The following is a 72089-nucleotide window of genomic DNA, read 5'->3' on the forward strand; positions in this document are numbered from 1 at the left end:
CCTTGCTCCTGACCTCAACTATTTCTTTTTAGTATTTTAAATGTTCTTTAATAGAAATAGAAAAATCATTCCCACATCCTCAAGTTTTACAGACAGCATAGATAAATGGTCCTAGGGGAGTTTCAGGATAAATCTGGAATAAACCTAGACGGTAGTAGGCTCAAAAGGATGATGGCAGAAGAAGCAACAGAGGAGGAAAGGTAGAAGCCATGAGACGCCCAGTACAGCTGGGGGCCCAGGGTTCTTTTGGGGGCGGCAGTACCGAATCCCTACTCTGCTCCCACACTGCCTACTGGGAGGCCGTTCCACCCAGTTTGGCAGCGTAGAAGAGGACCGAGGACGCCGTCAACTGGGAGCTACACATTCTCCTGTGTGCTTGTGAAATGGGAGAAAGATGTGACTCCTTAATATAAAAAGACTGGTTTCAAAACAGTACCATACATTCCAGTTTCCTTAGTATTACCGTTGAAAATGGACTTCATGTTCCTCTTAGCAACAGCAGCTGGAGCTATATTCACAGTTGCTGCTGCTGCAGTCGCAGCATTGATAGTAGTAAAAAGTGTAAGTTTTTTAAAAAAGAGAACAAGTAGGAACAAGAAGAGTATTAAAATATCTGGTAAAAAATCCTATTTCAAGAAGGAAACAAATAGGAAACAAGAAACATACAAAGAATTGGGTGAAAAGGAACAGGGAACCCACGAGGAACTGAACAAGAAGGAACAGGAAACCCACAAAGAACTGAACAAGAAGGAACAGGACAGTAAAACTCCGTAAGTGTAAACTATAACTTGATTAATTTTCAGATAGACAAAAGATGCAGACCAAATGAAGGCAAGCAGCTGGACCACACTAGGCTCTTTTTCTGCGGACCAAAGGGCAGAGTATGGAGGGAAGGCACAAGTTTGCCTGGTGTCATAGTGACACACAGCCGTAAGGTCACTTTCCTGTAATACTGGTTTTCCCAGGTGAGGGTTAGTGGAGGAGACCGCATCTTTATGATGGTGTAAAGAAGTTACATGAAGGGAAAGTTGTCAGTGCGCTCTTGTTTCTTGGCCTAAGTTTGTTCTTTGGCATTGCAGGCCCTGGTAAGCAAAAATAAAACCCTAAAATTTGTTCAGCTGCTTTCACACAAGAAACTGCAGCTAGTGAAATGAAAAGGACTCCTTTCTCCCCCACCCCGTGAGCGGCAGCGCCCCTGGAGGCAGGTGAGACAAGGCGGCCGCCGTGCGGCACAATGGGCGCCACCTCACAGAGCCAGGCGCGGCGCGCGGCAGGACCTCGCGAGGGCCAGACTGCGAGCGCAGTGGGCTGGAGACACATGGGCCCCACGGGGCGGCGAGGCCGACGGGTGGGTGCTCTGGCTGTGGGTAGCCCTTCTGTGGGAAAGAGAGAGGAGGCGGCGCCAGATCAGCGCCTTCCGGCCTGCGCTACCGACTTCGGGCAAGCCTGGGCATTATCCAGCCACTGTAATTAGGCGTGCCCCTAGTTGCCAAAACAACCCAAAAGGGGTGCTTCAAAACACACCGGCAAAGCGCGGGGCCGGGAGACTGCCTCTTACCTAGCCCAGCCGCAGTGCTCCCAGCTGCCGCGCGACGGCGAGCAAACTGCCTTCGCTTCCCCTCCTCTCCTCCCTGATCCTCCCCGATCCTACCCGCTCCGCCTTCTCCCTCCCACCCCGGGCTGCCTCAGCCGCCTCCATTTTCCAGATCTTTCTCGAACCCGCAGCTCCTCGGGCAGCCGTTGCCCGAGTACTGACGGAAGGGGCCGAAGTCTAGGCGGGTAGCAGCCTCGGGCGCGGAGAGGAGACTCGCGCACCTCCCTGGCTGCCGAGCGCGCAGGCGCAGACGTATGTAACTGCCGGTTGGAGGCGGCCGAACCGCAGTGGAGAGAGATCGAGGCGGCGGAGGCAGCGGCCAGGGAGGCCTTCATCTCCGCCGCTGCTCCCCGACGCACTGTCCTAGATTTAATGCGTAGCGACTTCGGGTTGTTTTTCCTTTGCTTCTCTTAGGAGTCCCAATTCCTGGAGCAAGAGCTCAGAAGAGGACGCTGTTCCCGCACAAGAGGCTTCAGCACAAGCACCCCGACGATTAGGAGGCGGGATGTCTGTGGTTGGCATTGACCTCGGCTTTCTCAACTGCTACATCGCTGTAGCAAGGAGTGGCGGCATCGAGACCATCGCCAATGAGTACAGCGACAGGTGTACTCCGTAAGTGTCTTGGCTTGATCATAACCCCAACCCTAACAAACGTTTACTCCAGACCCTACGACGTAGTCCTGCCTGCTGGTTTCTTCTGATGCGCGCCGAACCTTGTGATGACAGGTGCAGCCCATCAACTGCAATCTCTAGAGACCGCAGGTTGGCGGGCCCAGGTGGGAGTCGGACTGCAAACCTGCTTTTCCTTCAAGGACAAGGGTCTTAACTCGCATAGTTCTCGAATCACCATTCTGTAACCACACACGCCCCCATTACCCCTTCCCCGCCTCTGTTCCCCAGGCCTGCTTAGTTTTGGGGGATTGGTGCGGAACCATCTCGATATCCTGAACGAATTTCTGAAAAGATGTCTGGTTACCTTTAGTGGGGTTTGCCTGAGATTATCGGCCGCGGGCGGGCAATTCCCATTAGCTGAGTAAAGAATTCTTCGTTCATTCTGCCCTTTCTGCTTTCCCCGTGTCTTTCTGCGTGACAGCTTTCAGAAAAGTAAGAAATAAAAACTTAGACTGCACACATCAGAAAGATGAGTTGCAGCGTCATCTGGCATTTATTTATTTATTTATGAGAAGTTGTTAAGGTGTGCGGCGTTTTCCCCCAATGCCCTTGAAAATTCGGGGTAATCGAGCCGATTTCCAGTGGCGTATTGTTAATGATGCATTAATAGCAAGGGAGTGAGGGATGGGAGTTGTTGGCCTCCTGTGTTGGTAATGTTAGTCTGTTAATGGAAAGCGGTGCAGCTAGAACCTATCAAAAGCGTATTTGTGCAGAATGAATCGTAGAAGGATCAGGAGGCTGTCCTGTATAAACATGACTGTGGAGTGATTCTTTTATGAACAGTTGATGAAAGACTTAGGAGTGGCATTATGTCATGGAAACATGTTTCCACATGTTCCATTGTTTCTCTCTTCGAAGTTTGTTGGCAAAGGATAATTAGACAAAGAATAATTAAGACAGGAATATGAAAAACTAGCCTTTTATTGTTGGCTCCTGTTACCCGTAGTTTTATGAACAAACCAACTGTTCATATCTTACTTTGTGTGGAAAAGTAAACATTAATTAGACTCTCCAAAATGTAATATTTATGTAAATATAAGACTAATCTTAAGATCAGTGTTAAACTAACCCTTTAAAATGATAAAATTACTATACTTTTATGAATAATTAAAAAATGTCAAGGAGATGTTGAAGAGTAGCTTACTTGAAGCAGTATGTGCTTTGGTTTCTTTCAAGAATATTCCAAAGGGTTTTATACCATCTTATTCTAGATACATTTATTATGTTCTGTGCATGTACATCCATGTAAAATTTGCATGTTTAAATTCTCAAATATGAGCATAGTACTGTTACAATGCTTGCTTTATTTTACATCTTTTTCCAACCTTTATGCACAATGAGAGGCTGAGGCAGTAATTGTGAACTCATTTATGACTTCATGTCTGCCAGATCTTGTTTAGCACCACAACAGATACAGGCTGCCAGAAAAGAACCAGTAAATTCCACTGTCCTCTTTCAGCAGAGTAGAGGTTTAATGGGGACAGTCTCTGGCTTCAGGGACTTAGCCCGTGGAAAAAAAGTGACGGGTAGGATGAACATTCCCCTAATCCTTAAAGCCTTATCCTAAAAGATCAGAAACTGGAACTGTAAGACGTACTGTATTTCCGAGTTCAGATGTCTTAGTAGTGAGTCCATGACCCTCTAAAGAACCTGGCCAGACTTAACAGAGTGTTCTTTAAAAATTAGGGTGCTCATTTTCATATTCTAGAAGTCTCTTTACTACTATTCTTAAGCACATTGGCTAATTCTGTGTGGCTGAGGTTTAATATGATATTTCTGATCTGTGTGTAAGAGCCACTACTAATATCTAGAATGAACCAAATCCAAATGAGAAAATCGGTCAGGTGGAAGTTTTGTATTCTTAGCTTGCATCAGCAACTCTGTCCTTTTTCATGGCTGTGTACTGTTATTCAGGATCTTTTGTTGCTGAACTAATACGTCACTGTAGTTTGTTTTTACACTGTATTTACTGTGGAGCTTAAATTATTGAGTGAAAACATAGCTTTTCCAGATACCTGGACCTTTATTTATTGAATACTTATCTTGCAAAAAGCATAGCTATTAGATAACCTGTAACTTTTCTGAAACGCTACAGTATTTAATGTTACATATAAACTAGCTCTTCAAAAACTTTTTTTTCTATATTCCAGTTGCTGACACCAAGGTAGTGAGACATAGGTATTTCCAGAAAGAGGAAAGGAAAGAATTTCTTGCAGAAAGAAGAAGGAAGTGTTCCATTTAAGTTATTTGGTTTTGGCATTTATACTTTTTTACATTCGTTTCATTAACAGACTTGATTATGTATGTATACATGGGAAGCTCCCGTGTATAAACCAAGAAGGACGGTTTAATGGAAAAGATAATTAAGTTTTGGCCTACAATTAAGGGACCGAGAACAAGTAATTTAACCTGTTCTTCAGATTCCCCTTCTGTAAAGGTGGAATGCTTGTACTCGCTGCTCTTCTCCTCTTGTGCATAAACTGAAGAGGGAGAAGGAAATTAACATGCATAAGTTAGAGGAAAAAATTAATTTCAGAACATTTTCTTATTTAAAACAAGTACACATAATAGTACATGTTCATTGTAGAAATACAGGCACATTATGGGGCGCCTGGGTGGCTCAGTCGGTTAAGCTTTCGACTTCTGCTTAGGTCATGATTTCACAGTCCATGGGTTTGAGCCCCACATTGGGCTCTGTGCTGACAGCTCAGAGCCTGGAGCCTGCTTTGTTTTCTGTGTCTCCTCTCTCTGCCCCTGCCCTGCTCTCACTCTGTCTGTCTCTCAAAAATAAATAAACATTAAAAAAAATTAAAAAATAAAACAAAAGAAGTACAGGCACATTAAAAGACGAAAGTAAGAATTGTAATTCCTCCATCCAGAAATAAAACTTAGAGTATTTTCTCTGTGTTTCAAGGATAGATTATACTTTATAGCCTGTTGGGTAACCTCTTTCTATGTAAAACATATTTCTATACCATTAGTTTCAGTGTTTGTATAATCATTTCTTTAATCCATCCCTTTTTGGACATTGAGGACATTTTTTAATAAGCCATACTGCAGTAGCTATTTTGGAACTAAATTTTTTAACCTTTAATTCCTTCAGATTCTTAGAAGTAGGATTACTGAGTATGCACATTTTTAGATAAGTTTGTATTATTCAATTAAGCATATAGATGTGGGGATTGGAATTTCTATCCCAGGCTTAATTATATCAAAGTGATTAGTTTCTTACAGGGGAAAAGAAAACTGCAGCCAAGAATCCTCATTCACTATTAGATTAAAGCACATAATCAGCTAAAACACTCTGCCTTTGTTGATAATAGTGATTGCTATGTGCCAAGCATTGGGCTTCCATTGTTATACATGCTACATCAATTCTCTGTGTTTGGTAATACTAGCTTTTTTTTTTTTTTTTCCCTCCTTCATAAGAAGCCTAAAGCAAACTTAAATGTTTTGCCAAGAACTTGTAAGCAATGGAATGGATTCAGTTTCAGGCCTCTTTGACCCCAGAACCTCAGTGTCCTCCATTATCCATTGGCATAAGGATTGTATATCCATATTAACATAATGAGGAATAACGAGCACATTATTTGGCTGAGAAGCATCTTTGCTCTAATATCAATAAATTCATCAATTTTTGGCTAGTTTCTAAGAAATACTGTTTTAAAATGCTTTAATATGCTTTTAAGTTATTTTAAGAACATGTAAAAAATCTTATTTCGTTTAAAAAATTCATAAAATTACACAACACAAAATATGTTAGTACAAGCATATGGGGGAACAGTACGGAAGACAATAAACTACAAACAATGCATATTTCTTGTGAGTAGAATTAAGGAAGATGTGCTTTTAATACATAGACTGTAATGTTTTGAATTTTTATGAACCTATTTTACAGTAAGGAAAAGTGAAACTATTTCAAGAGATTTTTGTTAAGTGTAGTTTATATAAATTCTATATGATCAGAGTTCGTATCTTGTTTTCTGGTTTTCTGTCTTCCTTTTTCCCTATTTCCCTTTATCAGTGTATGAATAATCTGAAAATGTAGCAATATGTTATTTATATGTTACATTGAGACGTCTTTTTCAATGTACACACGTAGAAATCATTTACTTTGGGGTATTAAAAATAAACAGTTTTATACGTAGGAAATGCCAAACTCCAGAGGTTAATGGTAGATAGTTGGGTAGGAGGACTTTTTATGATGATAGCAGTTGTTGGGGATTGGGAGGGAGGGGAGGCTTTTACATTTTATTTAAATACTCTTTGTACCATATGAATTGGCTTTGTATGTTTTACTATGAGCTTATGTTAACTTTGATTAAAAATATTTTAAATGCAAACCAGAAAGTAAATTTCCTTTGTCTTTTCCCAACCACCTAGTAAACTTCAGTGTGTATGTTTCTAGGTTTATTACAAATGTATGAATATGCATACATAACTGGGATGTTTTTCTATTTGTTTTTTAGCAAAAGTAGAATTACATTATATTTTGCAATATTTTTTTCAGAATATAGTGTGGACATCTCAAACTTGTGCATTTGGGTCTAATTTACCTCATTTAAAAAAATTTTTATAAGAAAGTTCTTATTAAATTTCCAGTTAATGTACAGTGTAGTATTAGTTTCAGGTGTACAATTCAGTGATTCAGCACTTCCATGCAACACCCAGTGCTCATCACAACTCTTAATCCCCATCATCTATTTAATCCATCCCCCCACCCACCTCCCCTCTGGTAACCCATCGGTTTCTTCTTTGTAGTTAAGAATCTGTTTCTTGGTTTGCCTCTTTTTTTTCTCTTATGCTCATTTGTTTTGTTTCTTAAATTCCACATATGAGTGAAATCATAACGGTATTTGTCTTTCTCTGACTGACTTGCTTAACATAATACTCTCTAGCTCCTTTGGGTAAATACCTGCTAGTGCAATTGCTGGGTCATAGGGAAGTTCTATTTTTAACTTTTTGAAGAACCTCCATACTGTTTTTCAGAGTGGCTGCACCAGTTTGCATTCCCACCAACAATGCAAGAGGGGTCCCCTTTCTCCACATCCTCTCCAACACCTATTGTTTCTTGTGTTGTTGATTTTAGCTATTCTGACCTAATTTACCTAATTTATTTAAATGGCTGTACAGCATTCCATTGATGCACTACATTAGTGGACATTTCAAATTGTTATTTTGCTGTTGACAAAAACAAAAATTCAATGAATACCTTTGCCTTTTTTGTTTTTAATTGTGCTGAGAGAAGTGGAAAGGCAGATGGCTCATACATTAGCATGGCCAAAGCTAGGACTGTAAAATTTTTTACTATGAATATTTTCAATGATAAAATGAGTCTCTAGTTATTGCCTTGAATTTGTGGGTGAGAAATTCTGAAAAGTTTCTAGAAGGCAAGGAATGATAAGTACAAATTACATATTATCTATTGTGAGTTTAAGGTGTTTAACATGCTATTGGTAGTTTTTAGTATGTATGTGGTCACTACAATACAGATTAATCAGCATAGCTGTGTTCTGATAAAGCTTTGTTTACAAAAACAGGTGGCAAATGATAATTTGCAAATCCCTTGTCTAGGCATTCGTAATTGAAAGAACTTTAAAATTATTGTGCATTGCTGTTTAGAATTTGACCTGTTGAATTTTAAGATAATCAGCTTTTCAGTTAAATATATCTTATTTAATATGACTAATTAGCTTTTTAAATATGTCTTCCTATGTATAGTTGACCCGTGAACAATATGGGTTTGAACTGTGCACGTCCCCACTTAATGTGGACTTTTTTTGACAAATACAGTACACTACCATGAATATATTTTTTCTTTCCTATAATTTTCTTAATATTTCTTTTTCTCTAGCTTAATGTAAGAATACAGTGTTTAATACATATAACCATATAACACACAATATGTGTTAATCAATTGTTACCACTAAGGCAGTAGGTTATTAGTAGTTAAGTGGGGAGTCAAAAATTATACATGGATTTTCAACTGTGCAGTGATTCAGCACCCCTAACTCCCTCATTGTTCAAGAGTCAACTGTAAGTGTTCATGTGATTTCTGTTAATAGTTTCAAGTTGTGAACCAATTTATTTATGAACTAGGTACATACACTAAAAGCATTTGGAATTAAATTTTTATTTTTTATATGTTAAAAAATTTTTATCCGTTGACCATATTGAAAGACTGGAAAGTTTTTGTTATTACTAAATCATATATGCCTAGGAGTCTTATTTTTCTAAGTAGCAAGCTAGAAAGCAAATGGCAACCATAAGTTCTTTTGAGAACATTCCTCCCCCACTTCCTTCTAGGGCAGTTTTTTTTTTCCAGATAGTTAACCTTGGGAAATAATAACCAGATGTTTTCTTTACAGCAAAACTTCTCAGATCTGTTAATTTGTTTATAGGCATTGAAACATTCCAAGGAAAGAATGTTTTCCTCAATTTATTTGAACCTCCAAGGAATTATATTCCACAGAACAGTATTTGGAAAATGATGCTATAAAGCAGTGGTTCTCAGTTAGAGATTTTGCCTCTTAGGGTACATCTGACAATATCTAAAGATGCATTTTTGGTTGTCTGGGAGTGAGGAGTTGGGGGGATGGGGGAAGGGTGCTACTGCCATCTCAGGAGCCCCTGATTTAAACCAGTTGATTGCCCTCTCATATCATCATTAATTCAGCCATTGTTTTCTTAGCATGTGCTTGATAATAATTGTGATCTTAGGGAAATTGGCAAGGGAAAGCTGAAAATTTTTAAAATAGGGCTATTTTTTAAATCAAAGTGGTAAAATCAAGAGGCTTTGAATTCTTAGTGGAGATTGACAAAGAAGTAAACAAATTTAAAGAGAATGGACCTCTTAGGTGAGAATGAGAAGTCTCATAGTCTGTTGACAGTATGTGTTTTCTCCAACCTGATTGGTTTTGGCCTTATAAAAATAGACTTTATAAGAGAGAAAGAAAGTTAATCTTTAGTTTTAAGGGAAGATACAAATACAGCTTTCTTAAAGTAACACCTGTCATTTGGTTTTTATACCCCTCCTTTGTTAAAAGTGACATAGGACATTTAGTGACATAGGACATTTAGACATTGTTTGTTTAGAATTTTTGGCATTCTCTGAGAATCTGGGACTACCGCTAGAGTGGCAATATCACATTGGAAATTAAAGATTTAAGGGGCACAGTGCCTGGGTGGCTCAGTCGGTTAAGCGTCCGACTTCGGCTCAGGTCGTGATCTCGCAGTCCGTGAGTTCAAGCCCTGCGTCAGGCTCTGTGCTGACAGCTCCGGAGCCTGGAGCCTGCTTCAGATTCTGTGTCTCCCTCTCTCTGACCCTCCCCCGTTCATGCTCTGTTTCTCTCTGTCTCAAAAATAAACAAACATTAAAAAAACAAATTAAAAAAAATAAAGATTTAAGGGGCATCGTAAACCCTGTATTTTTTTGTTTGTTTTTAGGTATAAAATGGAATTTCTAAAGAGTTGAAATAAACCATAGAAAGTATAATATAAATAAATTATTGTGGTATACATTTGGGTAAACTATTGAATATTAAACTATTGAAACTACTTTATAAAAACACTTATGTAAGCTGAAGTGTGGTATAATGTGTTTATTTCCCTTGGTGTTAGTAAAGTCAGGTAAAAGTTTTGAGAGATACTAGGTATTTTTATTTTTCTGAAAATATTTAGCAAGTATTTGTTTAATGATTGCATTCAAAAATCTTTTTGAAAGAAATTGAAGGAATTTGAAGCCTTTTAGCTATGTGAGGAAGGTTTTCTGCATATGGTAACTGGGTATTTTCAAGCTATAACATTAAATTGTTTCAACTTTAAAGTTGTTTTTTAACTTCAGAGAATAATAATGGAAACTCACTGTTCAGTTTTTCTGTGAAGTGGTATGTGTGCAGCATAGTTCAAAGAATCTAGCACTTAGTAAATTATAGTTGAATCAATGTTATTTGATACTAGCGTTCTAACAGAAGGTAAGTTCTTAAAAATCAACTGAATAAGATTTTCGGTACACTCAAGTGATGGTAGCCTAGTATTGAAAAATTTTAAATGTTCATAAGTGTGTCCAAATAATGGAATTGAGAGAAAGACAGATTATAATAAAGTAGTCTAAGAGATGGCAAATCCATATTTTCTCTGATGAACTGAAGGATGGAATGCCAACCATCCACATAGATAACCATATTGGGTATGCAAAATCTCTTCTGTTGGGGACTATGTTGAACTGAATTATTTGGAAGATGATTTGCTTGGATGTCTCAAATGTACCTCAATCTCAGCATATCCAAATTAGCACTTGTGATGGTCCATCCTCAAACCTGTTCTTCTCACAGTGTTTTCTGGCTCATTAAATGGCACCCTCTGGGGGCACCTGGGTGGCTGAGTCAGTTGGGCATCTACAACTTTGGCTCAGGTCATGATCTCGCAGTTTGTGAGTTCAAGCCCCGTGTCAGGTTCTGTGCTGACGGCTCAGAGGCTGGAGCCTGTTTTGGATTCTGTGTCTCCCTCTCTTTCTGCCCCTTCCTTGCTCACATTCTCTCTCTCTCTCTCAAAAATAACATTAAAAAAAAATTTTTTTTTTAAATGGCACCACTCTCTACCCTCGTATGCAAATGAGAAACTTAGACATTAGTCTTGATACTTGCCTCTTCAGAGCTCTTACCTGTTTCGGCACTGTTCAGTAAAAATGTTAGCCACATGCATAAATGTTCTAGTAGTTACATTAAAAAGATAACAGGTGAAATTAATTTTAATATATTTGATTTAATTCTATATATCCAGAATCTTATTTCCGTATTTTAAAATCAATGAGATATTTTATATTTTTATTTTTTTTAATTTTTTTTTTTAATGTTTGTTTATTTTTGAGACAGAGACAGAGCGTGAACAGGGGAGGGGCAGAGAGAGAGGGAGACACAGAACTTGAAACAGGCTCCAGGCTCTGAGCTGTCAGCACAGAGCCCAACACGGAGCTAGAACCCATGAACTGTGAGATCATGACCTGAGCCGAAGTCGGACGCTTAACCGACTGAGCCAGCCAGGTGCCCCTATATTCCTTTTTAAATACTAAATCTTCAAAGTCCAGAGTATGTTTTCGCACCTAAAATAAGTACATTTCAAATCATACCAGTCACATCACATGTGACTAGTGGCTACCATATTGGACAGTGAAGATACAGTCTGTCACCAAGTCCTTTGAGTTTTACCTCCTAAGTATCTCTTAATTCCTTCTCCCCCTGTCTCAACTGCCATCACCCTGAATAAAGATTACTGGTAACTTCTAGCCTTTGTCCCATCAGGTCACACTGTGGCCAAAATGATCTCTGCCAAATCTCCTTTACTTCCACCCCCTTATCATTTACTCTTCCTCCAAATCTCATCATTTCCTTGGGTAAGCCTTTCCTGATCCTCCTCCTCTAGGTCAATTCTGTTACCTACTGTTTTTTTGTTTTTTAAGTTTGTTCATTTATTTTGAGAGAGACAGAGACAGTGCTAGCAGAAGGAGGGGGAGAGGGAGAGGGAGAATCCCAAGCAGGCTCTGCACTGTTAGCACAGAGCCTGATGCAGAGCTCAAACTCACAAACCTCGAGATCATGACCTGAGCCTAAACTAAGAGTTAGAGGTTTAACCAACTGAGCCAGACAGGCACCCCTGTTATGTACTCTTATAGCAGTATGTATACCTTCTGTTGTAGCACCTAGTTTACTTTCATTTGTGACTCTATAGCACTTGTAAGTTCCAAGAGCCAAAATCACGATTTTTCCCCCTCTAACAAGAGTGCCAGGCATAATTACTCAACCAGAATCTGTTAAATTAACTAAATGAACTTAACTGCCCTCCTTTAAAATGCAGTAGTCCCCAATATAACAGTGTATTGTTCAACCCTTAAACACTGTACTGGGGGCGCCTGGCTGGCTCAGTCGGTTAAGCATCTGACTTCAGCTCAGGTCATGATCTCACAGTTCGTGGGTTTGAGCCCCATGTTGGGCTCTGTTCTGACAGCTCATAGCCTGGAGCCTGCTTTGGATTCTGTGTCTCCTTGTGTTTCTGCCCCTCCGCTGCTTATACTCTCTTGTCTGTCTCAAAAATAAATGTTTAAAAAAACAACAACACTGTTCTGGGATTTTTTTCCTTTTTTTTTTTTTTTTTTTTTGTCTTACATATGGGTAAGAAATGTTCTTTTCATTGTTCAGAAGACTTTAATGAATTCCCTTTACCTACTGAAATAAATTTCAAATTTATAATCTGTCATTTGAGGCCCTGTGTAATCTAATCCTGAAAGTATCTATCACAATGTCAAATGAAACTGCCAAGTTGTATTCCCCCTAGTCTCTAAATACGCATTACCCTTAGGAGCCATCTTTCTATTCATTCAATAAGTGTCTTTAGTATATTGCCAGATAATGATCAAAGCCAGTACTATACAGTAGAACTTTGTATTCTACTGTATATCTTTTTTGTTCTGTGTGTATTCTGTTCTCTGTATACCCACTGGCCACTTATGCCTGTTAAGCCCTTGAAAGTTCGCTGTTGAGCACTTGAAATGTGAATAATGTTGAACTGAATTTTTTATTTTGGTTAAACTTTACTAGCCACACATATAGCTAATGGCTGCCATATTGGATAGTGGAGATCAAGGGAATGGGGCACGCATTATCTGCCCTCATGGAGTTCATGCCCTATCATGTGGCAATATAGTCAGTAAATAAATCGTATCAGATGGTGATACATTTTGCAGGAAAATAAAATTGGTAAACAGAGGAGATGTATATGTTTGGGAGGAGCAGAAAATGTTATTTATAGAAGATAGGAAAGATGTTAATTATAAGCTGATGTTTAAGCAGAGACCTGAAAAAAGTGAGAGTGAGTGCAAGCCATATGGGTGTATTTAGAAGTGTTCCAGAAATAGAGGACAGCATGTACAAAGGACCTGAGGAAGAAGTGTGCTTGCCCTATTCTAGAAATAACAAGGAGACCAGTGTACCTAGACTGAAGCTACAGGGTAGAGCAGCCAAGGACCAGACCAGAAAGGACTTTATTGGCTGTTGGGGACACTTAAGCTTTTGCTTTGTGAGACAAGACACCATTGGAGGATTTTCAGCAGGGGAATTTCATGACCTTAGTCTTTAAATGGATCACTCTGGTTATCATATTGAGAATAGATGTATACTTACATACCAGAAATGTCCTTTTGAACAAGACAGATGGCTATTAAAATGTTTTGTCTTTCAAATCTTAATTCACAAATCACCTCTTTTACTTGCTTTTCCTAAGCCTAATCATATAGAAGTAATTATTCTTTTTTGTTAGTGTATCACAGTTCTATATGTTGATTTTTTTCAGTAAACTATAAATTCTCCAGCGGCAGTGATGGTAGCTAGTATGCCCACAATGCTTGTAAATATTTATTGGTTGAGTGAATAATTACCTGTAATTACAACTAAAATCATAGAAACACTTTCTTGAATTTTAACATGAAATGATATTTTGATGAAAATATTGCTCTACATTTGCCTTAGAATTATATCTAAATACAGTAGTTAAAAAATAGCAGTGATAGTGTTCAAAGCATTGTCTATATTCATTTAATCCTCACACAACCCTGTGAGTAGGTATTATTATCATCATTATCTTCCAGATGGGAAACAGCGACAAATAATGGTTAGGTAATTTCTACAAGATTATAGAGCCTGGATTTAGATTCATTCAACCTGGCCTTATTGAACTCAGTTAATTTTTTTAGTAGGTCATAACCAGTAGAATTTGAAAAATAATTTTGGGGGCCAACATAGCATCTCCAGGTATTAGCATTTATTCTGAAAATTCTAACCTTTATTCTGACCACTGTTCCATTACTTATGAAACAAAAATATGCAAAATTCTGATGTTCATTAATCTATTTTTAGAATATACATGATTATGTTAATCCATTTAATTCATTTTTTCATAAGGAGAAGCAGAATAATGGCATATTAATGTAAACCTACACTGAAAATAAACTTTGTGTTTTTCTCCCATTTAGGGCCTGTATATCTTTGGGATCGAGAACTCGAGCCATTGGAAATGCAGCTAAGAGCCAGGTAAATTGTTAATGTAGATGTTTTGACTTACAGGAAGAATTAATGGAATCTTGGTAATTAAGCTTCCACTTTATGTAGTTAAGAGTGAAAAAAGAGGAAGGGAAATTGGACAGACCTTGATGTCTTTGTATTTTAATAGATATATTTTGCTTTGGGGGTTGCAAAATATTTCTTAAATTTTATTAAAAAGAAAAAAAAGTCTTTTTAGAGTTGTGAAGTTAGGATGTTACTACCCTGTGACACCACTTTTTCCCTGTATGGTCACTTTTCTATGAGGTGGTATCCTATCTAGTATATACACTTCAATAAGTAAATGATGTCTTACTGCAAAAAGAAGGTAGGAAAGATGGAAGAACTAATTTCCAGAGTAACCCAATGTAGCTACTTTACATGGAATCAGTTTATTCATATTTCTAGGCTTCTGAAGTGTTTGTAAGTGGAACATTTACTTTTAATTTTCCTTATTACAGGTTCATTTTCCTTGGACTTTATTTCCCTAAACCAAAAGCCCTTAACAATTCCTTCTTACATTTTAATGTGTACCTGGGTTTTTTCCTCATAAAATAACTTTGTTTAATGGGACTTTTTTCCCTCATGACTTTGTAGGAGTAATTAACTCCTTTATCTAGGAATTTCTGCTTAAGATTTTGTCAAGGTTGTCTTCTAATTGGCCTATATATGAAACTGTTTATCTTCTCTTCCACTTTCATACTGTATGTAAACAAATGTTGAGTTTGTTTCAAAATGACTTCTTCACTGAAGTTTACATTTCATATTCTGTTTGATCTTCTAAGTGTATGATTGATATCAGAGTCTCTGCAGAAAGCAAACTAAAGTTATTCCTGTAAAGAGACCAATGTGGTAATTGAGCATCCCCGTAGCATTTATCTCGTAATTGAAGAGCAAGATCTATTTGGCTTTAACTAAGAGGACAACAACTGGATCTCAGTGATATTCTATAGTTTGCACTACATGTTCTAGTTAAGAAAAAATTACTTTCCTAAAATATAAGCCATTTACAAATTAAGACACTTTAATTTAGCATCATGCTCCATAAAAGAAGTTTAAATTTACTAGCCTTGGAGCAGTTCTCAACAATGAGAAATTTCACAGAGAAGAAAAGAAAAATGGTGCAATAAGGAAGACAGTTTCAATAAAAACACAGTAATGAAAGTGGAAGGAAATAAAAAGTACTAATTCACTTAAAGCAAAAGTGTTGAGGGAAACCATAGAGATGAGTTGTAGATTGATTTTCACTGTATTATTTGAAAACCTTTACACTTTTGTTCTTTCTTTTTTGAAAACATTAATTTTGAGTCTACATTCCTAGGATAGGATAATTTGAGGGGCAATAGTTAAGATGCATACATTCTTTAAAAATTTTATTTTATTTTTGAGAGAGAGAACATGAGCGGGGAAGAGGGGCAGAGGGAGAGACAGTCTTAAGGAGCCCAATGCAGGGCTCAATTGCAGAACCCTGGGATTGTGACCTGAGCCAAAATCAAGAGAATCCGATGCTCAACCACCTGAGCCATCCAGGCACCCCTAAGGTGCATACATTCTTACTGTATAATTTTACTAGTAGCTGGAAGGCAGATAAATGAATGATTGTGTGTAATTCTAAACTTAAATGTGTAGAATTGGTGGTTTAAAAGTATAGCATAGTGTTCATTTTGCATTCATTAAGTAATTGATAAAGAAAAGTGTTTACTGTCAACAGATAGTCACGAATGTAAGAAATACAATTCATGGCTTCAAAAAGCTTCATGGGCGATCATTTGATGATCCCATTGTGCAAACTGAAAGGATCAGGCTTCCTTATGAGCTGCAGAAGATGCCTAATGGAAGTGCAGGAGTTAAGGTAAGCTTTATATTCCCAGAGTACAAACATATTTAAATTCAAGAAAACAAATACAATATTTCCTATTTGTAATTTAACTTTTTTTGTCTGGACACAGTACACGTACCAAGGTATAGACAGTTTTTGTTGTAATCTTTAGTGAGTGCAAAAAAAATTCTAATTAGATAACCTTTTAAATCCAAACAGTACTTTTATTGTCAAGAAAAAATGATCATTATTTAGAGAACTTTTAGAAGTGAACTGTTTTCAATTTCAAGCGATAAAGGCAGAGGCATAAGTGATTTAGAAAAATAGACCCCAAAGCTATATTAATTGCTATATTAAAGCAAACTTCTTCAAAGTGAGAGATGGATTCTTGGTTTTTAATTCTACATCCCGAGACAGTAAGTTATAGATTGGTTAACAAAACATGTTTCTGTTGATTTTTCAAAAACAAAATACCTCAAAACACACAGAGTTACCATGTGACCCAGCATTTTTACTTAGTTGTATACACCAGAGAATTGAATGATATGTGCACACAAAAACTTGTACATGATTATTCACAATAGCATTATTCGTAATAGCCAAAAAGTGGGAACAACCCAAGTGTTCATCAGCTGTTGAGTGGATAAAGAAAATGTACCTATACAATGGAATATTATTTAGCCATAAGATGGAGTGAAGTACTGACACATAATTCATACAGATGAATATGGCACAAAATATAACACACATAGATTGTGCTGCTTGAGAGAGAAGCTCTTCGTAACTCTTCCAGAGTTTAGTGTTTTGGTTTTTTTTTTTTTTTAACGTTTATTTATTTTTGAGACAGAGACAGCATGAACAGGGGAGAGTCAGAGAGAGGGAGACACAGAATCTGAAGCAGGCTCCAGGCTCTGAGCTGTCAGCACACAGCCCGACGCGGGGCTAGAACTCACGGACTGCGAGTTCATGACCTGAGCCGAAGTCGGCCGCTTAACCGACTGAGCCACCCAGGCGCCCCTGGAGTTTAGTGTTAATAGAGTAAAATTTTGTTCACTGAGGAAACAAGTTACAGGACAGTTTTTTCCTCTGTAACTGTAGTTATTATATGGGTTCCAAGGTAGCTTTTTATTGCTTATAAATTTATTATTATTTTTAAAGGGTTTGATTACTTAAAGCCGTACGTCTTCCAATATTCCTTTGTTAAGCACTGTAAAGTTTCCTTTCATGTGCTTAAATGCAACCTACTCTTAAACCTATGTATAAGATGAAGTAGTTATTTGGTCTAAAAAAAATAGTAAAAATTTCATATATATATCTAATATTTAATTTTATTTTCTAATATTTAATTTATTTACTCCCAGAAACTTTGGAATAATACATACTTTATCTTTTTTTTTTAAGTTTAATTATTTTGAGAGAGAGAGAGAGAGAGAGAGAGAGAAATCCCAAGCAGGCTCCACACTGTCAGTGCAGAGTCAAGCAATGGGGCTCAAACTCACAAACTGTGAGATCATGATGACCTGAGCCAAAATCGAGTCAGATGCTCAACCGACTGAGCCACCCAGGCATCCCTCTTTTATTTAATTTTTTTTAATAAGAAATTTTCTTTTTCCTTCCTTTCCCTAAAATTGTAAAACGAAAGCTTTCATTTTAAGCCCAGGAAGAGTTCTGACTTTCAAAAGAAAGATTATTTGATCTTTTTCTTATTCATTATGTGCTTGGAAAGTGAATAAAAATTGCTTTGTGAGAGGTGGGGATCTAACACAGGAAGACATTTTTGAAAACAATTTGTTTAATACAATCTGTATAAGGCACTTGAACTTTAGATATAAGAGGTTGTAATATTAGAATAATCTTTTCAGAATATAACTTCCGTGGGCAAAGACTACCTTTTTTCACTTTTGTTTATCCATCATGTATAGAGTAGATGTACATGTTGGATGAATAAATGCCTTAATAAATATCTCAACTTGTGGTTTTAGGTGCGGTACCTAGAAGAAGAGAGACCTTTTGCAATTGAGCAAGTTACTGGAATGCTGTTGGCCAAACTTAAAGAGACTTCAGAAAATGCTTTGAAGAAACCAGTGGCCGACTGTGTGATTTCAGTAAGTTTTACTTCAATAATGAATACTTTTAAATCACACTTTCCAATATATTAATTTTATGTTGAAATATTTTTCTTCCCTTTTCTTTACTCTTATTTAGTAAATAATCTATTCTTTTTTTAAAAACATTTTTTTATTATGTTTATTTTTGAGAGGCAGAGAGACAGAGTGTGAATGGGGGAGGGGCAGAGAGAGAGGGAGACACAGAATCCAAAGCAGGCTCCAGGCTCTGAGCTGTCACGCCAGAGCCCGACGCGGGGCTTGAACCTACACACTGTGAGATCATGACCTGAGCGCAAGTTGGACACTCAACCGACTGAGCCACCCAGGCGTACCGTAAATAATCTAAATCCATTTTTATTTTTACATTTTAAAAAGCCCACCTTATTTGATAAAGTTTAGGATTGGGTTTCCCCTAAAGTCCATTGTGATAATGAGCGAATCTTAAAACCTATGTATGTGATTAGTGACTGCTATACTTGTCCCACTTATCCCTAAGAATCTTTCCTGGTCGCCATTAACTTCTCACCTGTAGGGACCTTAACATTTTATGGCAAAGTTGAAAATTTCCAGCTAGGTATTTGAGATAATATATGTTCTGTATCAGAAAGAAAAATTCTTTTTTAAAAAAATTGGATATATTTAACATGTTATACTTTCAGAAATTTTGACATGCTTACACAAAACCATCATCAATCACTATCAGTATAATAAATATTTATCACTCCCCAGAATTCCCTTGTGCCTTCCTTAAAAGAACAATTGTTTACAGATAAGGCGTGCAACATGATGCTTTGGCACACATACACATAGTGAAATGATAATGATTACTGCAGTTGAGCTAATTAACATACCCATCTCGTAGTTTTTTTTTGTTTTGTATTTGGTTTTTTGGTGGCAAGAACACCTGAGATGTACTTTATTAACAGATTTCCAATATATAATAACAGTATTACTAACTTTAGACACCATGGGCTGTACATTAGATTTCTAGAATTTATCTATATAACTGAAACTTTGTACTCTTTGGCCAGTATCTCCCCATTTCCTCCACCTCCTAGGTCATAACCACCACTCTACTCTCTGCTTCTGTGAATTCAACTTTTGTAGATTCCACATGTAAGTGAGATCATGTATATTTTTCAGAAAGAAAAGGTCTTTTTTAAGGGATTTCTTCAAACATTTCATCATTTACTCTATCCCTTGAGATCCTATTATATATTGATAACTTTTTTAAGTTACTTGTCATCACCTAAATGTGAATGTATTCTTAATACTATTAACTTTCACTTTCACTATGAAAGTTCAAGAGTCTAATGTTACCAGAAAAAAAGAACCAGATTATGAACTCTTCAGTGAATTTAGTAATTAGATTTTTTTATAGGGATTTAGAACTTTTTTGAGAGAAAAATAATGGAGTTTAGTATTTCGTTTTCCAGCCATTTAGTAATAGCAAATAATAGTTTACCATTGGCCAGGCACTGTTACAGGCACTTAATGTGTATTAACTCATTTAATCCTCAGAACTACTCTGTGAGGGTAGGATTTTTAAAAAAATTTTTTTTAATGTTTATTTATTTTGACAGAGACAGTGTGTGAGCAGTGGAGGGGCAGAGAGAGAGGGAGACACAGAATCTGAAGTAGGCTCCAGGCTCTGAGCTTTCAGCGCAAAGCCCTATGTGGGGCTCGGACTCATGAATATCATGAGATTATGACCTGAGCCAAAGTTGAACACTTAACCAACTGAGCCACCCAAGCACCCACAGGATAGGATATTTTTAACTCTAGTTGTACAGGTGAAGAAACTGAGACACAGAGATGTTAACTTGCCCCAAATCAACAGAGCTGATAAGTGGTAGAGCCAGAAATCAAACCCAGATAGTTCATTCCCAAGCCTCTGCTTATAATTTTTCCATTACACTGCCACTTGAAAGTATGCATCAAAGTGGTATCAGTTTTAAAAATACATCTTAAATTCAAATCCATCCCTATTAACTATACTTGATAACATTTTCACATCAGAAATTAGTGTCAGAAGAGAGCATTATGAACTTCTCAGCCATTATTTACTTTATAGTTGATGCAGTAGACCCATTGTGAACTGCACCAGGGGAAGTATTTTCTGCTTTATGCACTACTATATCCCTAAGTGGCTAGAAAAGTATCTAGTACGTAAGTGCTCCATGAGTATTAAATGAAGCCTGTGTTATAATTTAGATTTTTGTCAGAAGGATAATACAAAAATCAGGATAAACAAGTTTATTGAAATTCAAGTTCTTTTCCTGTTGTTAATAGGAGTTAAATGAAATTTCTAACTTCATAAAGCAATAAAATTGGAGGAGACAATTTACTTAAAATTGGAAGAGCCCCAAGTCATTTTATACATGAGTATACTTAATTAGCTTCTTAGAAATCTATCTGTAGACACAAATCAAAGACCTTCTTAGTTTGATAGAACTAGGTAAATCTTTTTAATGTTTACTTACTTTGAGACACAGAATAAGAGACACAGAGCAAGACACAGAGCAAGCATGGGAGGGGCAGCAAGAGAGGGAGAAAGAGAATTCCAAGCAGGCTCCGAGGTGTCAGTGCAGAGCTTGAACGAAGGAACCATGGAGATCATAAGCCAAAATCAAGAGTCAGATGCTTAACGGACTGAGCCACCCAGGAACCCCTAGAACTATGTAAATCTTAATTATAAATTTGAGTTTCAGTTTATGTTTTAATAGTAATATAGTTAATGTTTTTTGTTGATTTTAAAAGAAACGTATGTTCCTTGTAAATCTCCTGCAGTATAGTTACCCCCTCCTTTTGAGATCATAGCCATTGTAAACCTTTGGGTATTGTATTTTTCTGAGTAGCCTATACCTACACAAAAATCATGCTACACATGTCCTTTTTTCTAATGTAGTATAGCTACTGTTCCATGACAATTCATATCTGCCTGATTCTAACAGCCACGTAGGATTCCGTTATATGGATTTACCATGATGTAGTTAATCAATCTCATTTTAATAGTCTTGGGTTTTCAGCCTTTCATTGTTAAAAATGAACCAACATATTTTTTTTTCATAGAGCCAACCAACACAAGAAGGATTTATTGAACATATTTGGAAACACTGCATTATTCCATCTTATTAATTGCTTTAAATTTGTGTTCATACTTTAGGTCAACACTTGATAGTATAGAAATTGCCAAACTTTAAAAAAAAGAAAGAAAGAAAACTAGTATTTTTTTCTTGTTTATTTAAACTAGTATTTTTTTCTTATTAGAACACCATTCTTTGCCTTAAGCTGTAAATTTTATTACATTTATTTTACATTTTTAATTGATGAAATGTTTAAAATCTGTTACATCAAACTAATATATTAGTGTTTTAAAATACCAGATTCCTAGCTTTTTCACTGATGCTGAGAGAAGATCTGTGATGGCTGCAGCCCAGGTTGCAGGTTTAAATTGTTTAAGGTTGATGAATGAAACTACAGCAGGTGAGCACTTTGGAATTTAAAATCACTGTCAGAAAAATACCGTTCTAGTTTTTTCTAATTAATATAAAACATTTCTCTTTCTTTTAACTCTATTATGTACTAGTTCCTGTAACCTTTTGTTTAGGAGTACAGTATTTTGGCAGAAGTTAAACATGTCTTCTGTTCGCAATAAGAATCATCTATGTTACAGAGTTATGGGTAGAAAAGAAATAAAAATCAAGTGATGAAAAGTTAATTTACCTTGAAATTAATATTTATATTCTTCTGTGTGTTAAAGTGCAACATCAAAGTGACTTATATCTTGTTTTCCATGTGATTGCTATCTTGACATTAACCTAATTTCTTTGTTCTTACACAGTGGCACTAGCATATGGAATTTATAAACAGGATCTTCCCCCATTAGATGAGAAACCAAGAAATGTAATATTTATTGATATGGGACATTCTGCCTACCAGGTCTCGGTTTGTGCTTTTAACAAAGGAAAACTTAAAGTAAGTAAATAAATGATTTGCTATGTATTAAGTTTAATGGTTAAGAGCATGTAAGACTATATAGAGAACCTTAGTGCGTGAGTTTAAATCCTGGCTCTGCCACTTAAAAATTGTGACCTTGAGCAAGTTACTAACCTCCTTAAATCTCAGCCTCTACACTTAAGGGGATAGTACCAGTAATTTCCTCAGAATTTTTGAGGACAAATGAGTTAATATATATAAAATGCTTAGAATGCCGTAGAGTATATCCTGTAATATGTATTGGCTATTTTTATTGTCAAGGTGTTAAGCAACTATCAGGGAGCATTAAGTACACCCTATCCATAAATACATTTAGGAAACACTTTCTAAAATGATTCTCTTTGTTTTTGTAAACCTTCCTATCCAAGAGTTTTAATCATAAGTTTCTGTAGTGTGCCATTGTTCTAGTGCTTACCATTTTATAGTTTGTATTTATTTATTTTTTAAATGTTTAATTTTTGAGAGAGTGTGCATGCACACGAGTGGGGAAGGGGGAGAGAGAGAGAGAGAGAGAGAGAGAGAGAGAGAGAGAGAGGGAGGATCCTAAGCGGGCTCTGCACTGACAGCAGAGAGCCATATGCGGGCTTGAACTCACAAACTGTGAGATCATAACCTGAGCCGAAGTCAGACGCTTAACCAACTGAGCTACCCAGACACCCTTCTATTTGATTCTATATTCATTTTTATGTTGATTATCTTATCCATACTTACGTTCTCGTTCTCTCTCTCTCTCCATTTATTCACATGTATAGAATTTACTTAGAAGATGAACTGCTTTGGATTATCCAACACCTTTTAGAGCCTTTTGTCTCATAGTTTATAGTAACATCCTTGTAAAAACTTGAGAAAACTCAAGGGAAATGACTCATAATGAATTAGTAAATTAGTTTAATCTTTGGTATTTAGTCTTGAATTTTAACTGAAGAACATTTGCTTTCCTTTTTGGTATATACCATAGAGTAGCCATATTGTGGCCCTTCTGTCCAGGAGGATGCACATTGGCACAAGTCACATACCCAACACAGTTTTGGATTTAATTCGGGGTAGTTCTGGACCTAGCGAGAAGTCTTTCCATGGATTCTCCATGCTAGTCTGTGGGATGACCTCTCAATGAGATTATACTTAAAACCTTCTGTAGGGTTTACTGTTGTTCTACCACATATTCTTGTGAGAAGAACCTGATGAACCACATCAGCAGTGGAGTTCTATTTTTTTTACTGGTGACTAGCATGAGTAGTCATTTTTGCCCTCTATCCTCAGGAAAGCGACTAGATGTCTTGCTCCTGTGTTTTCAGTAGTTATAATGTTGAAGTTCTGTGACTTGTCTGCTCCTCTTCCATCCATCTGCTATATTATTATATCAAATTCTTGTCTTTCCTCTTTTTTTCTATTTTATTTTTTTGGTCTTTCATGTATTTTTTTGTTCTATATTTTTATTAAAAAAATTGCTTTTTGTTTTTGTTTTTTGTTTTTTTTAATTTTTTTTTTTCAACGTTTTTTATTTATTTTTGGGACAGAGAGAGACAGAGCATGAACGGGAGAGGGGCAGAGAGAGAGGGAGACACAGAATCGGAAACAGGCTCCAGGCTCCGAGCCATCAGCCCAGAGCCTGACGCGGGGCTCGAACTCACGGACCGCGAGATCGTGACCTGGCTGAAGTCGGACGCTTAACCGACTGCGCCACCCAGGCGCCCCTGTTTTTGTTTTTTTTTAATAGTAGGCAGAAAGCCTAATTCCTGACCTGTAAATTGACCAATTGTAGTATTTTAGATTTAATCTTTTTTTTTTTTTTTTTAAGATTTATTTTTAAGTAATCTCTACACTCAGTGTGGGGCTCAAACTCACAACCCTCGGATAAGAGCCAGGCACCCCTAGATTGAATCTTTGGATTGGCTTTTCTTGGCTGTTTTGTTATGGTTACATGCGTAGGACTCTTTCCTTGCTCTCTTAAACTTGGTTTTTGGCCTACCTGTTGAGTGCATTGTAGAACCAACAGATGTGAGATAATGAAATTTTAATTGTAATAACTCCCATTATTTCAGAAATAGAATTATAATTATGATATATGCATCTACAACCCAAAGCAGATAATTCAGAGTGGGTGAGTATGTTGGCTAAATATAAGTGATAATTAGTATAAGTGATAGGAAGTTTTGACAGCTGTGATTTTTGACAAGTGCTTTGATTTTATTTAAATTTTAAAAGGTGTTTTCTTTTTGTTTTTTGTCTTTTTGTGAAAGCATTTATATTTCTGAAAATTCATTTCTGGTGTTTTGATTAAATAGGTCTTGGCTACCACTTTTGATCCATATTTGGGTGGCAGGAACTTTGATGAGGCTTTAGTAGACTACTTCTGTGAGGAGTTCAAGACCAAATATAAGATAAATGTGAAAGAAAATTCTCGGGCCTTATTGCGCTTATATCAGGAATGTGAAAAACTGAAGAAGCTAATGAGTGCAAATGCATCAGATCTTCCACTGAACATTGAGTGTTTCATGAATGACCTTGATGTTTCTAGTAAAATGAACAGGTACCATGTATGTTTTCAATTTAAATAAAGTGTTGGCTACTTTTATGTTTAGATCATGTCTGATTTTTTTTTCATTCTGTAATTTTAGAAGATATACTTGATTTTTGTATCCCAAAATGATGAATTTTATTTCATTTTCCCCCAGGGCTCAGTTTGAACAATTATGTGCTTCCCTCTTCACCAGGGTTGAGCCACCATTAAAAGCAGTAATGGAGCAAGCTAGTAAGTGTAAATTACTAGATTAACCATCAAAATTGTATTATGGCGTTAACTCACTTTAATGGGGTAAGAAATGGTGAAAGCAATTAAAACTTCATTTGTTTTTTGAAGATTTGTATTTCTCATTTTACAGAGGAAAACGGCAATATGAATCTGGGCTTATGAAAGCAACTCCTGGCTCATGTTCTAGTTTGCATCATAAGTCTAATACTAGTTATATTTGGAGGTGTTTACATGTAAGCATATAGTGAAGTCTAAGATGAAAATAAAATGTAGAAAGAGGACATGATTGCTTTTTGTTAAGGTTTTTTGGTGATCAGTACCTTCTGTGGGTATTTGTGAGGTAGAAGTTATAAAATTGAAGAGCCCATGAGGTACTTGTCTGTTCTTAATGTCATCTGTCATCTGGACCAAGTGCAGTGGCTGACACATGGATATTATTACTTATTAAGCTTTGCCTTTTTCCAAAATTTGTTTTTATCTTCTTTCCATTTAGTCTTGTTTTGAGCAAATAAGATATCTACTTAAAAAAAAAAAAAAGTACTTTCCAAGGGCTTTGTTCATATTTTTATAAAGACTATCTTATTCTCAATTAAAAACATTTTGTTTTTCAGACTTGCAACGTGAGGACATAAGTAGTATAGAAATTGTAGGGGGAGCAACACGAATTCCTGCAGTGAAAGAACAAATCACTAAGTTCTTTCTGAAAGACATAAGTACCACGTTAAATGCTGATGAAGCTGTTGCCAGAGGATGTGCATTACAGGTATGATTATTAATCCTTTTTTTAGAATGTATATTTTGCCAGAAATGTGATTTTTTTTAGAATGTATATTTTGCCAGAAATGTGATGACAGGCCTAAGGGGACCTTTTATATTATCTGTTCCAACCATTTGTCAGGCTAAAAATATATTGAAATTATTTCTGATAAATAAGTCTTGTGTCTTTCCAATTTATGTTTTTAAACTGTCCTAGGACAGTATGTCTGTACTGTAGTGCAAGAACATTTACTTTATGAATTCTTGTAATTATTCCCATTTAAAATTCTTTTTTGAGATTTAAAAATATTTTATATTTTTGTAAGGTCATAAAAAGTACTCTGACACTTGTAAATTTCAACTAGCTGTTACCAAAAGACAATTTTAAAAACATAATTTTATTACAAGGACTTTATTATTAAGCATTTCAATCAGGGTAGCCTGCGGTATGTTTTGTGTTTGTTGATTTAAATATGGTATACATCTTATTTTCAGTGTGCGATTCTCTCACCAGCATTTAAAGTGCGTGAATTTTCTATAACAGACCTTGTTCCCTATTCAATCACATTAAGATGGAAGACCTCTTTTGAAGATGGAACTGGGTAAGTTACTTTTAAAGCCTTGGTTAGAGCTTGTTGTAAATAACCAGTTGAACCTAATTTTCTCAACTAGAGTAATTTACACTTCTAATACTCTCAAATACTTTTAAGTAAAATGTTAGAAGAAGGGAACTATATAAAATATATAATCTATAAACCATGATGATATATTTTTAATTAGTATTTTATTATAAAGTAAATCGTTCTTACATTCAAATAAAAATCACAAGGTGGAAATATAAAAATTTAAAAACCTGCATCTGCCATACCCCAACTGCTACTTAGCACATTTTACAGAGGTAACTATTGTCAACAGCTAGGTTTCTATCTTTCCAGTCATTTTCTTTGTCAAAAATAAAAGCATGTACTTTGTTAATATATACATGATCATCTGTGTGTTTCCAGTGCACCTTGTTTTTTTAAAATATGTTATATATTACTTTTCCATGTCAACAGTGACTATTTTCTCAGCACTCGTGTGTGCCGTAATTTAACCAATACACTCTGGAGTCTTATTTTTTTCTGTTCCAGGCAGTGCTAATAAGAACATTCTCATACGCATCTCCTTGTTTAGTTGTGTTTGGTATATCTGTAAGATAACCGTATAAGACTAAAATTGACCCAAAGGATATGAACATTACTATAACTAGTACTGCAACGTTATTCATTAAAAGGATTATACTAATTTATATTCCTTTTAGCATTGCTGTGATTATCTGTTACAGCTTATTTTCTCCTGTGCTTTTAAACATAAGATTCTGAAAGTGAAAATAAGTACTTTGGTATTAGATTTGCATTTCTGACTATGAGCCACAATCTTTTCATGCTTTTATTGACACTTATGTTTCATTTTCCATGAACTGGCCAGGATTTAAATAGCTTGCTTCCCTACTAAAATAAAAATTTATGTTTCAAATAATATATTTGACTGCTTTTCAGACATAATTTGTATAATAAAATAAACCTGTTTTTAGTTGGTTTTAACTTTTTAGTTTTAAGTTGCTTTTAAACTTTTGTCCTGTGCTCTATATATTCATACCCCAAGAAGATAAAATTTTACGCAGATTCTAAAAATAGATTGATCTGAATGTTTTGCAGAGCATTTAAATGGCATGTATTAATGTCAATTTTGAGGCAAGAAATGCTGTTATTTAAAGTTAGTTTCATGCGCGCCTGACTGGCTCAGTCGGAAGACCATGCGACTCTGGATCTTGGGGTTGTGAGTTTGAACCCCACATTGAGTGTAGAGATTACTTAAATAAGTACTTAATTTCAGTTAAAGATACAGTGATCCAGAAAAAAATTATGTAAGAAACCTATGGAGGAGTTAAATTGAAAAGTAAATCTATCCTAGTGATTACAATAAGAAAGTAGGGGCGCCTGGGTGGCTCAGTCCCTTAAGCATCTGACTTCGGCTCAGGTCATGATCTCATGGTTCATGGGTTAGAGCCCCACATCAGGCTCTGTGCTGACAGTTCAGAGCCTGGAGCCTGCTTCAGATTCTGTGTCTCCTTCTCCTCCCCTGCTCATATTCTGTCTCTCAAAAAAAAAAAAAAAAAAACTTAAAAAAAAATTTTTTTTTAAGAAGTAAAAGATAATGTTGGTCCTTAAAAACTAGGATAGAGGGAAAGGTCCATGAATGTGGGATTTTCAAACCTCATAATTAGGGTTGACAATACAGTATTATAGAGTGAGTTTCTGGGCCACTAAAAACAAATAGTTATAAGCTATTTGTTACATTATTTAAGGAATAGGAGTTATGTAGGTTTTAAAACCTCCTCTAACAGAGAGGAAGGTTTTCTTTTTTTAATTTATTTATTTGTTTATTTTTATTATTTATTAAATAAATAATATATTTATTATTTTTTAATTAAATTTTTTATTTTTTTTAATTGTTTTTAATGTTTTTATTTATTTTTGAGACAGAGAGCATGAGCAGGGAAGGGGCAGAAAGGGAGGGAGACACAGAATCCGAAGCAGGCTCCAGGCTCTGAGCTGTCAGCACAGAGCCCGACGCGGGGCTCGAACTCATGAACTGTGAGATCATGACCTGAGCCGAAGTCAATCGCTTAACTGACTGAGCCACCCAGGCGCCCCAAATTTTTTATTATTTAGTAATAAATGACATTATTATATCATTTGTAAAAATTGGAATATGGATTGTATGTTAAAGTATCAGTATAAATTTATAAAGTTGACAGCTGTACTGTAATTATTTTAGAGCATATCCCTATTAGGAAGTACACACTGAAGTATTTAAGGATAAAGAGCCATAATGTATGTTAACACCCTCCGTTGATTCAGAAAAAGAATACACACGTACGGAGTGTGTTGATGAAACAAATGGAATAAAATGCTGACAGTAGTAAATCTAGGTAAAAGATATACAGGTGCCCCTTGTTCCTTGTCCTGTTTTTCGTTTTGGTTTGTTTGTTTTTTCCCTAGCTCCCTTAAAAAAAAAAAAAAAACCTTTATTTGGAAATAATTTCAAACTTATATACCGGAGCAAAAATAAAAAGTGTTATATGTAACAAGTATTTTGGAAACTAATAAATACCATTTGGTCCTCGTATGGGAGCAAAAAACTAGCCCTTGTGTATTGGCCTCAAAATATACCTAATCTCAGTTATTTTTTCTTTGCTTGATAAGATAGAATTGTCTGTCTTACTATGACAGACATTCTAAAAACTTGGAGCCATAGACCTACCAAAATGCATATTCATAGCCAAACCAGTAATTCTTTTTCTTTATATTTGTGCAGAGAGGTCTTCACGGTTGCTGCTATTGAATTAGGAATGACATGGATTCTGTAATTAGATTCAGATGCAACTTTCTATTTGTTTTTAAATGTTTTCTCACTCCATTTTAGGGAATGTGAAGTATTTTGTAAGAACCATCCTGCTCCATTCTCAAAAGTCATTACTTTCCACAAGAAGGAACCATTTGAACTAGAAGCATTTTATACTAATTTACATGAAGTGCCTTATCCTGATCCAAGAATTGGTAAGAGAACTCAAGAAAAAAATTTCATAAACTTTTGCTTTTTATAAATATATTAATATTTGAATCAAGGAAGTAAATAAATTGATATTTCAGCCAAGCACTGGATTTTTAGAGAAAGATATTCATACTTTCCAGAAAAACTCACAGTATTTCTGGAATAACAGCAAGTTTTGAGTATTTTTTAATTCGTTTTTACTTCTGTATTTAAAATGCTCTGTAATCTGCCTGAAAGGTTTGGGTGAGGGCTATTTTTTATGGAAAGACTCCATAGTAAGTTGAAATTGTGTTGCCAGACTGACTGTATATGACTCTAAATTTATGCTCCCTGGCAACAACTAGAACGAGTATCATTGGAGCAATATTAAGTGAGAATCAGGGACTGTAATATCCATTTTAGTTGGGTAATCTTTTTTAGAGATAAAAAACAAGTATGATTTTTATAACATTTACAAGAGAAGGAATCATTTGTAATTTTTTAAATTTTTTGTATGTACTGCTTTATTGATAGGCTAGAAAGGGAACAATGTGAATATTTCAAATATGTTATTGAAAGCAGTAAAAATAAATTATTGAAGGTGGAATTAATTTGCTAGGGCTTCTGTAACAAAATACCACAAACTGAGTGGCTTAAACAGTAGAATTTATTGTTTACAGTTCTAGAAGCTTCAAGTATGAAATCAAAGTGTTGACAGGGTTCCTTCTGAGGGCTGTGAGGGAAGGATCTGTTCCAGGCTTCTCTCCTTGGTTTGTGGATGGCTGGCCATCTTCATGTTCACATGACATTCTCCCTGTATGTGTATCTGTCTGCAAATAAGGATACCAGTCATTGGATTCAAGTCCACCCTGATGACCTCACTTTAACTTGATTCCCTCTGTTTAGACACTGTTTTTCAAATAAGGTCACCTTCTGAGGTACTTGAGAGTAGGACTCATTAATTCATATTAATGTGGGAGTGGGAGTGTCCATTCAACCTATAATAAAGGTCAACCAAATTTTTTAGTTCTCAGTTTTTCTGCCTAGTATTCTCTTTCTACTATGGATATCATTATGTATTAAGATTTTTCAAAATAAAACATTTCTTAAAGTGAAAAGTTAATATGATCTCTGTAGGTATTAGTATCTGAGTAACTTAGCAATTTTGCTATAGGGCAAATAAAAATTGCTTTATTTATAAATTACCAAGATGATTATAGTGTTACAAAGCTTGTAACAAAAGTATAATTCCATTTGGTTTTCAAACTCAAGTTGAATTGTTATTTTGGTTTTAGAATAGCAGTATTATAAAATACTTAAAAATTACATTGCCTTGAGTCAGATTGTCCTTGGTTGAAATTCCTACTTACCTTTGTCCTTGCATTAAAGATTTTGGGCAGGCTGCTTAACCTTTTCTGAAACTTAGTATTAAGTTTATTAAGCTGTCAAAAAAAAAAAAAATAGTGATCTAGGATCAGTGCCTTTCTCACAGTAATTAATCTGGATGTGATGATAATTTTGTGATTATTTGCCAGCATCAAAACGATAATAGTCAAATTATTGAATGAATGAATTGAATAAGTTAATCAGAGGCCCATGTGCTGATAAAAGCTCTTTTTTCCTGAAGGGAGCTTCACTATTCAGAATGTCTTTCCGCAGTCTGATGGTGATAGTTCCAAAGTGAAGGTTAAAGTTCGTGTTAACATCCATGGAATCTTCAGTGTGGCCAGTGCATCAGTAATTGAGAAGCAAAATGTAGACGGGGATCACAGTGATGCTCCTATGGAGACAGAAACTTCATTTAAGAATGAAAGCAAAGATGATGTGGTATGTAGAAATACTATTGCAAGATTCCGCTAATATTATATATAGTTTCAAGGGGTGCCTGGTCAGCTCAATCATCCGACTCTTTGTTTCAGCTCAAGTCATGATCTCACAATTTTGTGAGTTTGAGCCCTGCATTGGACTCTGTGCTGACAACTCTCGCTCTCCTTCTCTCTTTGCCCCTCCTCCACTCACACTCTGTCTGTCTCAAAATAAACTTTAAAAAATTAAAAACTAGGGGCGCCTGGGTAGCTCAGTCAGTTGAGCATCTGACTTCAGCTCGGGTCATGATCTCACGGTTTGTGGGTCCAAATCCCACGTTGGGCTCTGTGTTGACAGCTTGAAGACGAGCATGCTTCACATTCTGTGTCTTCCTCTCTCTCTCTGCCCTTCCCTTGCTCACACTCTCTCTCAAAAATAATAAATAAACTTTAAAAAAATGAAAAACTAAATATTATATATAGTTTCTTAGTCATAACTTATACTTAATGATCAAAAATAATCTGAGGTTTTGTTCTAAAGTTCTGTTGTAGGGATCAGTGTAAACTTTTTTTTAAATAAAAGCATAAAAGAATAATTTTAAATGCTCTACACTTTTCACATTTTAAACTCTTTAGAGGTTTTGCATCTTTTTAATAGCCTTATGTTAAACACATATGTGTGTTTGGAGTCCTCTTTCCTAAATTCTTCTTTATTTCCATTAAAAACACGTATTATGGTTAGCTTTTTAGCTTACAGATAAAACCAATTCAGATTGATGAATTTTGAACTATATGTGTACCTATTTTTAGATTGATAAAGCACATGGCTAATAAAGAATTTTTCTGGGCTTGGGGGTATCTGTGGCAGTTGAACAGAAGAGTGTACTGTACATTCAGTAACATTAATACAGATTTTTGACAATTTATGAAAGAGTTATGTGACCCTGGCATTATATTCACTCTTGGTGTACTATAGATGCAGGAATTTTAAGTGAACATGATTATATTCCATTACATAGAGATTTTATCTTTTTATATGTATACTATTATAAGTTATTTTTAATGGCATATGTTTTTTCCAACCATAATTGGAGATCTGCCCTACATTTTTTGTGTATTTGTGCATATTAAGAATGGATTTTGTTTTTTGTCAGATTTCAAGACCATTTTTCCCTTTTGTAGAGTTCATCTTTTTGTCTGTTTTTATTAATACTCCAAAATCCTGTACATTGATCAGAATTCTCCTTAATGTACTTCATTTAAGGATCATAGCATTTTCTTTCTTCTTCCCATGTATTATTTTGCTATTACATCCTTCCTTGAATTGAGGAAAAGAAATGCCCTGATCTGTTAATGAAAATACAGTCAATTTTTCATAAATTAAGAATAATAGGTGAAAAGTTAGTTTTATTTTTTTTGAAAAGTTAGCTTTCTTAATTGTAGTTCACAATAATTTAAGTCAGACATGTAAATTTTTAATCTGTTAAGATTTATTTTTACTAATATTGAGAGCACTACTGTATGCCTCTAGGATGAATTCTTCATAACCATTTCTGTTTTCTTCACCTCTGCTGAGACCTTTAGTTTTCTCTATATCGCGATTCTGGGGTACTAAAAACAATAATACGGCACCCATTTTTTCTGCTTCCCCTATTTTGTCTATGAGCTTGAGGTTCAGTTAATCTGTCCTTGGGAATAATTTGGATGTGGACTTAAAGGACTCAGTTGTGAATAAAAGGTATGAAATAATGACATCTGCTTTAGCTACTCAGAGACTAACTTGCTTATCAAGAGTGTTCTGCCTTATTGGAACATTTCCAAGTAGTTGATGTTCCCATATAAGGGATTTCTTCTAGATAAGTGAGATGTTCCTAAATACTCCTCCTACAATATATATAATCAAGGATAAAGGAAGGTTAACATTATGGATCTTATCCTTGGTGTTATTGGCAAGCACATTCCACATATATTGTCTCCTTTTAAATCCCTAGCACAGCTGATATAATAGGTGTTGAATAAATTAGTTTATTTCCAAATCATTGCTAACAAGGGGTGACGTTGAGTATCCTGTGTAGAAAACATCCCATGTACTGTATTTCTTAGTGGTTTTCTCTAGGATTTTTTTAATTCTGTATCCAGAAGTTTAAAACCATAAGGTTTACACTCCACTATAAAGTCATTTTTCCTTTCCTCCCCAAAAATGTGAATCAACTCAGAGTACACTTTGGAAACTAATTGTTTCAGTTTTAGAGGAGAAAATAAGAGGGTTTTTACTCTACCTCAGCTGCTGACACTGCTGGCTCTGATACAAAGAAACCCAGTGGGCAGCAGCAGGAGGAGTCTTTTTTTTTTTTTTTTGTACATGAGTCAATTTATGAAATTATGGGCCTCATTTTTTTTCATTAAAAATTAACATAGCTTTGATTTTCCTAAAAAATAATAACAGAGTGCTGACTTTTCTTCAATATAAAGATGTCTCAGAAAATTAAATTGATACTTCTTGGTGTATACTAATTAATACATGGTCATATTAAGAAGTTATCACAGCCTAGGTTTTATCACAAAACCAAAGATAGAAAGACTGTGCTATTCATCGTACTTCTATACCTTGATTTTACTATTCCTCAACTGTTGGCCATTTGAGTGGTTCATCTTTTTATTTATTTTTTCAAAATATCTAATTACTTCTATGCACCAGGCGCTGTTTTAGGCACTAAGGATACAGTGGTTAAGCAAAGAAGAAAAGGTCCCCCCATCCGTTACCTACATTCTAGTGGGAAAAGACAGGCTAGAAGCAACAAGATACTATATGGAGGAAATTAATGGAAGGGGGGTGCATAGTGGAAATTAACTATGTGATAGTGATGAGGTAAACCACCTGTGAGGAAGGAACAGGTAAGCCAGCCTGAAGGATGAAAAAGCAGTTTGAAGATAGGTAGTTGTCTGGGCAGAGTGAATAACAGGTATAAAGCCCCTGAGGCTGGAAGCTCTTTTTTGTATTCTTTGTTGTAACAAATGTAAGGGTAGCTGATAGATCAGTAAGATATAGGAGTGGAGAAGGTGGAGAGAGCAGCAAGAAAAAACATTTAAGAAAGGTAGATCAAGGGGCAAATCAGGTTAAAGCCTTTATAGTTCATGAAAATGATTCTGGATTTTATTCTTAAGTGCTTTTCATTCAGCAGATAACTAGAAGCACTAAAATGTGTGTTTGGATATAGCACTGAACAAAAAAACGATCTCAACCCTCTTGAAATTTAAAATCTATAAGAGAAGCCAGAGTCTAGAGGCACTTCCTTTATTTAATTTCCCCACTATGGATAATATTCCTATGAACATTCTTAAATCATTTTAAAAGGTTAACAGATTACTCTCAAATTAATTGTGAGATGCACGGTTTTCTACTCTTTAATATATCTGAAGTTGGGGTAGGTCTTGCAAATGGTTATTGTTTAACCATTGCTATTGCCGATGGCAGTCATCATGACATAGTTCTCATCACCTGTACGTGTGTGAACTTGATTGCTCTTCCCAGTGGCATGACTAGGCAATTGCATCCCCTTGACATTTCTGTCAACAAATTGTTAAAAGACCATTCAAGGAAGGAATTCTCCTGTTGTTGTCTGAAAACAATCTGCTGACTACTTTTGGTAAGATAAAACACCATGATGAAACTTGCAGAATAGGTATCAGCGGCTTATGAGAAAATACCACAGACCATACCTAGACCAAACTTTTTAACGAAAGCTGGGTCACTAATGCCTTTGATGGCACAGAGGACAATATTGTGTAGACAAATACATTGAGAACTGAATTTATTTGAAAGAGTTGGGTTCTGAATGTGAAGTTTTAGAAACACCTTAACCACTTTATATTGTTTATCTTTCAATATATTCACAATAGAAGAGTTCTTCAAATAAGTATAAAGTAAAAATGCTAAGTGATCAAGCATTTTGGCCACTTAATTGGTAGCATTTTTTTCTTATTAAATAGAGTTAACAATGTATTTGTGTCTTACTGCATTACTCCAACTGACCACTATCACTTTTTTCACCTCTTTTCAATCAGTGGAGGGAAGTTGTACAGTTGGAAGGTGCCAAGGGGTGAAGTGGGGGTGTAATACCAGAAATAATTGGCCTTTTTTTTTTTTTTTTAATAATTGACCTTTTAACTACAAAGAATGCTGGTATAAATTATCTCCCAATTTATTTTTCTCTTTGGCACAAATAAGCATTTATTCATGATCACCTTTGGGGTATTTTGTATTTGCTTATTAACTCCAGATATATTAGAAGACTTAAATTATACTGATTCCTGAATTCCAAGCTTTCTTCTTTTTAGGAGGATGGTCATAAGTAAGGTTAAAAAAGACCAGAAAAATCCATTCCTTCTGATTATTTACCAAGTAGAGTCTATTTTGACAGTCATCTTGGTTGAGAATTTGTCTTCTAGACGTTAAAAAATCTTTGAAGTTTTTTAATTCGGAGACCTCTACTTTGACAGTTTCAATGTATTGAGTATTTTACTACATTTAAAAATATAATTGAATTTATGTAATACACGTATTTTATATCTTTATTTTCTCACATTTGTAAATATTTTTCATATAAACATGTTTCATGTCACGTTTAATGTTCTTTTTTTTTTTTTTTTTTTTTTTTAATTTTTTTTTCAACATTTTTTTTTTATTTTTGGGACAGAGAGAGACAGAGCATGAACGGGGGAGGGGCAGAGAGAGAGGGAGACACAGAATCAGAAACAGGCTCCAGGCTCCGAGCCATCAGCCCAGAGCCCGACGCGGGGCTCGAACCCACGGACCGCGAGATCGTGACCTGGCTGAAGTCGGACGCTTAACCGACTGCGCCACCCAGGCGCCCCTAATGTTCTTTTTTGTAAGCTTACGTTTGTGACTTTTGGTTGGTGAATTTTAACTTGAGAAGTTTTCCATTTATTTTGTAGTTATTTGCCTATAGGTGAATGCAACTATTCATTCACATAGCATCAAATAGGTCATTTTATTTTATTGACCTGTTAATCTGTTTATTTGTATTCTCATTTGAAAAACAACCTTCTACTTTACTATGTTCACACTTTTCAAAGCAGGTTTGTACTCTAAGATGCTGTTTATTAATAATAAGGAAGACACTACCAATATTACAAATTATGTATTTTCTTTCCAGGATAAAATGCAAGTTGACCAAGAAGAAGGAGGGCATCAAAAATGTCATGCTGAACACACCCCAGAAGAGGAAATTGATCATACAGGAACCAAAACAAAGGTGTGTTTTATTGTTTTTATGGGGGTGTCTTTTTGAGATTGCTATTTCGAGTTAATGTATTCACTTTATAATGCATGCTTTTAATACACTTGATATTTTAAACCTTAGTACTGTGGAAAAGTATAGAAGGACACAACCAGAGTAAATACAATTCAATGAGTTATAGAGAATTTTTAAAAGAATGAACCTTAACAATAAAAGTAAAATTATCTCTCTGGTAGGAAAAAAGATGTGTTTTTCAGTAATTTTTTTGTGTTACTAAAAGCCATATAATCCCAGAAAAATAAGAAATGGAATAAGCTAAATGAAGAAAACTTAAATTGGCAGAACCTTGCATCTCAAAATTAACCACTCTAAGCATTTTGCTACATATCATAAAATATTTTGCTTTGTGCAAAAATATTTTTGAAAGTAAAAATTTAAAGGGTAACTTTTTTGAGAGTCATAATTTTACAAGACAGTCATTGCTGATAAAAGGGAGACCATGACCCAGTCGCACAGATGAATGTGCTTTAAATATCATCTTCAACAGATTTTTCTAAACTAAGAATTTAATCTGTGTTGGTTAATTGTATAAATTTTTTTCCAGAGGTTATAAAGATTCCATTTTAATTCCTGGGCTCTCAAGCAATATACAAACTGAAACCCATTTTTCTAGATTTTTTTATTTTACTTGATTTTTTAAAATATTTATTGTCAAGTTAACTAACATACAGTGTATACACTGTGCTCTGTGCTTCAGGAGTAGATTCCCATGATTCATCGCTTACATACAACACCCAGTGCTCATCCCAACAAGTGCCCTCCTCAATGCGCATCACCCAATTTACCCACCCCCCAACCGCCTTCAACCCTCAGTTTGTTCTCTGTATTTAAGAGTCTCTTATGGTTTGCCTCCCTCTCTGTTTGAAACTATTTTTTTCCCCTTCCCTTCCCCCATGCTCTTCTTTTAAGTTTCTGAGATCCCACATGAGTGAAAACATATGATTTACTTGATTTTTTTTGCTTTAATTGCTTAATAGCTTGAGATATAGTTTACATACCATACAATCCATCCATTCAAGTGTACAAGTAAGTGGTTTTCAATATACTCACAGTTTTACAACTGTTATCACAATCATTTTCTCAGCATTTTCATCACCTAGGAACTGCCCAACAGTTTTCCAGAATGGTTCAACATGTTACAGTCATGTCAGCAATATATGAGGGTTCCAATTTCTCCACATCCTCACCAACTCTTGTTTTCTTTTTGTTGTTTTTTCATTACAGTCATCCCTAGTAGGTATGAAGTGGCATCTCATAATTTTAATTTGCATTTCCATCCCAGTATTTTTTATGTAGAAAGATTTAGTGTACACAGTAGAAAATACTATCTGTATTAAAGTAGTCTTTAGTAGAAGGGTAATAGTTTTGTTTGGTTTTACATTTCTGTTTTATGTGAAATCACTTTTTAAATCTATTTTTAAGCTAGTTTTAGAAATTTATACTTCTTACTTTTTTTTTTTTTTTTGCAGTCAGCTTCCTCAGACAAACAAGACCGATTAAACCAGACCATTAAAAAAGGAAAAGTCAAGAGTATTGATCTGCCTATTCAGAGTAGCCTGTGTAGACAATTGGGCCAAGATCTTCTCAACAGCTACATTGAAAATGAGGTATATAAATCTGAGTTGATGTTGAAATAAGTGGTAGTATATTCTAAAATCTTTGTAGAGGTCAGTGATTATTTCCACCCCCCACCCCCCGCCCCGCCCCAGTTTGGGGGAACTAATCCATAATTCTTTTTTTTTTTTTTTTAATGTTTATTTTTTGTAGGAGAGAGACAGAACGTGAGTGGTAGAGGGGCAGAGAGAGAGGGAGACACAGAATCCACAGCAGGCTCAAGGCTCGGAGCTATCAGCACAGAGCCTGACATGGGGCTCGAACTCAATTTGTGACATCATGACCTAAGTGAAGTCAGTTGCCCAACTGTCTGAGCTACCCAGGCCCTCCTAGAACTAGTTCATAACTCATAAAGAATTATTAAATCGTTGAACTACTTTATTTTGGACAAAATATTGAGCTGTATATTATGTGATGTACATTGTAGCTTTCATCATAGTTATGTGAAAAATGTGTTGTCTTCACTATAAACAGTACTAATGACTCTTACCTGCTTTTACTGTGTAACAGTAACACCCAGCAGACATCATATGGGAAGTATTCACAGCCCCCCTCTTCTAATGTATTGTTCTTAAAAGTCAAGGCTCTATTCAAAATGTTTTCTGAATTCCATTTAATACTTTTTACGATCTGTTGTCATTCTTGAAATTTTCTTTACATGTCTGTGTGTTTAATTTTTATAGTCTTTTGAGGAATAGGGTTTTGTTTCTTGACTAGCAATTGTATAAGAAGTAATTTTATCTTTAAAACTTTTATTTAAGTACTAGTCCCTAATTTCTATAGGCTTGGCTGGCATTAAAGAAGGTGAGTTTTCTTTGAAGTGCCTCATATTCTCCCATTTGCTGCACATTATTCTAGGAATTTCTTTGAGATATTTTGACTTTACAGTGCTTGCTCTTTTTAGTACCTACCCATACTGTCTATTCATTAACTATTAAAGGCTGAATTTTCTGTGAAGCAAGCATTCCTGGAAACCATAGGTAATTCAGTTTTGAGACTTATTTTCCCAAAGTAATGAATTGTAGGCAAGTGCAGCTATGGCAAATTCTGTGTATAAATATTCTTAAGAATGTATAAACTTTTCTTAAGTTTTTAAATGTTTATTTTAAATTCCAAGTGTCAGTGCACTGTAGTCTTCTGTTTAAAATACTGTGTTTCTGTTGAAAATTTTGTTCAAGTATTACAATCCTCAGATTATTTATTTCTTTGCTTTAATTAAAACAATCATGTTTGCTAACCTGTTTAAAACACTTTGATATCTTAATTAATCCTCACAACAAACCTATGAGGTAGAAATACTGTTAGAGATCTGTGTTTTACAGATGAGGAAACAGGAACAGGTAGACTAAATCACCAGATTTAGTGGCCAGAGAGTAACCTTTGGATTGGGTCTGAGTAGTCTGTCTCCAAAGCTCAGCATCGCAACCACTATACTGTATCCCCTCCCAAAGCTAACATTTATTTAGCATGAGTTATATGCTAGGCACTATACTAAAATTTCATGTGAATTATGTCAATCTTATTAACAGCCCTAAGAGATAGAAGTATTCTGTGTTTTAAGGCAAGAAAACTGAGACTTAGAGAGGTTCAGTGACCTTCCTGTGATCTCAAAGCTCATAAATGGGGAATCAAGGAATTGAACCCTAGTATGTACCATGACATAGACTATGTCTGGTTTTTAAAATAGCTTTATTTTTTTTATGTGCATGTATTTTTGACAGAGACAGAGCATGAGCTCTGGAGGGGCAGAGAGAGAGGGAGACACAGAATCTGAAACAGGCTCCAGGTTCTGAGCTGTCAGCACAGAGCCCAATGCAGGGCTCAAACTCATCCTGAGATCATGACCTGAGCCAAAGTCGGACGGACGCTCAACCAACTGAGCCACCCAGGCACCCTTAAGATAGCTTTATTGAGATATAATTCATATACCATACAATTCACTCATTTAAAGTGTACAATTCAGTGACTTGGTATATTACACATTACTAATCTTTTAAACTGATAAAATACGCCATTTCGACTAAGTGCACAACAATTCAGTGGCATTAATTACATTCATAATTTCATGTAACCATCACCACTGTCTATTTCCAAAACTTTTTCATAACCCAGTGTGTCTGTAATCATTAATAACTCACTATTCTTCCCTATTCCTCATCCCCCGGTAAACTCTATCTACTTTCTGTCTCTGTGACCTTGCCTATTCTAGAAAACTCCTATGAATGTAATCATACAGTATTTCCTTTTGTGTCTGGTTTAGTGCACTTAGCATGTTTTCACAGTTCATCCATGTTGTAACATGAATTAGAACTTTATTCCTTTTTATAATAGAATAATTTTTCATTATTTATATATATATTTCATTTATCCATTCATCTGTTAGTCGACAGCTGAGTTTCCACCTTTTGGGCTCTTGTGAATAATGCTGCAGTGAACACTGGCATAAAAATAACTGTTTTGAGTTCCTGTTTTCAATTCCTTTGGTTATATACCTAGGAGTGAAATTGCTGTGTCATATTGTAATTCTTTATTTAGCTTCTTGAGGAACCACCACACTTTTACAAAACAACTGCAGCATTTTACTTTCCCAACAGCAATGTACAAGGGTTTAAAATTCTTCACATCCTCACCAACACTATCCATGTCTTTGATTTATAATCATTCCAGTAGGTGTAAAGGGGTTTTGGTTTGCATTTCCCTAATGCATTTTTTTTTTAATTGAAGTCTAGTTGATACACAGTGCTACTTTAGGTTCAGGCGTACAGCATAGTGATTAAACCAGTCTATACATCATGGTATCCTCATCACAAGTGTAGCTATCACCTGTCACTGTACACTATTACTATGCCATTGACTATATTCTGTGTTGTACCTTTTATCCCCGTGACTTACTCATTCCATAACTTGAAGCATGTATCTCTACTCCCTTTCACTGATTTTGCCCATCTCCCCACTTCTCTCCCCTCTGGCAGCCATCAGTTAGATGGGTCTGTTTCTGCTCTTTATTCATTTGTTTTGTTTTTTAAATTCCACATGTAAGTGAAATCATACAGTATTTGACTTGTTTCGTTTAGTATAATACACTCTAGGTCCATTTATGTTGTTGCACATGGCAAGATTTCATACTTTTTATTGCTGAGTAATACTCCATTACACACACACCCCACATCTTACATCTTATTTATCCATTCATCTATCAATGGACACTTGGGTTGTTTCTATCTTGGTTATTGTAAATAATGCTGCAATAAACATAGGGGTGCATACATCTTTTTGAATTCATGTATTTGTTTTCTTTAGCTAAATACCCAATAATGGAATTATTGAATCATATAGTTCTATTTTTAATTTTTTGAGGAATCTCCATACTGGTTCCCACAGTGATTACACCAATTTACCTTCCCACCCACACTGCACAAGGGTTCCTTTTTCTCCACACTTGTTATTTCTTGTCTTTTTGATTCTAGCCATTTTGATTGATGTAAGGTGATGATCTTATTATGGTTTTGATATGCATTTCCCTGATGACTCTTGTGCATATTCTTAATAGCTAATCTGAACATTTTGAATAGGGGAAGATGATAATGCAAGATAAATTAGAGAAAGAAAGAAATGATGCTAAGAATGCTGTTGAAGAATATGTATATGATTTTAGAGACAAGCTGGGCACAGTCTATGAAAAATTCATCACTCAAGAAGTAAGTCTAAATTACATAATTTTTTATTAGAACTATTTGTTTGACAGTGTTAATATGAATTATGTAAACAAACATACCAAATGTGTTACTGTTGTCAATCCCCTTGAGCCACATTTAGGAATGATTCTTAGTTATGTCTCCTAATTGCAGAAGTATGGTGAAAAACATGTTAATGAATAAAAAGCCAGAGAAATCTGAAATTTAATCTTTTATACTTGAGAAATAGTCTGTCCTTCTTTGATAACTTCTAAGGAGAGCATTTTCAGTCAGTGTCTCTTCAATGTATAACTAGGACTTGAATAAACTGTCTACAATATTGGAAGATACAGAAAATTGGCTTTATGAAGAAGGAGAGGACCAACCTAAACAAATTTATGTGGATAAGCTTCAAGAACTAAAGGTAAATTTTTTAAAGTCCGTGTTAATTTTGAATAGAACATTGTTTTCCTAAAAATTGTGATGTAAAAGCACATCATCTATTTTTAATAAATACATTAGAAAATACTAAGGTATGTGTAAGAAGAAATGTTCTCTAATCTTAAAAGCAATTTTAGAGGTCAGTAATGCTATATGATAACTGAAATTAAATAATGTATAATCATATTTATTCAGACACTCAGATATAAATATGTAGCAGATGGCTGGAATGTGACCACTTTTACATTAGGCATTTTTTTCTGAAATGTTATTAAGAAGTGATTTGTGAACCTGATCCCTTCTTATCCATTGGAGGATACACCCTTTCTCTGCTTCTCCCCCCTTCACTGTGCCGTGATTTTGAGGAGTATACGCTGCCCTTTTGTATTTTCACATTGCAACTGATGTGGACACCTGGCCAGTGAAGAAATTCCAGTTTCTTTCACAAAGAAATATGGAGATGTGGCAACCAGGTCTCCTTTTTCTAGGTCAATGGTATGATTTTAAGAAACTATCACTATTACTCCTTTCTTTCTGCTTGCCTACCCTACCCTGAAAAAAATACTTTTAAATTCAGATTACAAGGATTACAGGAACTTGTCTTTTCTTCTTAGTGTGCATCATAGCAGTACTTTAATGTTCACATGAATTGCCATGGACTTTTATTGAAGTGCAGACTATGATTTGGTATATATGAGGTGGTGGGCCCATGATACTGCATTGCTAACAAGCTTCTAAGAGGTTCTGATGCTGCTGGTCCCTGAGCCATTCTGAGTAGCAAGGGAAATACATAGATGATATTGATAGGGTTCCTAGGATATGGGAAAAGGCAGCCCTTTAGGATTGGGTGAGCAGAGTATAAGAGAAGTTACTTAAAAGCAAAAGCAAGTATCTTGCAAAAGTTATAACTGTCTTCATGCCAGTAAACTACTTTCAAACAGAATAATTAGCAACCAGGAAAGTTGATCTATAGCAAAACTAGGCTTTATCACATTTTAGCTTGGTGGTGGTGTTACTCCCCATCTCCCTAAAAGAATGTATGTATTTTGGGTAGTAGGAACAGCCAGGCAGCTGAAGTCAGTAGAAACAACTAAAAAGCCCAGCAGCTCTCAAAAAGGATTATTTCACCCCAAATATATAAGTAACCATAGAAATGAATGTTGTACAAGTTTTCACAGGCCTTAGTATTTGGGGGGGGGGGTGGCTTTTAAGTTGGCAGTACTTGGTCCTTTTTCAGAAACATTTACAGTAAAATGTATGATGTAAATAGACGAAATGCAATATGTTGTCCTGGAACAGAAAATTATGAAATCCACTTAAAGTCTGGAGTTCAGTTAATGGTAATGTACCAGTGTTGGTCTCTTAGTTTTGACAACTGTATATACTGTGGTAATACAAGATATGTAAGAAGTTAACATTAGAGGAAAGCAGTGAGAAGTACTTGATGCTCTATTATTTCCTTTGTAACTTCTCTGAAAATCTAAAATTATTCTAAAATAAGCTGATTTTTTTTTAAGTACATAAACTATCTACAAGAAAATAGGTATTCATTCTTCTAATGCATCCCTTTCCTCAAAATTCCGGAGGCTGTTTTAACATTCCAGGCACTTGGGGCAAGGGGCCAAAGGTTTGTTTTTTGGTTTTGTTTTTTTAAGTGCTATACTTCCAGATCCAGGATTTCCATATAATTAACAAACATAAATAATATTCAAAAGATAATATTGAATATCTGGAAATACTAGTAATCATGTTGCTTACAGAGTTATAATAGAAGTATTTGCGACCTGTGTCACATAAATTCTGCATGCGATAATGTCTTTATGGCTAATAGGTTTGGAAATTTTCAACACAACTTCGAAGGAATTAAAAGTGTTGCCTTTGGATTTGACAGGAATGAAGAAGTGGTAATCTTAATAAATGAAAGACATAAATCATTAGGCATCCCTGTAGGATTGCATAAGGAAATAATCACTGGAATTTATTTTCATGTAAGGGAAATAGAGAAGCCATGTTTTGATCTGGCCAGCTTTCTTTCCTATTCATCATCATGTAAGGGTCCAATAAAACTTGTCTTCTGTTAAAAGTCATTTTCGGTTAATAACTTTTTCTTTCAAAAATTTTTCTTAATAGAAATATGGCCAGCCTATTCAGATGAGGTACATGGAACATGAAGAGAGACCAAAAGCTTTAAACGACTTGGGAAAAAAGATTCAACTTGTCATGAAAGTGATAGAAGCATACAGAAACAAGGTATTAAAGTCACAGGGCAAGCTGCTGCTGATGGCATGTGTTTTATAGTACATGGTAGGATGGGGCAATAAGTTCTCAGCCACAAAGCTGTAGCAGTCGTTACTGCCAAATTCCGGAGACCTTGTACTCTAAACTTACTATTTTTTTTAACATTTGTTTATTTTGAGAGAGAGAGAGTGGGGAGAGAGGGAGAGGAAATCCCAAGCAGGCTCTACTCTGTCAGTGCAGAGCCCTATGTGGGTCTCAATCCCATGAACCATGAGATCATGACCTGAGCCGAAACCAAGAGTCAGATGCTCAACCAACTGAACTACCCAGGCACCCCTGTCTTTTTATTGGAAAATTACTGTAAAGGGTACTAATATATTTAAAATACAGTGTAGTTATGCTGCTTTAATCTCTTTAAATTACCTAAAACCCACACTTCAATCCAGTGACTAATATTTTCTTCTTAGAGATTTCATTATTGATACAATGAAAGAGAATTTTTCTTGGAACTTTTTTTATTATAGGCCTCTTGGAGACTGGACAGTGCTAGACTTTATTTTGTTCTTTTGCTTTTGGTTGCTCTCTGTCTTCCAGTCTATGAGACATTTGTGATCTCCTGTACCCTTTATTCTTTTAGATGCACACCCAAATCTATATACCCTTAACCTGCCGACTGTTTTTAAGCTTCAAATATTTAGTTACATCCAAAAGGAAATATTTATATAATAGTAAGATATGACAAAATTAGGCTTACCATTTTTTCCTCTAAACTCGAGGTTAGCAGGCTTTTTTTAAAATGAACAAATAGGGGCGCCTGGGTGGCGCAGTCGGTTAAGCGTCCGACTTCAGCCAGGTCACGATCTCGCGGTCCGTGAGTTCGAGCCCCGCGTCAGGCTCTGGGCTGATGGCTCGGAGCCTGGAGCCTGTTTCCGATTCTGTGTCTCCCTCTCTCTCTGCCCCTCCCCAGTTCATGCTCTGTCTCTCTCTGTCCCAAAAATAAATTAAAAAAAGTTGAAAAAAAAAATTAAAAAAAAAAAATGAACAAATAGTGAATATATTAGGTTTTACAGGCTAACTGTTCAGATCTGCCATTGAAGTGCAAAAGCATCCATATACAGTACATAAATGAATGGGTATGGCTGTGTTTCAAAATAACTTTATTTAAAAACGCAGGGGAAAAAAAACGGCAAGTAACAGGTTAGATTTGGCCTGCAGGACAAGTTTGCTCGCCCTTACTTTGAATAAATATTCACTATAATTTCCCCAGTTTTTATCATGGGAGTTAAAACTGCATCAGTAAGCAGGAGAGGGTAGCACCAGATTCAGGCAGGTTATCTTAATAACTTATGTTTACCAAACAGTGAATTTTAAACACTTTTCATGGATTATCTCTTTAATCTCACAAGGATATATCATAAGAAAACTGCAGTGCTTAAGCAATTTGTCAAGGATTACACTGGTAGTAAATGATGCAGTTAGGATTAAAACTTGAACAGTCTGAAGTTAACATACAAACTCCTATCACCTATGCTACTTTGTACTACACAATGTGTAAAAAGAGGTTGCTTGCTTTACAAAATAGATTTGTAAATTTTGTAACATAAGATTACAATCCAGCCAACCAGAAAGAAGAATCCAGGCACTGATTGCGAATGTGTCCACCGCTGTCAGTGTCCAAAATGTCCATACACGTACAAAGAATAGAAGGATAATGGAAAGGTAAGACGGAAGCAGACAAATAAAAACACCAAGAATATTTCAAATATGGCACTGGACATCCACATAACAATACATGGCCCCATGTTCCCCAGGCTTTAGCAGTCTTGACTATGCAGGTTTAAGACACCAAAGCAAGACGAGACTTCACCTACATTCAGGGATTTTGAATTTTTCTTATGTGCTGTCTTCAGTTCAAGATGCTGGAACTACAAGCATCAAACAAAACATTGAACCTGTTTCTAATATGCTTTGGTAGGGAAAGGTAAACAGTAAATAAGTTACTTCAAAGGAGTCAGATACGGGGGCACCTGGGTGGCTCAGTCAGTTAAATGTCTGACTTCAGGTCAGGTTATGATCTTGCAGTCTGTGAGTTCGAGCCTGCATTGGGCTCAGTGCTGACAGCTGATAGCTGACAGCCTGGAGTGTACTTTAAATTCTGTGTGTGTGTCTCTCTCTCTCTGTTTCTCTCCGCTCACACTCTATCTCTCTCAAAAATGAATAAAAAAAATTTTTTAAGTAGATAGGGATAAAGGACTATTGAAAAAGTAAGGAACCACCAAAGGTGGAGGAGATTTGTGAGAAGGGCAGACTAATAAGATGATAAACTGTTAGGAGAGAACTGAAGGGAGGGCTCAAGGTGTAAGATAACTGTAAGGGAAAAGTTGTAGAAAAAGGGAGAGCAAGTTACAAAACCTCAAGGGGAAAATGTGTTGAAGGAACAGCAAAGAGGCCAGTGTGGCTTAAAACAATGGGAATGGGATTAGAACCTAGTGCCTAGTAGGCTATCATAAAAGTTTGGCTTTGAGATATGAAACCATTGATTGGAGGGTTTTTTTTTTTTTAATGTTTATTCATTTTTGAAAGAGAAAGCATGAAGAAGGGAGGGGCAAAGAGAAAAGGGTACAGAGGATCCAAAGCGGGCTCTGTGCTGACAGCAGAGAGCCTGATGCAGAGCCTCAAATTCATGAACCATCAGATCATGACCTGAGCCAAATTTGAACACTCAACCAACTAAGCCACCCAGGTGCCCCCCATTGGAGGTTTTTGAACATACAAGTAACAGGATATGATTCATTTTTTAAAGGATGTGGAAACAGACTCATTTAGACATTATTAGAATAACACAAGGAATGATAGAGGCTTGAATCTTGCATATTGAAGGGGGAAAGTAGTAGTCAGATGTTTGCACATTGTAAGATTTGGTGATAGATTTTATGTAAATGTGACAGAGGAGTCAAAAATGACTCCAAGGATATGGCCTGGAAGGATGAAGTTGCCATTTACTGAGATGGGGAAAACTGGGAGGAGTAGGTGGGGGTGTAATCAGGATTTTGAAACATAGGTGGTCATTTCATTCTTTATAAATGGAAATTCAGGTTGGAAGTTGGATATAGAGTTGGGAATTCAGGGAAGAGGCTCAGGCTAGATATCTTTTTAAAACATGCATGTGAAGGGATGAATGGGAAGGAATATAAGATGTGATCCATGAAATAGAAGGGAATTCAGAAAAATGTGGGGACCCAGAAATTGGGTCTTCTACAAGCAGAAGAAGAATACGTGATGAAGCTTTATAGTTGTAAAACACAACATCCCCATTCTCCCAGTTCTTTGGCTTTGGAGTACTCTTTCATTCCCTTTCTCTTTATTTTCCATGTCCCATCTATAATCCATCAGGAGATCCTCTTTCTGTTGCATTGCCATTTCTTTCTCATGATTACCATCCTAAACCCTGACTTCTTACTTTCTGTATGTGGTAGCTGTAGTTGTGTTTTTCAGACAAAATTTTATTTTGTACTTCTCTTTATCAAGAACTGTTGTTCTGTTATATACTGAGAATTTTCTGTCTAGCTTGCACTATGCCTTTATTCCCCTACTTCTCTTTATTCCCTAACAACTGAATTCCATGCAGCTTCTTTCTTAAGTACTTTTCCCTTGAATATTCTGCACTAGTCATTTTTTTAAAAAACCTGACTTCTTCAGAAAGACTTTCCTTTTAAAAACCCACATTGATATTTTTCTTTCTCCCAGTCTCTTCAGTTTTGTGTAATTTGTATCTGGCTTCTTCACATGGGTATGTGGGAGGTATACGTTCAATAAGAGTCTAAATCTTTTAAACGGAAATTATTGTTGCTTATGGAAATATTTTCTATTAAGTAAAAGCCTTTTTTTTAATAGGATGAAAGATATGATCATTTAGATCCAGCTGAAGTGGAAAAAGTTGAAAAATATATCAGTGAAGCCATGAATTGGCTGAATAGTAAGATGAATGCACAGAACAAACTAAGTCTCACTCAAGATCCTGTGGTGAAAGTCTCCGAAATAGTTGCAAAGTCAAAGGTAAGTAACTATGAAACTTTCTTTTTAATGGGTTCAAGCCATTAAACATTTTTTTTTCTTATTTTAGAGAGCACACACAAGCAGGGGAGAGGGGCAGAAGGAGAGAGAGAGAGAAACAATCTTAAGCGGGTTCCACACTTAGCACAGAGCCCAGTGTGGGCCTTGATCCCACATCCCTGGGATGATGACCTGAGCCAAAATCAAGAGTCAGATGCTCAACCGACTGAGCCACTCAGGCACCCTAAGCCATTAAACGCTTTTATTGGGAGCCATACTTTAAGCAATAATCAGCTTGCAAAAGAACTTAGAAAAACAAATTTAAGGCTAAATTTTAATTTTGCAAAAAAAAAAAAAAAAAAAAGATTTCTAGGTGGGACATCTCTGTTCCTTGATTTAGTCACATGAGGCTGTGTTTTTAAATTTTAAGTTTACTACACAGTGAAATAAAGCAATGTGACAACTTCTTACTGTTACATATGTCAGACTTTTCTAGACTGGATGAGACTTCTAAATCTCCATTATAAAACTTTGCAGTGTAGGTTTTTGACATCATTTGAAATCTCTAAAATTCTATGGTAAAATCTTATTTCTGAGATAAACTTTCCAGCCTAAAAAACATTACTAGTGAAAATATCAAAGATTATCATAGAAAACACCGTGAAAAATATTGAGATGAACTTTACAATAAAACTAGCATTTAAGTAGAAAAATGATTAAAGACGTCAGAGAAGCAATTGACAAAAGAAAACATACATAACTCATCCTACTAACTCTCCTTTACCCATCTTTTCTTTTCACTGGTCATGGTTGTGTGTTTACATTCATAATCTTTGTCACAAGTTGTCAAGGGTGTGAAGAAACGGATGTTTTCCCTGAGCAGCTTGGTTGAATTTGTTTCATTCTTTTTGTATCAGTATATGTGTAGAAATTTAAAGGCAGTATACGTACCTTTAACCCAGAAATCATAATTCTAGGAATTCATCCTAAATTGATCATTACACAAGTATAGGAAGATAACCTTCCTGGTAAATTAGCAAAAAGTTGAAAGACACAAATACCTGTAAGAAACTAGATAAATGGAAGCATCTGTACAACACTTTGCAACCATTACATGATTTTAGATATGAAGATGAGTACAACGTATATCTTTTAGATATAAAGATTTAGATATAAAGATTTTATATTTACATATAAAGATGAGTACAACATACTGAGTGAAAAGTTACCTCGCTATATAAATTAGCACGTTCATAGATTTGTAGGTTTCTATATATGTGTGTGCGTGGACATGTATCTATAAGGATGCTCCCCAAAATGTTAATGTTACTCTGTAGAAGATGAAATTCTGGCTGATTTTTTTTTATGCAGTGTGTTTTCAGGTTTTTTTTAAAGAAAACGATATTTTTTTTTTTATTCAAATCAAAGTGTTTTCCTTTTGAGAAAGTTTTGCAACAAAGTTATAATAATTTACTCCTAATCAGATGAAATATAGAGTGTGATAAGAGCAGTTTGCCACTACAACACTCCCCCAGTGGGGTGCCTGGATGGCTCCGTCAGTTAAGCGTCCAACTTCAGCTCATGTCATGATCTCACAGTTTGTGAGTTTGGGCCCCACGTTGGGCTCTGTGCTGACAGCTCAGAGCCTGGAGCCTGCTTCGGATTCTGTATCTCCCCCTCTCTCTGCTCCTCCCATGCTCATGCTCTGTCTCTCAATAATAAACGTTTACAAAACAAAACATTCCCCCAACATGTTAGTCCCTGTCTTTCCTTCCCTCTCCCAATCCCTGTGACACTGGTCTTGAAAGATTTTAATGGTCTTTTATTTCTGTGTTAAAAAGAAATAAGGGCAGAGAAAATACATTGTATTTATTTTAAATTATTAAGTTGCATTTACATTCATGACTTATTTTCCTTCAACATAGTTCTATAATTCCACTTATTAAAGCTGTTTTTGTGTAAATATCAGTTTATGAAATAGGTGTTATTTGACAGAATTCTCATAACAGAGCATCAGGCGTATTTAAAGGAATAAATTAAAAATTATTTCTTCCTAAGTAAACTATATTTAAATTATGAAGAACCAGTTTTTAGGGAGATTATATACAAAGAGTATTATTATTAAAGATTGAAGAGTTCTCTGTCAGCACTAACAAGCACTAACCCAGAAGTAAATGCTTCATTGAAGTATTTGAAGAAACTTGGTTATCTGAGCTAACATAAATTCAGGAATGTCACATTAATGTGGAATTTAGAATGTTAATAGTAACTTACTCTGTAGTAATTTTAATATAATCACTTCTCTTCATGTCTTTAGGAACTGGATAATTTTTGTAACCCCATCATTTATAAGCCCAAACCAAAAGTAGAGGTTGCTGAAGACAAAACAAAAGCTAACAGTGAACACAATGGACCAACGGATGGACAGAGTGGGACTGAAACTAAACCAGATATGACAAAAGACAGCTCCCAGCATCCTAAATCTTCTGGAGAGATGGAAGTGGACTAAGTCTTAATTTTACCTTCACATAATTCAGACAGTGCAAGCAATCACCAAGGTCCATTCTTCCTTTTACATGTGGTACACACAACATACGTTCAGTTCTTAACCACATTTTGTCATTTGTTTTTTGGAGTAGTTTTGAAAAGTGTTTTATATTGAGTGCACTTCTGTTCATTTCCATTGCTGCTTATGTGAAGCTTTAGCTGAGAATAGATTTATAAGTCAGTTTAAGCTTTCCTAATATATGTTATATCAAATATGCGAGACTGATATATAGTTGGCAACAATCTACCTTATTTAAAGCTTCTACTTGGATAAACCTCAGCTCCTGTATTTAGGAGAGGATACTGTTTTGCACTATTGCAGAAGCGTAGGTTTAATTGCATCATCAGTTTGAAAAACATTGAAATTGATGTGGTTTAAAGCCACTGAGGCACTGACTTTTTTCTAGTTATTGTAGTTATAATTTAAATATTAAAACAGATAATCTTATTGGTGTGCCATGAGAACTCCAAAGTGCTGTCATCACATAAATGAACTAAATCACATGTTGAAAGGGAAAACATACAATTTTTATGTTAAGGTGACACCAGCAGTTTGCATCTTTTATTAGTAATGTGGATTGATGTTTCCTCAGAGTAATTCAGTGTCATTTTCACTTGAAACTTCTGATCTATTTGTCCTGAAGACCAGCTGCTGCTAACGTAATACTAGCCTAAAGATGAGGCATTTTTGATGAAAATACCTTCATGTTAAGGGGCAAATGCTATTGACCGACTCAGATGTTCATGTGTGATGTTGATAGCCTTGTTTCAGTTTTAATAGTTGTTTTGTTTTTCTTAATTGACTTTGTTAATATCTGAACACAGGGTTGGGAGAAATGGCACAATGTACTGCATTATATACATTTATCACTGATTTACATAATGTTAAGAAATAGATAAACACTTAAATAAGCGGTAATACTTGAAAAGAAGTACTTATACCGTAAGTCTTAGGAAATAATGCTTGTAATAAACTTAACTATGTTACACATATCAACAGGCATAGAATGTTACATAAGTGTAATATGATATGATGTGATTAAATTATAGTTCCTGCTGTTACATTACCTGTTCAGATCTTGGCTCCAGTTTTGGTGCTTCTTATATATATTATATGGGACAAGGGACTGTGAAATTATGATATTTTAAGACTTAATCAGTGCTTCATCACCAGACTTGTTCACGTTGTTCAGTTCTGTCCAGAGGCTTGAAACCATTTAAGTATGGGAGCAGTCTGAAATGACTTTTCAGACCTACGAGAGGCATAGACCATGCATGGCACTTGTGTTTCATGCCAATCAACTAGATTAATAACCTAAGTTAAAATTTTGAAAGGCTCACTTTTTCCCAAAGCTAAAACCTTTATATTAAGATGAATTAATAATGACTTTCTTACATAGTAAAAATTGAGAGTTTAATATCTTTAGGGATAGTCATTATTTCTCACAAATAGTTCTCTTAAGAGAGATTTTGTTTCTACAATGTAGTCTGCACTGAAAGGGGAGCATATGGAGCAGTGCATTTTGCAGGGATTTTTATTCATCCTTTTTGAGGGAGATGTCCCTTTTTTGCATTAAAAAAATCATACAGACCCAATATATTTTTAATGTCTTCTAGTCTTTAAACTTCTCCTTGTCTTAATACTCTTAAAGTGAACTAATTATATCCACTAGTAATTACTTTCTTTTTAAAGCATCAGTTGGTTTTCATTTATAGGTTGAATATATAGGTTCATTTCAGGAAGAGAGCATCAAGGTTATGAAGGAGTATTTCAACAGCACACATTAGGGAGTTCGTAGCTCTTTCTTGAGTTAACAAGAAAATCTCCACCCACTTCGTTAGGAGCTATATAACTCCAAAACTTGTGAACAAATGTGTAAATAACCCTTTCTGCATCTGAACTGTCTAATATATCTGACATCTTCCCTTCCTTCTTAAATCAGTTTATGGAGTTCTGTGTTTTAGATCTATAACATTCTAATTCTTACATTTATATAACACTTCACTTGATAAGTTAAATACATCCAAAGATAAGATGTATGCTTTCCTACTCATCCAACTTAAATGATATTTTCAAAAGCTGTTTAACCTTATGATGTAGTTGTTTACTGAATATAAAGAAAAATATGTTCTCCTTAACAGTTTGGGGTAGAAGGTATGGCTCAGTTTAATCTGCATGGAAATATATGCAGTACTAGACAAATTTTTTTTTCAAAATAAAAAGCCACTATTTTAGAAGTTATTTTAGAAAAGACATAGAAAATTAGAATGTTTTCCTATAATCAAATATGAACTAAGTATGTAGAAAATAGGATGATTAAAATACACTTTTACTCTATGAAAAAGTATAAATCACTTGGTTTCCAAATCCACCTCCTGATAGCCAATCATACTGTGATTATAAAAACAAAGATTGCTTAAATAACAAAGTTATTTAACACAAAGTTTGTGATGCTTTAATTCCTTTAGCAGTATACAGAATTCTTAAGTTTAAAACAACTAGAAACAGTACACCAAAGAATTGGGCTTTTGGAATAAACAGATAATAATCTCAGTTTGAAAGAGTGTAACTAATTAGATTTTTCTTAAGAAGAAATAAAGATTTCTTAGAGTTTCTTGGCCAATTTTCAGTATATTTATGATTACTTCCTAGATAGCTATATTAATGAGCTTGGGGCTCAATTTTTATATAATAAGTATGAAAACATTTTATCCAAATTAGGACATCTTGAACTGTTTTGAAAAATTATCAATACTTAAAGACAATGAGCATTCAAATACAGTGATCAAATTAGCTGACTTCAGTTTGAGCCAAAATAGACAGAACCATTCCTCTGTATTCATGAATTTGAGTTGTAATAAGCCTATAAAACATTCTCATTAGGATTTTGTTTTGTTTTTAACAGGTGATATTTGGTAGTTAACAGTTGAAACCTTGGCATTGATCTTAAATATCATAGAAGTGATTCTTAAATGACAAGACAAATATAACTTCACCTTTCTCACCTTTTAGAATTTTACAACCAGAAAACTTCAATTCTAAATTAAATGTTATTTTGCGATTAGACTTAGGAAGTTTTAAGTAGAATTTGGCCTGTGATATCTGATTCTATAAAATTAATGATAAGCATTACTGATTGTATCAATATTTAAAATCTGATGGCACTGATTAAAGTTAGCCACTGATGACTTCAAATGTCATTGGTAGTGTGCTTAAAGTGTGATTCTAATATTATGCTCTTACTCTACAATCTTTCATAACTACCATTTAGCAAACTAATCTTTTAAAGCCATCAATTTCAGAAGACAGAATTTTGATGATCAAAAAAGAAAAGCAGGTTTGAAATTTCCTTTTTTGTTAAAGTCTTACCATTTTAAAAGTTCCCAGGGAGCACATAATCTTTTCTTTCAATAAAAAAGTAACAGAAATTAATGCAAAGACCAAAACTCTTAACCAAAACAAAAAACTTCAGCTATTTTGCTTCCTCATCTAATTTTAAATGTACTAATAAAATTTATGTTCTTCCATATACTCCTGTGTTTCCTAAAAAAACCAGCTTTGGGTTTATACTACAGCCAGATGTCTAAGTTTTTTTCTTGCTGAATTCAAGGGTATTTGCTTCACACTTTAAATAAAAAGGCACCTGGAATTCTTAGAACATTAAACTGAAGCTGCTTAGAAGAAGAAAACCTCTGTGGCACAGTGGTCAGTACCTGTTAGGTGGTAATGGCTCTTTCATCTTCCAGATCCCTAAGGCTACCTCTAGCATATTGTTAGAGTAAGTATTAAAAGAAAAAGCACGTCTATTAAAACACATTATTAAAGGACTCGGAACTTTCAAATCAAAAAAGCTAATTAAATGATGAGCATTTTATTCAGTCTGTCAAGCAGGTCAAAATCCATAACCATAACAAAAATTAATAGTATAATCTTTGCTTTGGAATCTTTTACTGTCCTAAGTTATAGGATGATTATTAAGGAAGTATATAGATACCTAAAAATGACCCATCCTGTACAGAGATAAGGGAAATTCAGTATGTTTTATTTTTATAGTGTATAAACTATAAATGGAAATGATCTTTCTGGTGCATCTTGATCCATTTATTCTCTCATCCAATTCTAGGCTCTTGTATAATCCTATTTTTCTCCAGCACATTTTGGTTTTTTAATTTTAGATGATTTTTTAGGTCTTTCATTTTGTGGATTTTTAAAAATAGTTTCACAGCTATCCTATCCCTTTGATAGCTAATTTTATTGCCTTTGTTGCCTTCTAAACACCAAATCTTATTACTGTGAAGAATTTTTTGACTCTTATAAATTCATACCTGAAAAGCCATGTTGTAAGTTTCCTCATATAGTATCTCTAAAATTTAATAATGGCTTCTAGAGTTTTTGTATTTTGGCCTTAGAATACTTTTAAGTAGTTCTGGACCAAAAGAGGTCAGTTTTGTGAATTATCATATATGAAGAAACCCAACATTCCTTATTTTTAATACAGATACCAGTGTGACAAAATAAGGGTCAGAAATTCAAAATTGTTAAAGGGTTAGCCACCTTCCATTGTTTGTTCTTTCTGATTTACATACATGTGCTGTGCATCTTCCTGTTTTGTTTTGTTTTTAGAATTTCCTAAATTTTGTGCTTCTAAGACCTTGAGTCAAAATGCTCTTGAAATCATATGGACCCATCCAGAATAAGGTTTTAAAATGTCATTAGAAGGTAGGGAAATCTAGGAAATGCTTTAAAGTGTTGTATTATTTTCCCTGAAATAAAATTTTATGGCTTAATGTCTTGGAAGCAGACTCACATTAAAAGTGGTTAACTTTTATACTTGGTAAGATGAAGCCATTGTTTAATTCTACAGTATATAAAGCAGTTTTTTAATGAAATTATCAAATTGTTTTAGTTCTAATATGGCATCCAAGTCATTTTTTCTTTTCTTCAACCATTATTAAAATAATTTCTATTGTGACTCTGACTCTAGTCATTAGTGTAAAAGAATTTCTGGTGGTTTAGTTCCTATTAGCTAATAATTTTGTTTTTAAGAAAACTACATTTCGTAATTTCCAAGTTTGTTTTCAATACAAAGAGTAACCAGTGCAATGCAGAAAATCATAACCAAGTGTGATGTGTCTATAAAAATAATCAACTGATTTTTGCATGTAATAGACCCTCAGCTTCAACAAGCTGACATGAAAATGGTTTGTGATGTTACACTGGTAACATTCTAGGAATATAAATTTGGCATACAATTTTGGTTTACAAACATCCATAATAATGTTACATATGGCAGGATCAAAGTATATAAAATACTTTCTGTGTATGTAAATTGGCATCTTCATACTAGTGAACAAATAGCAATTGATAATAAATGCAATTCATTTTTGGATGACAGTGCACCTTGTCAAGTCATGTAATTATAATAAGTCTATACCTACTTGTTCCTTGAACTATGTGTTTTGCACACCTGAGGTTTAATTGTCACATACTGAACTTAACTGACTTGATGGTGGTTTGTGGACAAGTCATCAGAGACATTTAAAAAAATTTACTTAATAAGGGAGGGTCTTTAAATGAGCAAATTTTTCAAACCTTCAGATGCTATTTATTGATTTTGTAAACAAATAGTTTGTTAATGTTGGATGTGTTGTCAGAATAATTTAGCTTTATACTGGAAGAGAAAACAGGAATAAGTCAATATGATGACCTTAGAAATTTTCAGTAGGCATAGAGGAGCTCTATGCCCCAGTGAGTCTCATAAAGCTCCTCTGTTTGAGAATTGCTATTCCTGACGAAAATGTGTCAAGTCGTTTAGGGTGTTAGGGTAAGAAAATGATTGAGGGCCCCTGGTCTAGAGTATTTGGTGCTTAATCTTCTAGGGATAGAACAACTTAAAAGCATTCAAAGGCTAATGGACCCTCTGTCCAGAAAAATATTTATATTTCAAACACTTTATAAACTAAGCTTCAATGCAAATAAATACTTGTTAAGTCTAGAAGGCTTAACAATTGGCATTCATTCCTATTCATCTTATCCTGAATTTGGGAGAACTGGATAGGATTTAGGTTTGTTTTGTTTTGGGGTTTTGTTTTTTGGTTTGGGTTTTTTTGTTGTTTTTTTGGTAAAACCAAAGTCACGAGTAATTAAACAGAAAAGACTTAGCCTTCCAGAGGTGAAGAAGGAATGTCTGTTGATTGTAAGTACCTCTCATTTTATCCTTTACAATTCTCCCTTTTTAAATGTAAAAAAAAAAAAAAATGTTCAAGATGGTTCACAGACCTGCAAATGCCAGAAGGCAGTCTGAACCAGTGTGTCCAGCAGCATTGGCAAATGACTACATTTGGTTTCCTATTTAAGTTCACTGTGGTGGTAAAGCAGTGTAAACCTGAAAGGACTGGTGTACTGGTTTTAGAGATAAAAAGGATTAGGTTAAATTAAAAGTAAATAAGTAGGAAGGCAGCAATTTGTAGTTAATAAAATGAACCCCACTGAAGGCAAAGAGAAGCAAAAAACAAATCAAACAAAATAACAGAAATCCAAATGTCACTAGTTACAGTAAACTTGGCCAGTTTAAAAACTATGTGGTTTTTACACTTAATAACAACAATGTAATAGTTTAAATTGATGGAATAACAAAATGCCAATCAAATGAAACTATAAATCAAATTGACTTTAAGGTAAAAAAATAAATATTGAGATACAAGTGAGCTTCAATAATGACAAATAGAGCAATTCACCAGGAATAAAAAATTCTGAAACAATAAGAAATATATAAAGCAAGTGACAATACAAAGAGAAATTTGGGCCCAAGGTAACAGTGATAACTGGTAGTAAGCAGCTAAGTATATAAAAGAATTTTAAAAGGCAGATCTGATAGTTTATGTAAATAAACTATCACTCAACTGTTAGGTAAAACCGAAGTATACATGGGGTGTTTATAATAATAATAATCAGTAAACCACAGCAAATCTCAATAAACACCAAAGACCATCATACAGATTTTCAAACAGTGCAATGTGACTAGAAGTAACCTATGAAGATAGCCCAAGAGAATTTCTTACACCCATATACTTGAAAAAATTAATTTTTAGAAATGTTGAGGCATGTTAAAAATTAGAATATACTTCTAATTGGAATAATATAAACCTGTTATATATGTTTAAAATATTTTTTATATTTTATCTTAAATTGCAAATGCACCTCTTAAAGATCCCTTTTGGATCTATTTTTCTTCCTGCAATGTACAAGAATGCACATAAGTGTTCAGCAATCTTTTAATAAATGAAAGCTGCCTATAAAGACTTGGTTACGTGCAACTGGAGTGCTATTTTAGAAATTTAAATGCTTTGATGCCTATATTGAAAATGAAGATTAGAAACTTAGATTACCTAATCATCCTAGTAAAGAAGTAGAAAGACAATAGCAAAATAAACTTAAAGAAATTAGAACAAAAGAAAATAAGAGGAGAAATTAATAGCAAATGAAATAATCAACAAAATCAAAACCTCTGTCTCCAAGTAGAAAAAAACAGACCAGCCTCTAACACAATTGAGGAAAACACATCATTAAATCAATTTTGAGTTGAAAATCTACCCATAAAAGATATACCAAGTCCAGAATGTTTTACAAATCTCCTACAAATAAGTCCCTTGAAACTTCAGAAATTAAGAAAACCCCCTAACTGCTCTTATAAAGCCAGTCTCACAGCGTACTCTCTATATATACCACACCAGAAAAGGACGATATGGGAACAAAATTACTCTTCCAAACCCACTCATGAAGATAAATGCAACAAATTACAAATTTTCTAAAATACTAGCAAACTGAATTTATAAAGGTTAAAAATATACTAACAGATTTGTTTTATCCCAAGGATGCAAGAGCAGTTTAATGTTAGGAAATATCATTCACCACATTAACAGATGAAAAAAGAAAAAAAAAATTTAACAGATGCTAAGAGTATATTTCATTGCTCATTTATGATTTTAAAAAATAATCTTATACTACTTAGTCCAAGCCACCATCATCCTTCATCTACATTATTATAGTAATGTACTAACAGGTCTTCCTGACATTTATTTCCAATGCAACTCAAATTTATCCTTTTAAAACTTAGATCATGGGTCACTCTTCTGATTAGAACATTCCTTAGATCTCCACAGCATTCAATAAAACCCAAAGTCTTTACCATATCCTGAAAATCCCTACATGATCTGTACCATTAACTTTTACCTCATATTTTACTGCTTTCCTCCTTGATCACAAAGTTCCAACCCAATGTCACCTTCTGTTTTAAGAGCAGTGTAAAACTGTTGAAAGATAAAGAGAAAATCTTAGAAGTCAGAGAACCGAAATCTTCGTCAGAAAACAAAGACCATTATACCTCTAAGGAGCAACAAGACTAGTTGACTGACTTTCCAATGGAAATGATGGAATCTAGAAGACAAAGGACTGAAATATTCACTATTGACTTAGTAAAGTGAAACAAAAATCTACCAACATAGGATTCTATACCGAGTGAAAATATCCTTCAAAATGAAGACAAATATTCTTTCATAACTAATTTTAGCAAATCTGCACCAAAAGTAATACTAATAGAGAATTCTTCAGATGGAAGAAAAATGCAAGGAAAAGCACCAGAAAACATAAATGTGTGGGTAAATCTAAATATTAAATGTATGAACAAACACTGTCTTGGGGTGCCTGGCTAGCTCAGTCAGTAAAGCATGTGACTCTTGATCTTGGGGTCATGAGTTCAAGCCCCACACTGGGCACGGAGATTACTTAAAAAAAAAAAAAAAAACACAACTATCTTGACCACAATATAAGAGAGAGAACGCATGACAACAAGGAATTAGTACTCTTAAAAAACACCTAACCAAAACCAGCCTCTGAGTTTTGCAAATTTTGTCTCAGATGCTCTTCTTTCTTAGCAACACAAATGAAATGCAACTGAAATAATTTATATCAGACAGCTATTACGTGAACTCACAGGTACACACAAGTGTGTGTGTGTGTGTGTGTATATATATATACACATATCTGTTATAATTCAATGCTTTTTCTAAATGTTACTATTGTGATGCTATCTCCTATAGGTACATTTTAAAAAATCAGGTTTCTAAATTTTTAAAAAAATTTTTTTCTTATGTTTATTTTTGAGAGAGAGAGAGTGTGTGAGCAGGGGCAGGAGCAGAATGAAGAGACACAGAATCTGAAGCAGGTTCCAGGCTCTGAGCTGTCAGCATAGAGCCCGACACAGGGCTCGAACCCACGAACCGAGAGCCGAAGTCGGATGCTTAACTGACTGAGCTACCCAGGCACCCCCAGGTTTATAAATTTCTAAGATTTTATAACTTCAATTTGTTGTGGCATTATATACATCCTTCTTTATGCCTGTTACTCCTTTTAACATTAAATTGCACAGGAGTCTGGTTCCAGGCCAAAACCTGATCCTTCAGGTTCAACAACACAAGGACACATTTTACAAAGCTGGCCTCACAAGGGAAAACTGCCCTCTTCACAACAGACTAGGTACATGGTTAGTGTATTACAGTCTCTGGAGGGGGTTGCAATCAAGGACTCAGACTGTCATTCCAACCCTGAGTCAACAATGCTGATATGTAATTTATCATTCTAGCCCACCTGCCTCCATTCGGAGGCCTCCATACAGTGGAGACTCCACGAAGACTTCCTTATGACAGGACCTTGACTAAGATATTTTTTCCCTCTGACCTCAGTAGTTTTTTACTCCTAGCCGTTACCCCTTTCCTTCTGTCAAGTTCCAAGTCCATAAAATGGTAGGAGTGTTTTATTCAGCTCTTCAGTAAGACATCTTCCACTGCCGGCAATGCCTATCATCTGACTGACCCATGCATGCCTGGTGCCATTCTGCAATGAAAAATGGAACATTGAGGAGCTACCATTTTTCTTTGTTTTTTGCCTACAGTAGCACAGGAAGTGAATAAAGCCTTCGTTATTACTTTCAGTTTGGCTTACAGTCCTATTTGACCACACGGATACTTGACAGTTTGACAGATAATTCTTCAATTTCCTCTTTTTTGATTTTCACTGGTCTAGTAGTATTTAAACTTAAAAAAAAAAAAAAAGTTATATACATTCCGGACCAAAAAAAAAAAAAAAAAAAGGGGGGGGGGGGGGGGGGAAGGGGAAAAAAAGCTTACCCAATTGGCAAAAAAAAAAAAAAAAAAAAAAAGGAACATTCCCAGAATCCTCAGCAACTTTCACCAATATGCCTGCCATTCACCAGAACTTAATCTGAAAGCTACCCCTATCAGCTTGGTAGTCTAGGAAGCTTAAGTTTTTTGACTTGCACTTTGCTATCTCCAACAAAATTGGAATTCTGTTAATAAGGGTGTATATGGCATGGGCAAAATTAGACACAGTAAGGACACAGAAGAACACCACAGTTGAATTATTCTCTCAAACAATTTACATTTATTTTCATATGTCTATGAAATGTTTACAGATATTGATCATATATATGGCCAACAGAGGAAAAGTTTTGAAAACATCCTCTAATCATAAGCCAATAATCTCATACATTTACAAATTAAGAATGAAAGAATAGGGACGCCTGGGTGGCTCAGTTGGTTGTGCATCTGACTCTTGATTTTGGCTCAGATCATGATCTCACAGCTCATGGGATCAAGCCCTGCGTGGGCCTCTGTGCCATCAGCACAGAGCTGCTTGGGATTTTTCTCTCTCTGCCCCTCCCCTGGTCACACTCTCTCTCTCTCTCTCAAAATAAACTTTAAAAAAAAAGTGAAAGAATAGATGGACGTATCATAGAGAAAAATAGAGAATTACTATCTGAAAACCAACAAAAAGGAAAATATATCATACCAACAGGGTAAATGAAAATTGTCCTAATGAAAATAAATGTATAGCTGTATTTGAAAAACCTTAGTCTTCCCTCCTATGTCTTCTTTCCTACACATTTCCTTTAATTATACTACTATCACACAACACTTCAGACGCCAGATATGTGTTGCAGCAATTCTCTGCAACACCAGCCAGGTGTCCTACAATTTAACTCTATTTAATAGCCTTAAATAATTTTGTTTTTAGAGAGTACAGGATGAAGAAAGGAATAAGTACTCATCTAATTAGATATTAGAAAAAACAAATCAGAAAGACATGATTAGTCAGAAAGACTACCTTGCAAAGCTAAATATAAAAGATAAAGCTAAATATAAAACATAAAGACTAATAAAAAATATATCTTCTTTGGCAGACAAAATAAGGAATAAGAAAGGAAAATAAGTACAGATACAAAGGAGATTTTAAAAGACAAACTGTTCTCTGATAGAAAGTTTGGAAACCAAAAGAAAAGAAGCTCCTGGCAAAACATGAACTGCCAACATTGACCAAAAGGCAATGGAAATTTCAAGGTACAAGACACTATACAAGAAAATGTGTAACTAAAATCCTCTACTGATTAGCAATCTATATAAAATAAACAAATTATATAGAAAGGAAATTAGCAATTTCCTAGCAATGAACTATTTGAAAAAAATTTTTGCAATAGCCTCAAAAACAATAAAATACATAGGAATAAATTTAGCTAAGGAGGTGAAATATCCACACACTGAAAACTTTAAGACTTTGATGAAAAAAAATTGAAGACACAAATAAATGTTTATGGACGGGAATAATTAACTTAGTTAAAATGTCCAGACTACCCAAGGCAATCTACAGATTCAATGCCTTTTCTATTAAAATTCTACACTTACTTTCTTTCACAGAAATTTAGAAAAAACAATCCAAAAATTCATATGGAACCAAAAAAGACCTAGAATAGCCAAAGAAATTCTGAGAAACAAAAAGACTGAAGGTGTTGCACTTCCTAATTTCAAACTATATTACAATAAGTCCCAGGGATGTAATGTACAGCATGGTAACTATAGTTAACAATACTGTATTGTATATTTGAAAGTCACTAAGAGAGATCTTAAAACTTCCATCACAAGAAACAAAATAAGTATCTGTGGTTATGAATGTTAATTAACCTTATTGTAATAATTTTGCAATATACACATAAATAATTATGTGGTAATACCTTGGATTAATGTTACATGTCAGTTATATCACAGATGGAAAAAACCTGTATTACAAAGTTACAATAACCAAAACAGCATGGTACTGGCATAAAAACAGTCACATAGACCAATGGAACAGAATTGAGAGCACAAAATAAACCCACATATATACAGTCAACTAATATTTGACAATGATCTAAGAATATACAATGTGACAAGGATAGTCTCTGCAATAAATGGTGTTGGGAAAACTCTAAAATCACATGCAATAGAATGAAATTGGGCCCCTGTCTTTCACCACTCACAAACATTTTAAATGTATTAAAGACTTAAATGTGAGACTTGAAAGTGTAAACTCTTAGAAGAAAATTTGAGAGTTGAAAGTGTAAACCTAGGAAAAAATCTCACCATTGGTTTTGGCAATGAGATTTCTAATATTATACTAAAAGCACTAGCAACAAAAGCAAAAATATGCAAGTAGTACTACATCTATCCGAAAAGCTTCTGCACAGCAAAAAAAAAAAAAAAAAAAAAGAAAGGAAAGGAAAAAAAGAAGAAACAAGAAAGAAAACAAAAAAAAAAAAAAAAAAAAAAAAAAAAAGAAAGGAAAGGAAAGAAAGAAGAAAGAAGTAAGAAAATAAAGAAAAAAGAAAAGGCAACCTATGAATAGAAAATATTTGCAAACTATATATCTGATAAGGGGTTAATATCCAAAATATAAAAGAAACTTGTACATCGCAATACCAAAATACTACTACCACTAATAACAACAATCCAAATTGACAAAACACCTGAATAGACTTTTTTTCAAAGAAGGCCTACAAATGACCAACAGGCATATGAAAAGGTGCTCAACATCACTAATCAGAGAAATGCAAATCAAAACCACAATGAGATATCACCTCATACTATCAGGAGGCTAATATCCAAAAGACCAAAAATAACAAATATTGGCAAGGATATGGAGAAAAGAGAATCCTTGTATATACTGTTGGTGAAAATGTAAATTGGTGCAGGCATTATGGAAACAGTAGTATGAAGTTTCTTCAAAAAAATTAAAAAGAGAACTTCCATTATCATTCAACAATCTTACTTCTGGTAATGCATTCAAAGAAAATGTAATGACTATCTCAAAGAGAAACCTGCATCCCCATGTTAACTGCAAGGTTATTCACAACAGCCAAGACTTAGAAACAACATAAGTGTCATATATATGAATATATATATGAATATATATATGAATATATATATGAATATATATATATGAATATATATATGAATATATATATACATATGATGTCATATTTATCAACATAGGGAATATAGTTAATAATATATAACAACTTTGGTGACGGTAGCTAGATTTACTGGTGATCACTTCAAAATGTATATAAATGTTGAATCACTATCTTGTACACCTGAAACTAACATAATATTGTATGTCAACTACATTTCAATAAACGAAAAGATAAACATATATAGAAATTCTGCAAAACAGAAAAAAGACAAGAGGTCTTTTATCTGATAATGTTTAGGTACAAAACCTATGTAGCATTATACTTAATGTGAAAAATTGGAAACCTAACCCTGTAGGTGTAATCAGGAATCACACAAAGATATCAACTCTCAGAACTTCAGTGTCATGCTAAGTCTAACAACTGACTTTCAGAGGGGGAAAAATGCATTGATTTATAATGTTTATCAATTTCCATGGTTTAAATACTATTACAATGGTTGCTCTTAAACTACCACTTCTCACCTAACTGAATGTACTGTTGGAAGAGAAATTCAATAGCAGAACATTATATAGTAATCTCCATCACACAGTGATAATGGATGTAAATAACCTAGGACACAGATAATAACAATATAGTGAAATATTTTGAAAGTCATGAGTTTTGGGTTGCCTGGGTGGCTCAGTTGGTTAAGTGCCGACTTTGGCTTAGGTCATGATCTCACAGTTTATGGGTCCGAGCCCCTTGTCGGGCTCTGTGCTGATGGCTGGGAGCCTGAAGCCTGCTTCAGATTCTGTGTCTCCCCTTCTGCCCCTCCCCTGCTCATGCTCTGTCTTGTCTCTCAAAAATAAATAAGCGTTAAAAAAAAACAAAAACAAAAACTTGTACTTGTCCTCAGTTAAAAAAAGTCATGAGTGTTCAGTATGTATTCTTTTGCTTCTAATAAAAATTTAATTCAAAGTTTATACAACTTCATTTTTAATTTTTTTTTTTTTCAACGTTTTTTATTTATTTTTGGGACAGAGAGAGACAGAGCATGAACGGGGGAGGGGCAGAGAGAGAGGGAGACGCAGAATCGGAAACAGGCTCCGAGCCATCAGCCCAGAGCCTGACGCGGGGCTCGAACTCACGGACCGCGACATCGTGACCTGGCTGAAGTCGGAGGCTTAACCGACTGCGCCACCCAGGCGCCCCAATACAACTTCATTTTTAATATTGGCCATGTTTAACCACTGGCTCACAAAATTCATGAAAGGGGGAAAAAAAAAAACCTGTCATTATTTGCAGTTTAATGGGATTGTATATGTAAAAGATTCAGAAGATATCAGTTCACTATAAGAATTAACATGAGAATTTGACAAGTTTGCTGGATATAAAACTATGTATATATATATAAATTATAATTCTACATATCAACAGCAAAGAAAAATAAGCTTATAAAAGGAACATAGTTTAAAACATAACAAATATCTAAACTGTACATAAGACACATCATGTCTACATAAGACAGGAAAATTGTAAAACATTACTGACACATCCAAATAGACTTAAATGAATGAAGAGAAATATGTTCAAAGATTGGAAGACTTGATATTTATTAATCATGGTTTTCCCAAAATCGACATACAGATTCACTACAACTCCAATTTCAAAGCAATGTGAATATCATAAAAATCTCAACAGGTATCTTTTAGAGAATGACAAGCTAATATTTATATTGAAATGCAAATGGGCCCAGAAGTGCTAAGACATTCTTAAAGAAAAAGTAAGGGAACTGGCTATAGCATCTTATCAAGATGTATAAAAGCTATCAAGCTATTATAGTTTAAGACAGTATAATATTGCTGCAGGAATGGAATGGAATCAAGGGACCACAAAAAGACCAATTTGAGGGCAATACAGAACACTGGGCAAATAAAAGGTGGTGGGAAAGTTGGTATCCACATGGGGGAAAATATAGAACTAAACTCCTATGTGACAATATAAAGAATCAAATCCAGGTAAGTTAAAGACTTAGTTGTGATTCTGAGGAAGATGGCAGAGTACCAGGATCCCAGGCTCACCTCATCCATGGATATAACTAGGTAACACCCAGATCAGTGTAAATAATCCAGAAAACAACCCCAAAACTGGCAGAACAGACTCTCCACAGCTAAATGTAGAAAAAAGGCTATACAGAAGAGGGTATCACCCATGGGGCTATCCAAGGGAGGGAGGGATGCCAGGGGCACAAAGAGGGGAGAGAAGATCCTCACCCCAGGCACCCCAGCACAAGGATCCTATAAGTGGAAGATGAATGCCCATAACACTTGGTTTTAGAAACAGAGGGGCCAAATTTGGGGGATTTTTACAATCAGCAGAGCTTAACGCTTGGAATTTAAAAAAAATTTTTTTTAACCTTTATTTATTTTTGAGACAGAGAGAGACAAAGCATGAACGGGGGAGGGTCAGAGAGAGGGAGACGCAGAATCTGAAACAGGATCCATCAGAGCCTGACGCAGGGCTTGAACTCACGGACTGCGAGATCACGACCTGAGCCGAAGTCGGACGCTTAACCGACTGAGCCACCCAGGTGCCCCTTGGAATTTTAAAATCAGTGGGCTTGCCCCAGGGAAAGCCAGTTGGAGGAGAGAAAATTTAGTGCCTGCCCTTAGACAGCACAACAAACAGCCCCACAGAGATACAGCACAGAATCAGCAGTTTGAAAAACACCTGGGGTATACAGGAGAGAGATTTGTTTACTAATTTCAGAGCCTGTGCTGGAGGGGCAGGGATCATTGGGAGACTTCTCCACAAAACAAAAACACTGCTGGGTGTCATTTCCCTCCACTGCCCCCTAGCCTACATACATGAACACCTGGAGAATGAGCACAGCATCAATACTCTCCACTTAACTTTCTAACAGCACACCCACACCCGCACATGGCACTTCTAAGGATCTGCTCCTTTCAACCTGACCAGCCTGGGCAAGAGTTTTCCCAGCTGGATGCAAGTCTCCTTCCACAGCAGACCAGAGCGGACTTTGCTGATACTGTGTGCCTTGCACTGCACACTCCTGTGGATTTGCCCAATTCATCCCTGAGACAGGAGATTTCTAAAGGTGGCTCCAGGTCCCCTCTCACAGCAGACCTGCACAAACCTTTCTAACATCACACACACCACACCCACATTCTCTTGCAGACTTTCCCTCTCTAATACACCTTTGGCTAGAGCCCATTCAAAGCAGGGCCACTGACACAGCAGTTTGCAAACAGCCCTGACAGGATCAGGGCTCCAAACTGACTCTTGCCCCAGGGAGAAGGAAAGATAACCACAAACACTAATCCCATTGCAGCCTCAGCAATGGGCTGAGGACAGACATCTGGTCTGGCTGTAGACCCATGCATCAACAAAAGCTTCTCAAAAGATAACACAGGGAAAGTGCCCTGCACTTCTCTTCCTCTGGAGAGAGAGGGAGAGCGAGTGCTGAAGCACTACCAAATCTCTGGAATATACCTGATCTGACTCAACTCAACCCCAAGGCTGCCCGTGACTGGCTCACTAACAACATAGGGACCAAACACTGCCCACAACAGGCAAAGAAAACCATTGAAGATGAATGGACTGAAGATAAATATGGCTCAGCCACAACAGTAAGGTGCATGAAACACACACAGGAGGCACCCCTGTAGCACCAAGTTCTTGTGTACAGGGGACAGTGCACTGCAGGAGACTATGTCTATTATTTATAAGGAAAGGAAACATAGCTAACTTTCCTAGTAACATACAAACTCACACAGATAATTAGACAATGAGGAGAGAAAGGAATATATCCCAAATGAAATAACAGGACAAAATCACAGCAGTAGAGCTACACAAAATGGACATAAATAACAAGTCTGATAGAGAATTTAATGGTAATAAAGCTACTTACCGCGTATACTCATTGAGACCCTTAACAAAGAAATAGAAAACGGGGAAAAAAATCAGAGATGAAGAACTCAATGAATGCAATTAAAAATATACTAGAAGGAATAGTACACCAGAGGAAGCAGAAGAACAGAACAGAAACCTGAAGGGCAGAATATTAGAAAGCAATAAAGGTGAATAGGAGAGAGAGAAAAAAGATTAAAAATAGACTTAGTGAACTCAGCAACACCATCAAGCATAATATTTGCATTATAGAGATCCCAGAAGAAGAGAGAGAAGAAGGGGCAGAAATTTTATTTGAATAAATAGTGGCTGAAAACTTCCCAAATCTGGGGAAGGAAACACACATCCAGTCCAGGAGGCACAGAGAGTCCCCAACAAAATCAACCCAAAGAGGTCCACACCAAGACACAGTACTTAAATGGAAAAGTAGTGATAAAGAGAGAATTTTAAAAGCAGCAAGAGATCAGCAAAACAAAAAAGCAACCGACAGAATGGGAGAAGATATTTGCAAATGACATATCAGATAAAGGGTTAGTATCTAAAATCTATAAAGAACTTCTCAAACTTAACAACCAAAAAACAAATAATCCAGTGAAGAAATGGGCAAAAGACATGAATAGACACTTCTCCAAAGAAGATATCCAGATGGCCAACCGACACATGAAAAAGTTCTCCACATCATTCATCATCAGGGAAATACAAATCAAAACCACAATGAGATACACCTCACACCTGTCAGAATGGCTAACATTAACAACTCAGGCAACAACAGATGTTGGAGAGGATGTAGAGAAAGAGGTTCTCTTTTGCACTGAAGATGGGAATGCAAACTGGTGCGGCCACCCTGGAAAACAGTATGGAGGTTTCTCACAAAATTAAAAATAGAACTACCCTATGACCCAGCAATTGCACTACTAGGTATTTATCCAAGGGACACAGATATGCTGTTTCGAAGGGGCACATGCACCCCAATGTTTATAGCAGCACTATCAACAATAGCCAAAGTATGGAAAGAGCCCAAATGTCCATCAATGGATGAATGGATAAAGAAGATGTAGTGTGTGTGTGTGTATATATATATATATATAAAATTGAGTATTACTTGGCAATCAAAAAAAATGAAATCTTGCCATTTGCAACTATGTGGATGGAACTAGAAGGTATTATGCTAAGTGAAATTAGTCAGAGAAAGACAAATATCATATGACTTCACTCATATGGGGACTTTAAGACACAGAACAGATGAACACAAAGGAAGGGAAGCAAAAATAATATAAAAGCAGGGAGGGGGACAAAACATAAGAGACTCTTAAACATGGAGAACAAACAGAAGGTTACTGGAGGGGTTGTGGGAGGGGGATGGGCTAAATGGGTAAGAGGCATTAAGGAATCTACCCCTGAAATCATTGTTACATTATATGCTAACTTGGTTGTAAATTAAAAGATAATAATAATAATTAAAAATAATAAAGTAAGTTATTGATATTCTTTTTAAAAAAGCAGCAAGAGAAAAGAAGGCAGTTACATACAAGGGAAACCCAATAAGGCCATCAGCTGATTTTTTTAGCATAAACTTTGCAGGCCAGAAGGGAGTGGCATGATATATTCAAAGTGCTGAAAGAAAAATAACTGCAGCTAAGAATACTCTACCCAGTAAGGCTACAATTCAGAATAGAAGGAGAAAGAGTTTCCCAAACAAAAGTACCAAGAAGATCCACATCAAGACATACAGTAATTAAAAAGGCATAAAAGTGATAAACAGAGATTTTAAAGGCACCAAAAGAAACCAGTTACATACAATGGAAACCCTATAGGGCTCACAGCAGATTTTTCAGCAGAAAAGTTAGAGGCCAGAGGGAGAGGCATAATATATTCAAAGTACTGAAGGGGGGGGGGGGGAGGAGACCTGCCAGCAAAAACACTTTACCCAGAAAAGATATCATTCAGAATAGGAGAGATAAAGGGTTTCCCAGAAAAACAAAGGTTAAAAGAGTTCATCAACAATAAACCAGACTTATAAGAAACTTTAAAGGTAATTCCTTGAGTGGAAAGAAAAGGCCATAATCAGGAGAAAGAAAAGTATAAAAGAAAAAAATCTCACAGGTATATACAAATTATAATAAAAGTAATGGAGTAATCCCTTATAAAACCAGTACAGAGATTAAAGCACTAAAATCAATTACATCTATAAAAGTCTGTCAAGGGAGGGGTGCCTGCATGGCTCAGTCAGTTAAGCATCTGACTTTGACTCAGGTCATTATCTCACAGCTTGTGGGTTTGAGTCCTATGTCTGGCTCTGTGCTGACAGCTCAGAGCCTAGAGCCTGCTTCAGATTCTGTGTCTCCCTCTCTTTCTGCCCCTCCCCTGCTCGCACTCTGTCTCTCTCAAAAAATAAACATTAAAAATTTTTGAAAAAATCATTCAAGGGATTCACAAAGTAAAAAGACGTAAATGGGGCGCCTGGGTGGCTCAGTTGGTTAAGCGTCCGACTTCAGCTCAGGTCATGATCTTGCGGTTTGTCAGTTCAAGCCCTGCACTTGGGGTCTGTGCTGACAGCTCGGAGCCTGGAGCCTGCTTTGGATTCTGTGTCTCTGTCTCTCTCTGCCCCTCCCCTACTTGTGCTCTGTCTCTCTATCAAAAATAAATAAAATGTAAAAAAAAATTTTTTTTAAAGATGTAAACTATGACATCATATACATAAAACATGGGTGAGCAAAAATAAAATTTAGTGCTTTTAAATGGGTTCAAACTGAAGGGGTCATGAACTTAATATAGTGTACTATACACATAAGATGTTATGTATGAGCCTAATGATAACCACAAATCAAAAACCTGTAATAGATAGACAAAAAATAAAATCAAAGCATTTCACTATAGAAAGCCAGCAAACCACGAGAAAGGAGAGCAAGGAAAAAAAGGAGACAGAGAACTACAAAAACAATCATAAAACAAGTAACAAAGTAACAATAAGTACTAACCTATCAATAATTACTTTGAATGTAAATGGACTAAAGGCTCCAATCAAAAATAGAGAGTAAGCGAATGGATAAAAAAGCAGGGCCTTCTTATATGCTACCTACAAGAGATTCATTTTAGACCTAACAACATGTGGATTGAAAGTGAAGGGATGGAAAAATGTTTACCATCTAAGTGGAAGCAAAAAGAAAAAAAAAAAAGGCACAGGTAGCAATATGTGTATCAGACAAAATAGAATTCAAAGCAAAGACTGTATTGGGAAGATGGCAGAACAGCATGGAGATTCTCAGCTTGTCTTGTCGCAGCTAGATCAGCACCAAACCATTTTGTACACCTAGGAAATTGATCTCAGGATTAACACAACAATCTGCACAATTTGACCCACAAAACATGGCAGGTACGCAGTGTGGAGAGGTGAACTGGGAGAGAGAAAAGCCATGGAAAGTAGGGAGCTGTTGTTGTGGAAAGAGGACAGAGTGCAGCACATCAGGAGAGTACAGGAAAAACACTCCTGAGAGTAGCTGGAGAGAAACAGAAAGAGTGAAAACACTCGCAGGGGACTGAACAAGAAATCTGTTCCCCAAAAGCAATGACGGGAAGAAAAGAGAGGGTTTCAATACCATCGGGATTCTATAAAAAATGGAGTGCAGTCTGAAGTTCTGCAGATCAGTGCCTGGCAGTGCTCTGGTGAGGAAATAGGGAGAATTCCCAGGGGCTGGCAGCAGGGTCTGGTGGATCCATGTGCCACACAGGGAGAAGTGGTTCCACTGCATGGAGTGCATTTGGTAGAGGTCATATGGGCATATGGCCTCCCCACAGGCAAAGGTCCCAGCAGACCCTGGAGA

The 72089-nt window shown here is 35.5% G+C and overlaps 1 protein-coding gene across 2 annotated transcripts; it reads left to right on the forward strand.

The window, feature by feature from the left end:
• Positions 1 to 751: 751 nt before the first annotated feature.
• HSPA4L (heat shock protein family A (Hsp70) member 4 like) lies at positions 752 to 52125 on the forward strand. 2 transcript variants are annotated; one of them, XM_049631152.1, is made up of 20 exons: positions 752 to 770; positions 2009 to 2206; positions 14289 to 14346; positions 16067 to 16207; positions 18157 to 18279; positions 21669 to 21768; positions 22127 to 22260; positions 24567 to 24811; positions 24957 to 25033; positions 25645 to 25796; positions 26285 to 26391; positions 29258 to 29391; positions 30993 to 31192; positions 36348 to 36446; positions 37961 to 38098; positions 41678 to 41803; positions 42096 to 42203; positions 44351 to 44470; positions 48353 to 48514; positions 50829 to 52125. In XM_049631152.1, the coding sequence occupies exons 2-20, from the start codon at positions 2100 to 2102 to the stop codon at positions 51018 to 51020; spliced, it is 2523 nt and encodes an 840-aa protein (XP_049487109.1). In that variant the 5' UTR covers positions 752 to 770; positions 2009 to 2099; the 3' UTR covers positions 51021 to 52125. The 2 variants fall into 2 exon arrangements, with proteins under 2 accessions (XP_049487109.1, XP_049487110.1); XM_049631153.1 differs by lacking the exon at positions 752 to 770 and adding an exon at positions 1250 to 1348.
• Positions 52126 to 72089: the final 19964 nt, after the last annotated feature.

Source organism: Panthera uncia, chromosome B1, assembly GCF_023721935.1.
Source record: "Panthera uncia isolate 11264 chromosome B1, Puncia_PCG_1.0, whole genome shotgun sequence".
In the NCBI taxonomy this organism is placed as follows: Eukaryota; Metazoa; Chordata; class Mammalia; order Carnivora; family Felidae; genus Panthera; species Panthera uncia.

Excerpts from the sequence above, each read along its gene's own strand:
- HSPA4L (XM_049631152.1), top strand. The coding sequence starts at position 2,100 with ATGTCTGTGGTTGGCATTGACCTCGGCTTTCTCAACTGCTACATCGCT. Across the intron at positions 21,769-22,126 it reads GATGAATGAAACTACAGCAG|TGGCACTAGCATATGGAATT; the intron begins GTGAGCACTTTG and ends GTTCTTACACAG. Across the intron at positions 22,261-24,566 it reads TTAACAAAGGAAAACTTAAA|GTCTTGGCTACCACTTTTGA; the intron begins GTAAGTAAATAA and ends TTGATTAAATAG.